At 39.6% G+C, this 72089-nt stretch overlaps 1 protein-coding gene across 1 annotated transcript; it reads right to left on the bottom strand.

The window, feature by feature from the left end:
• Window positions 1-13746: 13746 nt before the first annotated feature.
• LOC109261037 (nuclear RNA export factor 2-like) lies at window positions 13747-53102 on the bottom strand. The gene is made up of 21 exons (XM_053891402.1): window positions 53007-53102; window positions 23286-23469; window positions 22899-23052; window positions 22528-22611; window positions 22303-22407; window positions 22103-22183; window positions 21913-21982; window positions 21677-21765; window positions 21449-21556; window positions 21162-21271; window positions 19248-19284; window positions 18782-18850; window positions 18641-18696; window positions 18408-18515; window positions 18228-18286; window positions 17997-18112; window positions 17862-17904; window positions 17233-17305; window positions 16546-16728; window positions 14110-14170; window positions 13747-13970 (listed from the first exon to the last, which is right to left on the bottom strand). Exons 1-21 carry the CDS (start codon window positions 53074-53076, stop codon window positions 13926-13928), a joined length of 1905 nt encoding a protein of 634 aa, XP_053747377.1. The 5' UTR covers window positions 53077-53102; the 3' UTR covers window positions 13747-13925.
• Between the last annotated feature and the right edge of the window lie 18987 nt (window positions 53103-72089).

Below are 72089 nucleotides of genomic sequence, written 5' to 3'. Positions count from 1 at the left end.
ATATAATTTTTCATAGTATTCCCTGATAATTGTTTCTATCTCTGAGGGATTGGTTGTAATCATTCCATTTTCATTCATGATTTTATCTATTTGGGTCATCTCCCTTTTCTTTTTGAGAAGCCTGGCTAGAGGTTTGTCAATTTTGTTTATTTTTTCAAAAAACCAACTTTTGGTTTCGTTGATCTGCTCTACAGTTTTTTAGATTGTATATTGTTTATTTCTGCTCTGATCTTTATTATTTCTCTTCTTCTGCTGGGTTTAGGCTGCCTTTGCTGTTCTGCTTCTATTTCCTCTAGGTGTGCTGTTAGATTTTGTGTTTGGGATTTTTCTTGTTTCTTGAGATAGGCCTGGATTGCAATGTATTTTCCTCTCAGGACTGCCTTCGCTGCGTCCCAAAGCGTTTGGATTGTTGTATTTTCATTTTCGTTTGTTTCCATATATGTTTTAATTTCTTCTCTAATTGCCTGGTTGACCCACTCATTCGTTAGTAGGGTGTTCTTTAAACTCCATGCTTTTGGAGGTTTTCCAGACTTTTCCCTGTGGTTGATTTCAAGCTGCATAGCATTGTGGGTGAAAGTATGCATGGTATAATTTCAATTCTTGTAAACTTATGAAGGGCTGTTTTGTGACCCAGTATATGATCTATCTTGGAGAATGTTCCATGTGCACTCGAGAAGAAAGTATATTCTGTTGCTTTGGGATGCAGAGTTCTAAATATAAATGTCAAGTCCATCTGATCCAATGTATCATTCAGGGCCCTTGTTTCTTTATTGACTGTGTGTCTAGATGATCTATCCATTTCTGTAAGTGGGGTATTAAAGTCCCCTGCAATGACCACATTCTTATCAATAAGGTTGCTTATGTTTATGAGTAATTGTTTTATATATCTGGGGGCTCCGGTATTCGGCGCATAGACATTTATAATTGTTAGCTCTTCCTGATGGATAGACCCTGTAATTATTATATAATGCCCTTCTTCATCTCTTGTTACAGCCTTTAATTTAAAGTCTAGTTTGTCTGATATAAGTATGGCTACTCCAGCTTTCTTTTGGCTTCCAGTAGCATGATAAATAGTTCTCCATCCCCTCACTCTCAATCTAAAGGTGTCCTCAGGTCTAAAATGAGTCTCTTGTAGACAGCAAATAGATGGGTCTTGTTGTTTTATCCATTCTGATACCCTATGTCTTTTGGTTGGCGCATTTATCCATTTACATTTAGTGTTATTATAGAAAGATACGGGTTTAGAGTCATTGTGATGTCTGTATGTTTTATGCTTGTAGCGATGTCTCTGGTACTTTGTCTCACAGGATCCCCCTTAGGATCTCTTGTAGGGCTGGTTTAGTGGTGACAAATTCCTTCAGGTTTTGTTTGTTTAGGAAGATCTTTATCTCTCCTTCTATTCTAAATGACAGACTTGCTGGATAAAGGATTCTCGGCTGCATATTTTTTCTGTTTAGCACACTGAAGATCTCGTGCCAAGCCTTTCTGGCCTGCCAAGTTTCAAAAGAGAGATCAGTCACAAGTCTTATAGGTCTCCCTTTATATGTGAGGGCACGTTTCTCCCTTGCTACTTTCAGAACTTTCTCTTTATCCTTGTATTTTGCCAGTTTCACTATGATATGTCGTGCAGAAGATCGATTCAAGTTACATCTGAAGGGAGTTCTCTGTGCCTCTTGGATTTCAATGCCTTTTTCCTTCCCCAGTTCAGGGAAGTTCTCAGCTATAATTTCTTCAAGTACCCCTTCAGCACCTTTCCCTCTCTCTTCCTCCTCTGGGATACCAATTATGCGCATATTATTTCTTTTTAGTGTATCACCTAGTTCTCTAATTTTCCCCTCATACTCCTGGATTTTTTTGTGTCTCTTTCTCTCAGCTTCCTCTTTTTCCATAACTTTATCTTCTGGTTCACCTATTCTCTCCTCTGCCTCTTCAATCCGAGCCATCGTCGTTTCCATTTTGTTTTGCGTTTCGTTTAAAGCGCTTTTCAGCTCCTCGTGACTGTTCCTTAGTCCCTTGATCTCTGTAGCAAGAGATTCTCTGCTTCCTCTATACTGTTTTCAAGCCCAGCGATTAATTTTATGACTATTATTCTAAATTCGCTTTCTGTTATATTATTTAAATCCTTTTTGATCCGTTCATTAGCTGTTGTTATTTCCTGGAGATCCTTCTGAGGGGAATTCTTTCGTTTGTTCATTTTGGATAGTCCCTGGAGTGGTGAGGACCTGCAGGGCACTTCCCCTGTGCTGTGGTGTATAACTGGAGTTGGTGGGCGGAGTCGCAGTCAGACCTGACGTCTGCCCCTGGCCCACCGCTGGGGCCACAGTCAGACTGGTGTGTGCCTTCTCTTCCCTTCTCCTAGGGGCGGGATTCACTGTGGGGTGGCGTGGCCCGTCTGGGCTACTTGCACACCGCCAGGCTTGTGGTGCTGGGGATCTGGCGTATTAGCTGGGGTGGGTAGGCAAGGTGCACGGGGGCAGGAGGGGCAGGCTTAGCTCGCTTCTCCTTAGGTGATCCACTTCAGGAGGGGCCCTGTGGCAGCGGGAGGGAGTCAGATCCGCTGCCGGAGGTTTGGCTCCGCAGAAGCACAGAGTTGGGTGTTTGTGGGGAGCGAGCAAGTTCCCTGGCAGGAACTGGTTCCCTTTGGGATTTTGGCTGGGGGATGGGCGGGGGAGATGGCGCTGGCGAGCACCTTTGTTCCCCGCCAAGCTGAGCTCTGTCCTCCGGGGGCTCAGCAACTCTCCCTCCCTTTGTCCTCCAGCCTTCCCGCTTTCCGAGCAGAGCTGTTAACTTATGACCTCCCAGACGCTAAGTCGCGCTTGCTGTCGGAACACAGTCCCTCTGGCCCCTCCACTTTTGCCAGCCAGACTCGGGGGCTCTGCTTGGCCGGCGAGCCGCCCCTCCGCCCTGGCTCCCTCCCGCCAGTCCGTGGAGCGCGTACCGCCTCGCCGCCCTTCCTACCCTCTTCCGTGGGCCTCTCGTGTGCACTTGGCTCCGGAGACTCCATTCTGCTAATCCTCTGGCGGTTTTCTGGGTTATTTAGGCAGGTGTAGGTGGAATCTAAGTGATCAGCAGAATGCGCGGTGAGCCCAGCGTGCTCCTACGCCGCCATCTTCCCTCTCTTTTCATAAATTAAGTGTCCAACTCTTTATCTCAGCTCTGGTCATGATTTCATGGTTTGTGGGATTGAGCCCTGAGTCAGGCTTAGTGCTGATGGTGTGCAGCCTGCATGGAATTCCCTCTCTCCCTCTCTCCCTGTCCCTCCTCTGCTCTCTCTCTTTCTCAAAGTAAATAAACTTTAAAAAATGTTTAGGGGCACCTGGGTTGCTCAGCCGGTTAAGCAGCTGACTTTGGCTCAGGTCATTATTTCACATTTCGAGAGAGAGTTTGAGACCTCTTCAGGCTCTGTGCTGACAGCTCAGAGCCTGGATCCTGCTTCGGATTCTGTGTCTCCCTCCCTCTCTGCCCCTCCCCTGCTCATGCTCTGTCTCTCTCTCTCTCTCTCAAAAATAAACATTTAAAAAAAAGTTTAAAGAAAAAGAAGGAAAACAGTCATTTCAGAATAAAGGTTATTATTTAATTGAAGAGTATTTAATAACGAGTATTTAAAAATAAAATTTGGGGGATTTTATTTATTTTGCCAAATTAGTATATCAGGATATTAATTCTGTGGCCAGAACTCCCACACCAACCAGAAGATACTCATTATTATCTATGTGATGCATATTCTGTAGATTTTGTCCAGGATATATGCTAATAAAATGCACAGATATTTATTCAGATACAAAGTATATATTTTTACAAACTTGTGATCACTATCTACATATTGTGTTGGTATTTACTTGTTTCACTTAGGATGAGAGCATTTCATCAGTTTTTTTAAGGATTTTATGGGGCATTTATGTGGCTTTGAATGAACATTCTCTGTTGTAATCTTTGGTTCATTTTCTTGTTGGTTGGAAGAATGAAGATGTTAACCTCATACCTGCAATATACCTTCCAAATATTTTCTCCCACCTTTTCATATACATGCTACTTTTAAATTTTGCTATTAAAAACCATCTGTATAGCATATATAGACATATGTATATGCAGTGTATATATATACATATATAGTATACATCAGACATATACCGCCACCATATATATATTCAAATATATATATATTCAAATATAAAAGTAGTAACGCATTCTTAAAGCAAAACTCTAAATGATACACTTAGCTTCAATGACTCCTTACCCACATAGCAGAGCAGAAAAACACTGGCACTTTGTGTAATTCCAGGTTTTGAGTTCCTGAGCATTAATTTATAAGGTTATTTTCCCTGGGTAAAGTTACCTAATTTCTTATAACTCCTGAACCGTAATCTGAATAATGTCAACAATGAACACAAATTGAATAGCCATAAGGATTAAGTTAATGTATAAAGTACCTGTTGACTAAAGTCCTTGTGTAAATGTCAACAACCTTTTCTCAGGTCACCCTCCAAAACAGGCAACAGCTCTGTTGTCACAACAGCCTTGCTTAACACCTCAGAGACCAGCTCATCCATGTGGTTTCTACGCGTGGTCCTCCTGGCACAAGGTTCTATTTCTAAATTAAGTATCACATTGAGTACCCATATGGACATAGCTCCAGAAGAGTTTAAAACAATCAGTTCTTAAGCTGTGGAAGCCCAACATCGAAAAGGGAAGCTGATGGGTATATTGTGGGGAGTGAGAGAGAACCCCATTCTTGCTCCTGACTTGATGTGTAACTCTGGAGATGTATAGTGGTCTGTGAGCCTATCTTTTATCATCTGCATAATGGGAATAACAATACATTCTTCACAGAGCTCTGGTGGGGAGAAATGGAAAAAACCTATAGAAACACCCGGCACATTGTAGGACTTGGACAAACATTAGTACTGCCCAGCCTGCCTCTTTCTGCCCATAAAAGAGCTGACTTTGTAAAAAATTATGTATGTATGTATGTATTTATAATTTACATACAAGTTAGCATATAATACTCTGATTTCAGAGTAGATTCCAGTGATTCATCCCCTACATATAACACCCAGTGCTCATCCCAGCAAGTGTCCTCCTTAATGCTCCTTGCCCATTTAGCCCACCCCCCACCCACACCCCCTCCAACAACCCTCAGTTTGTTCTCTATATTTGAGATTCTCTTATGTTTTGTCCTCCTCCCTGTTTTTATATTATTTTTCTTCCCTTCCCTTATGTTCATCTGTTTTGTATCTTAAATTCCACATATGAGTGAAGTCATATATTTGTCTTTCTCTAATTTTGCTTAGCATAATCAACTCTAGTTCCATCCACGTTACTGCAAATGGCAAGATTTCATTCTTTTTGATTGCCAAGTAATACTCCATTGTATATATATACCACATCTTTATCCATTCATCTGTTGATGGACATCTGGGCTAAAAGGGCTGACTTTTAAGTAAGTACTTTTAAGTAAGTACTCTCATAGAGAGTATCCAGAAATGTAGCCAAGGAAGATAAATGTACAGACATTTACCTGGCGTATGAGCTTTGGTGTCATTCCTGTGCTGTCGGATGAATTAACCAACAAACTTTGAGAAAGGTAAGAAAATAAGTTTATTTTATTACAGGTGATTTCCTGTCCCTTTCTTTTACCTTGTAGTTTGTTACTGGTGGAACAGTTTCCAACTGAGCCTCAGAAAAAGAGAGCATATATGGGAACAAAGCAATAAAATGTCTATTGGACAGAAGAATAGCTTCAGGAGACCTGTGCCCATGTCAAACCACAGGACCTTGGGTGAATCATTTCTCCTGTGCTGGCCTCAGCCCTAACACAGAAGAAATATAACATATAAACGGTGGTTCAGGGCATGGATTTGACCATGGGCACCTTTAGTTGCAGGATGCATTATTTTTTTCCTGATATTTATTTATTTATTAGAGAGAGAGAGTGAGAGAGAGAGAGAGAGAGAGAAAGCACAAGCACAGGAGGGGCAGAGAGAGAGGGGGAGAATCCCAAGGAGGCTTCATGTTGTCAGCATAGAACCCAATGTGGGGCTTGATCTCACCAACCACGAGATAATGACTTGAGCCTATATCAAGAGTTGGTCAATTAACCAACTGACTACCCAGGTGCTCCAGGATGCGTGATCTTTAGTGATCAGTTTCCTTTGAGTCCCACCTTTTCTCTTGTATTAAACGGAATCTGGATGGTAGTTGTCCCTTAGAGTTGTAGTTGTAGTGAAGATTAAATGAAACACTACATTGAAATCAATCAGAGCAATGAGCAATGAAAGCAATCAACACCTTTAGTGTTGAGCACATTTCTGTGTCATTCATTCCAATTACCACTACTCCCAGTCATTCAAAAGGATAATTGTGCGGATGGGCTTCACATTGCCAGGTAATGTGATTGTTTTGTGGTGCTGTAATTTCATCACTGCTGGGAAACAGACTGGTTGACATACAGATTAAGGAAGACTAGAAACCTCATGAGCAGGACCAGGTATTTCCATTATTTAATATGAAACAGGTGTGGCATTTCCAAGCCTAAGGATTAAAGTGCATTGTTCAAGAACTGGAACAGGTACAGTTGTAAAGTTTCAATAAAAATAGAAATTTAAAAAATGGATGCATGTCATCATACATTTTCCAAACCCATAGAATGTACACCAACAGTGAACCCTAATGTAAACTATGTACTTTGGGTGATTATGACTTGTCATTGTAGGTTCATCAGTGGGAATAAAAGTACCACTCTGGATGTTGATAATGAGGGAAGTTATGCATGTTTGGGAGCAGGTGGTAACTTCCCCTCAATTTTGTTGTGAACTTAAAACCTCTCTAAAACAATAAATAAAGTCTTTAAAAAATCAGAATTAAATACTTTCCTCATACCAAGTGACTTTTATAATGTTTATTTATTGTTGACAGAGATACAGAGCATGAGAGGGGGAGGGGCAGAGAGAGAGGGAGAGAATCTGCAGCAGGCTTCAGGCTCTGGGCTGTCAGCACAGAGCCCAATGCGGGACTGGAACCCACAGACTGAGAGATCATGACCTGAGCTGAAGTCAGACGCTGAATGGGCTGAACCACCCAGGCGCCCCCAAGTGATTTAATGTTAATTACAAAAATAAAAAAGATGGTAATAACATAAAAACTGCATATATGATATCACAGTTCTATGAAATGCCAATGTAATGTATATACAATATATTTATATACATGCAAGAAATTTAACGTTAGGGGAATTGAACACAGCAAAGTGTGACTCCTTTTTTCAGTGATGGTGGGATTGTTGATTACTGATGTTTTCATCTCTGTAGTTAACTGTATTTTAATTGTTTGGTAAAATGAATATCATTTATGATAAAAAATTCAGACCTTATAAGTTTTGTTACTTATCAAAAATATAAAGTATACTAAATTTTACAAAGAGCTATAAAAACCCACTTGTGTACCCACAACCCAGGTTGAGCAATAAACTAGACAAATGCTTTGAGTCCATCTCCTTGATTGAACCATCCTTCTTTCCCCTCAGATGTAACTAATAACCAGAATGAGGTGTTTGTACACTCCATAAATTGCTTTATACTTTAGCTGTGAATGAAAGTATCTTTAAAAAATATACAATAGCCAAATTATGAAAAGAGCCTAAATGTCCATCAACTGACGAATGGATAAAGAAATTGTGGTTCATATACACAATGGAGTACTACATGGCAATGAGAAAGAATGAAATAGGGTCCTTTTTAGCAACATGGATGGAACTGGAGAGTGTGATGCTAAGTGAAATAAGCCATAGAGAGAAAGACAGATACCATATGTTTTCACTCTTATGTAGATCCTGAGAAACTTAACAGAAACCCATGGGGGAGGGGAAGGGATAAAAAAAGAGGTTAGAGTGGGAGAGAGCCAAAGCATAAGAGACTCTTAAAAACTGAGAACAAACTGAGGGTTGATGGGGGGTGGGAGGGAGGGAGGATGGGTGATGGGTATTGAGGAGGGCACCTTTTGGGATGAGCACTGGGTGTTGTATGGAAACCAATTTGACAATAAACTTCATATATTGAAACAAAACAAAACAAAACAAACAAACAAACAAATAAATAAATAAATAAAATGTTATATACACATACATACATATACATATATATTAATCTTCCATTTGATAATTTGATATAATATTACATTTTTCAGATGTATATATGGCTTGATTTCTATAGGTCTAAGACATTCATTTTTACCGCTATACAATATTACACTGTAAGAATGAATCACAATGCATTTTTTTGTACCACTTGTGATGGACATTTTCTTTTTTCCTATAGTTTTCTCTCACAAACAATGCTGAAATGAACATTATTATAAATGAAGCCATGTGCTCACTTGCCAGATATTCTCTAGTTTCTTGCTACTCAAAATGTGATCCATGCAGTAGCAGTTTCAGCATTACGTGGTGTATTAGTTGGGGTTTTTCAGACAAACAGAGTCAATAGCATATGTGTGTGCATGCATGTGTGTATGAGTATACATTTTTGACTTTATTCTTTCAGTTTGAGACATTATTGACATACAGAACTGTAAAGTTTAAGGTATGCAGCATAATGACTTGACATATATATTGTGAAATGATTACTACAATAAGTTTACTTAACATCCATCCTCTCACACAGGTATTCTAAAAAGAAAAAAAAATGTTTTTTCTTGTAATGAAGACTTTGAGGATTTGCTCTCTTAGCAACTTCCAAATATACCATACAGCAGTGTTAACTATAGTCATCATGTTGTACATTATATAGCCACTACTTTTTAATGTTATAACTTGAAGTTTGTACATTTTGATCACTTTCATCCAATTCCCCACCCCTTACCCCCACCCGCGGCTTCTGGAAACCACAAATCTGATCTTTTTTCTTTGAGTTTGTTCGTGTTTTTTTTTTTCACATATAATTGAGGCCATACAGTATTTGTCTTTCTCTGTCTGACTTATTTCACTTAGAATAATGGCTTCAAGGTACATCCATGTTGTCTCAAATGGCAGAGTTTCTTCTTTTTTATGGCTACATAGTATTCATATATATATTATATATAATATATAATATGTATATATAATATATATATATATATACACCACCAAGAGTAGACAAGTGTACACTAGCATTTATATTTCTATGTCTTTTTGATGATAGCTATTCTAACATGTATGAGGTGATATCATATTGTGGTTTTGATTTGGATTTCTCTAAGTTAAGTTCCTTTTCATGTATCTGTTGGCCACTTCTATCTTCCTTGGGAAAATGTCTATTTAGGCCTTTGCTCATTTTTTAATTGGATCGTTTGTTATTGAGTTGCAAATGTATTTTATGTATTTTGGATAGGAACCCCTTATCATATATATGATTTGTAAAATTTTCTCCCATTGCATAGGTTGACTTTTTGTTTTGTTATTTATGTGTGTGTGTGTGTGTGTGTGTGTGCAGAAGCTTCTTAGTTTGACGTAGTTCCACTTGCTTATTTTTTTATATTGTTGCTTGCCCTTAAGGTGTCATACCCAAGAAATCATGGCCAAGACTCATGTCAAGGAGCTTTTCTCCTTATGTTTACTTCTAGGAGTTTTATGGTTTTAGGTCTTACAAAACCTATAGTAAAAGAGAGAAGTCTAGTTTTATTCTTTTATATGTGAATATCTAATTTTCCCAGCACCATTTATTGAAGAGATAGCTTATTCTCCATTGTGTATTCTTGGTTTGCTTGTCAAATATTGGTTGACTGTATATACTTGGGTTTATTTCTGGGCTCTCAATACTGTTCTTTTGGTCTATGTGTCTGTTTTTATGCCAAATACCATGTAGTTTTTATTGCTATAGCTTTGTGCTATAGCTTAAAATCAGGAAATGTATATCTCCCAGTTTGTTCTTCTTTCTTAGGGTTGCTTTGGTTATTTAGTATCTTTTGTGGTTCCATATAAAGTTGAGGATTGTTTTTTCCATGTCCCCCACAAAAAAATGCCATTAGAATCTTGATAGGGATTGCATTGAATATATGGCTTTGGGTTAGTATGGACATTTTTACAATATTCTTTCCATCCATGAAACAGGATACCTTTACAATTATTTGTGTTTTCTTTGATTTTTTAAATCAGTGTTTTGTACTTTTCAGTGTAATGATCTTTCCCCTCCTTGGTTAAATTTATTCCTAAGTTTTATTGCTTTTGGTGCTACTGTAAATGGGATTGTTTTATATCTTTTTCAGAGAATTCACAGTTGGTGTATAGAAATGCTACTGAATTTTGTATGTTAATTTTGTATACTACCACTACTGAATTCATTGATTAGATCTAACAGCTTTGGGTGAAATCTTTAATATTATCTCTGTATAAAATAATATCTTCAAATAGAGATAATTTCACTTATTTCTTTCCATTTTATGGCTTTTATTTCTTTTTAACACCTTATTTTCCTGGCAAGGACTTCTGTGCTATGTTGAGTAGAAGTGGTCAAAGTGGTCACCTTTGTGTTATTCTTAATCTTTGAGAAAAAGGTTTTAACCTTTCACCTTTGGGAATTATGTTAGCTGTGGGCTTGTCATATATGGCCTTTGTTATGTTAAGTTCTTTCTATAATTTGTTGTGAGTTTTTATCATGAATAGATGTTGGATTTTGTTAAATGCGTTTTCTGCATCTATTATCACATAATTTTTTCCTTTGTTCTACTGATGTGATGTATCACATTAACTGATTTACATATGTTGAACCATCTTTGCATCTCAGCAATAAATCCCATTTGATTATGGTGAATTATCCCTTAATGTGTTGCTGGAATTGGTTTGCTAATATTTTATTGATATTTTTTTGCATCCAAATTCATCAAAGATATTGGCCTGCAGTTTTCTCTTCTGGTAGTGTCCTTTTCTAGTTTTGATATAAAGGTAATGCTGGCCTCATAAAATGAATTTGGGACTGTTCTTTCATCTTCAATTTTTTGGAAGGGTTTGAGAAGGATTGACATTATTTTTTCCATAACTGGTAAAATTCACCAGTGAAGCCATCTGATCCTGAACTTTTCTTCATTGGGAGATTTTTTTCATGCTCATTTAATCTTCTTACTAGTAATTGGTCTGTTCAAAATTTTTTTTATTTCTTCCTAATTCCATCTTAGTAGGTTGTATGTTTCCAAGAATTTTTCCATTTCTTCTGGGTTGTCCAGTTTGTTGGTGTATAGTTGTTCATTCTTTGTTTTTAGTTAAGGAGTTTGCTGATGCTATTGTGGAACCTGACAAGCCCCAAAACTGCAGGAGAGGCTGGAAGGCTGGAAACCTAGGGAAGAGCTGCAGTTCAAGTTTGAAGGTGGTTGCTTGGCAGAATTCCCTCTTCCTTCAAGAAGGTCAGTCTTTTCTCAGGCCTTTCAAATGATTCGATGTGACCTACCCACATAATGAAGAGTAACCTGCTTTTCTCAAAGCCTACTGATTTAAATATTAATCTAATACCTATCCTCACAGCAAAATCCAGAATAATGTTTGACCAAATATGTGGGTACCACAGTCTAGCTAAGTTGACACATAAAATTAGCCATCACAGCTGGGATCCTGTTAAAACTGCAAAATTTCAGACCCTGCCACAAACACTTGCCTTTCCTAACCGCCCCCCCCCCCAAATCATGCCATCTTACCATTACTACCTTTCTTTGATGCAAGTTAGGGTGCAACACACAGCACTTCTTCCTGCTTTATTTTATACTTCTGGGGTGTGGGACAGTGTCTAATTTTGCATGATCTAGGTCTAAGACTTCTGCTCTTGGGTACAGTCACTGAAGGGGTGATGTGATCACATCCAATGACTGACTTTATCCAGCACAGAGGTTACAGGGTGGTAGAAATAAGGAGCAGTGCCTGAAGATAAATTCTGTGATCATTAAAAAATGGTAACATTAAGGCCTTATAAGGAGGCAAATAGAATCCATATGTAGGACGATTAAGCAGAAGTTATACACTAGAGCTAGGGGTGGACTTCCCAGGCATGGATCCTAGAGATGAGGGTATCAGTTCAAAGCAAGATCTGGGACAAAGTGTTGGAAGCAGAGTAACAAACTGGCATCAGAGGGATTTTTAGTGAAGGCACAGAAGTTACTTGGAGATAGAAAAAGTCATCATCAAGGCTGCTCTTCCTGGAGTTCCTGCAGCTGCTTCTGGGGTTCCTTTCCCACAGAGGCTTCTAGGTCATGATAGGGTACAGTGAGGGGTCCACCAGCCATCTCCAGCAGCAGCCTTTGTGATAAGTGCATCTTGGAGTTGTCCATAAACTTGATGCCTTTGTACCAAGGGACCAAAGGAATTGGGAGGATTGGCAGAAGAATGAGTGACTGGATGACCATGGCATCTGAGTTAGCTAGGGGATGAGGCCAAGGATGTGGAAACCTAATGATGTATATGTAATGATGTGGAGAGAATAAGTAAAGGGGCCATGAAATGGGTACCATGGTCCCTGCCCACGAGGGGACTCAGACAGCTTGGAGAGCCTAATTTGAGCCAGATACTGAAATTTCTTGCTAACATGTGAGCCTGCCTCTGTTCCTCACGATGTGGCTGGAAGGTGTGCACTGCAGTCTCTGTCTTTGCACTTCTTGTCTTTGATCACTGAGACACTACATGGAATAACATGGAATTACTCCTTATGTAATGGCAATTATTCCCTTAGTTCACATTTCCAAGAAATTCATACACCACTATATGGGTTCCTCCTGTAAATGTACATAAAGAACTGTAAAGTGGCAAGTGGTAGGAAATAACTTGTGTGAGACCTGATAATAGAGGCATAATTTGTAAACTGGTGGTACCTCACCTGTGTCATCACTTATAGGATGGCAACTTGAAATTTGGTACTGTTATTATTTTAATTTCAAAAATTTCAAAAATGCCTGCTGGTGGTCTAAAGTCCAAATGTTACAGAAGCATGGAAAATAAATTGTACAAGTGTCCCTTTCAACTCTTGCCTGCAATTCTGAAATTCTAATTGCCAGTCGTTGAGAAAGGTCCTACAGAACTGGCCATAATGTGAGATTCTATGCTACTGTTGTCTGTCTGGAATGAAGCAAAATGTCTGAATCCCCTCCCGACCCCAAGTACATGGATATAGAGCACCCTTGTCAACTGTCTGAGAAATTAACTGGGGAGACAGGCTGACTCTCCCTCACTCTCAGGTGCTGAAGTGAGATCCCTCCTACAGTGCACTTTCAGAAAGGATGAGGGGGCAGTAGAGTGGATGGATGAGAAGACAAATGCAAGCATGGTGAGAGGTGTGAAAAGGCCCATTTCCCATTCACCTGTGTGCAAATCATAAAACTGTTGATGGTGTGCCTTTGAATGCATTCAAATGATCAGGAATAAGTAGTAAAATAGGTGAGTCCTCATCTTCCTTCCTTCCACAGCCCTCACTAGCCAGTAGGCAACCCTTGCAAAGCCCCTGTTGTTCCAGGTCACATGGCTGCTTCTGCAGGCCTCCAGGTAGAGCATCTGACTGAGCCACACTGTTTCCAAAGGCCAATCCCTAAAAGCAGTGTGTGTCCCTTCTCATCAGAATTTACTGACACACTACCTATGAAGTCAAGCCTGGTGTACCTGCAAGGGGCCACCAGTGTGAATAATGTGGAGGAGATGGCAGGGCCTTTCAGTCCTGGACCCATTGCCTCACAGTCAGGGCAGGGGAAGAGCAATCTAGGACACACATTATACAACATGCAGCATCACTCTTTATTATGAAGATAAACAGAAATCACGAGTGGGGGAAATACACAGAACAACTAATACTTCAGGTGGTTATGTCACCTGGCCTGCTAAAGATAACTTTGGTTTCATGGTTATCCCGGCCTCCATCCCCAGCCATGAACATGGCCTTAGGCTGGAGTAAAGAGAACAAAGATGATGTGGACATCCAAGGCTTCTTCTAGGCGATTTGTTTGAACGCGTCCTCTGGGATCTTTCCCTCATTCTGAAGGGAAGGAGTTGGGACGTCAGAAGAGCCAGATCCCAGTGTTTCATTCCCAGGCTACCCAGCCTCCACCTTCTTGGCCTTCCTGAAGGCCCAGAAGCACCCATCTGTAACCAACCCAATGGATCCCAGACCTCACCTTGAGCATAGTGAAGACCTGACCAGCTCTGGTGTAGTTCCACTCGTTGTCCTGAAGGCACCTGGAGTGGGAGGACAGATGACCTCCATTAGTACCACAGTACAGAGACGCTGACCATGCGATGCTAAACATATGCCACCTTTTTGCTGGTATTCATGTACCATCAGTATGAGCACTATGTGTAATGGTGAAGAAAGACCTAGTGAAAATGTCTATCACATTGACACAAAATGCCATGCCCACTAGACTTCAAAACAGAAAATTAGAGCTCCCCAAAGAACAAGGGAGCTTAATATATGTTGATAAAGAAAAACATTCAAGTAGATAAAAGGAAATTTATTAAAAGTACAAGTTTCCAATCATTTTTTATTGAGATATAATGTACATACCATTTTGTTATTATTTTTGTGCACATACCATTTTCAAGTGTACAATTGTTTTCTTAGTATATCCACAAGATTGCTCAACCATCACCACTATTTAATTCCCAAATAATTTTATCACCTCAAAAAGAAACTCCCTAGACATTAGACATGGCTCCCTATTCCTCCCCTTTCCCCAGGCCCTGGAAACCACTAATCTGCTTTTGGTCCCTGTGGATTTGCCTATGCTGGACATTTCATAGAGATGGAATCATACACTATGTGACCTTTTGAGGCTGGCTTCTTTCTCTTAGCATAATGTTTTCAAGGTTCTTCCATGTCATGGCATACATCAGAACTGTATTCTTTTCTATGACTGAATGATATTCTACCATATGAATGTACCAGTTTCGTTTATCCATTTATCAGCTAAAGGGCATTTGGGTTGTTTCCACTTTTTGTCTATTATAGATAATGCTGCTATTAATGTTCCTGTACAAGTTTTAGAGTGAACATATCTTTATTTCTCTTGGTGTATACTTAACAGTGGGATTCCTGGTTTATATGGTAACTTCATTTAACATTTTAAGGAACTGCCAAAACATTTTCCCTAACCACAGCTCCATTTTACACTCGTAATATATGAGAGTTCTAATTTACCCACATCCTCACCTATGCTGATCTTCCATTTCACTGACTAAAGCCATCTTCATGACTGTGAAGTGGTATCTCATTGTTTTTGATTTGCATTCCCTAATGACTAATGATGTTAGGCATGTTTTCATGTACTTGTTGCCCACTTTATTTATATATCTTTATTTGTATTTATTTGTATATCTTAAGATATCTTATTTGTATATCTTAAGATATATTTATTTGTATTTGTATATCTTAAGATAAATGTTCATCAAATAATTTCCCCATTTTTAAATTGGGTTGTCTTCCTATCATTGAATTGTTAGTCTTTCAGGTATGCTCGATAGTAGACCTTATCACATATGAGATTTGCAAATATTTTCTACCATTCTGTAGGTTGTATTTATACTTTCTCAGCAGTGTCCTTTGATGCATGAAAGCTTTTAATTTTGATAAAGTCTAGTTTATTTGTCCGTTTTTTATTTGGTTGCTTGTACTTTCGTGTCATATATGAGACCATCATCTATTTTAAGTTCATGAAGGTTATACACTTATATTTTATTCTAAGAGCTTTTATAGTTACAGATCTTACATTAGATCTTTAATCAATTTGAGTTGATATGCGTGGCATGGGTCAAATTTCTTTTTTTTTTTCTTTTCTTTTTTTTTTTCTTTTTTTTTTTTTTTTTTTTTTTTTTGCATGTGGATATCCAGGTGTCTCAGCATTATTTGTTGGGAAGATTTTTTTTTTCTTCATTAATTTTTTTTGGCACTTAGCTGGAAATCAATTGACTATAAATGTCAGGGTTTATTTCTGGAGTCTTAATTCTATTACATTGACTTATATGTCTACCCAAATTTTAGTACCATGCAATCTTGTTTATAATACCTTACCAATGAATTTCAAAATTGTGAGGATTGGGAATTCTGAGTCCTCCAACTTTATTCTTCACTTTAAATATTGTTTTGGCTATTCTGAATTCATTGCATTTTAATGTGAATTTTAGGGTCACTTTATCAATTTCTGGAAAACAGCAAACTGGGATTTTGATACGAATTATGTTGAATATGTACACCACTTTAAGTAGTATTTCTATCTTAAAAGGTTTTCAATTCATGAACATAGCATGTCTATTCATTTTTTAGGTCTTCAGTTTATTCCAACATATTTGAATGAACTTGTGTATCGATATTCTAATAGTTTCTTAGTGAATTACCTAGGATTTTCCATATGCAAGGTCTTGTCATAGGAACATTATAATGTTTTAAAAGTTTTTAATATATATCATCATAAAATTAGGATACTTTATTCATAGGCCTTCTTTTTGGGGGAAGGAAAATATCCAAATACTTATCTTTTCAAATTGCCTATGCATTCCTATTATTTATTCTCCCACTCTCCCAGCTCCCTCTTATTCCCCTGGATACCCAATCTCACTTCTGAGACCACTCGAGTTTCATCCCAGACTGAGTGGAGAAAGCCTGCACCATTTCCTGCTGCTCCTTGGAGAGGATGAACACAGAGCTGGAGGTGGATGAGGACACTGGGATGGAGGACATACTCTGAGTCTCATTTGGGCTGGCATCTCTCACAAACAGCTCGTCATTCACGATGCATAGACTGGAGGAAAAATGGACCCTCAGACAACTGACAAATGGACAATCCCACACCCCTAACAATGACCCTGCTGCCACTGTCTCTCAGCAACCAGATTCCTTCCATACCCCTAACTTTGCCTGTCCCATAGCTTCCCTGGGTGGTAACTCTAGCCCTCCCACAGATGCACCTGTGGAGAGTTTGTCTACTAGCTTCAGATTTGTAAGTTTAAACCCAATGCATTTATTATGCAAAACAGTCCAAGGGGCAGGATAGTCTAATACCATTTTCAGAAGAAGATGCTGTTTCACTGAAGGGTTATGTGATTTGGCCAAGGTCACTCACCTAGTGAATGTTGGGGTCAGGAAAATAACACAATGCTTTGACTCCAGAGCCCACGCTCTTAACCACTAGGCAAGAATAATACTTCCCACAATACTGACAAAACCTCAAGGACATACAGTGCTACATTCCCAAACCCCTGAATCTCAGCTGAATGGGGTTTTCTACACACAGCACAGCACTCACCTGGAATTGTTGGTAGGTGTAGCAATAAAGGTCCGGGTGAAGGCGCGAACAGAACCCTGAGACCTTCCTTCCACTTCAACAACAAACAACAAGCAACTGTTCAGTTCATTAGAACTGAACATGCTTCACATGCTTACATAGCATTCCCCAGTCAGAGTTTAACTTGATACTCATGTTGAAGGGTACAATTGTTCTATGAAAGTCAGGATGCCGGGAATGGGGAAGGCAATAGGAACAGTCTGCTCCCAGTGATACAGACCTTTTTATGTGCTAGGCCCTGTGTAAATCACTTTATGAATTCATTTGATGCATTTTCACAGGCACACAAAAGATGGGTGTTATTAGCCCCATTTTGAAAATGGAAACTTGGAAGTTTAATTAATGGGCCCCCCTTCTCCGAGTGAGGATCTGGGATGAGAGCCATCAAGCTACATAGCCTGTGTCCCTAATGCCTGAGCTCTGCAGGGCAGATGGGCATGGACCCATGTCAGATCAGGATGGTTTGGGAGCTGAGTGGAGGCAAGAGAACACTGCAATAGGAAGAGGAGGGGAAAGAAAGTTGAGAGGGAGTCCAACCAGAGGGAAGGGAGCAGTGGGGCATCTGCAGAGGGGGTCCAACATATACTCACCTTCCTTGAACACCCCATTGACAGAGAAGCAGAGCATCATCTCCTAAAAAGGAATAACCCAGGTGCTAAGTCACCTAAACTTCCTACCCATCTGTGGCTTTCTAGGGCTGCCCTTGGGAGGAAGCAGGTGCTCACCGTATGGAACCACATGTCCACCACGAAGGAGCTGATGTCATGCTGAGTTTTGGGCAGTGTGCTGAGGGAGCACACAATGTCATGTTTTGTATGCTTCAGCAGCTGAACACGCAGATCTATAGGGGGGAAGAGAAACAAGTGAAGGTCAGGGGCTGCCACGCCTTGTGCCCTATGATTACCCCCTCACCTCCCCCCCCTTTCTCTGTACAATCTTCCCCATCAAACACGCACAGGGGTCCTTGATCTTCTTCATATTCCTGCTTTCCTTGAAGTACTTGCATAAGCTGCTTCTAGGGAGACAAAGAGGAAGAGGAGGTGATAGTCTGGCCAGTGTGGGTGTTTCCAGGAGCTGTCCTTCATCCACTGGGGAGTCACACAACCCAGGATCAGAGTCTGAGCTTTTCTACTCACGGGGCTGGGTCTTTGGGGTTGAAGGGAATGGTCAGGGAGAAGCAGGCCTTGTAGTGGTAAGCACAGAGGAGACCTTGGCGGTCTTCAGAGTCATAGATCAAATAGTACCTGTGGGAAAGCAATGAGGATAGTATATCTCTGGGGTCTGGACCTCAAATGAGACTTGAGAACCCCCATGAACAGACCTTTCTCAGCATCCAGTCCCCATTTCTTGTGGTCTCTAAAGTACTTACTGCTGAAGAAATTGCAGGATTAGACTCTTTAGTTTCTCAGATCCTCTGGAGCTTTCCTGTAATTAAAAGACATTTGAGACTATGTAGCTGATAAAGTCTCCCTTGTAATACCCCAAATGTTGTTTGATCCTACTTCCTCACCTTGCTGGACTTTATTAAGTATGGGGCATCAGTGTCAATGATAATTTCAGGGGGTAACGTCTGGCCATCCTGGAGAAGGGAAGAGGAAGTCAGCAGTGGAGACCAGGGAGGTGGCCCTGGATACTTAGGGAAAAGGATGAGCCCAAGAGAGGATGAGGGTGAGAAGACAGGTGTGAAAGAGCACTAGAAATGCCCTTTCTTGCCAGAGGCAAGATTACAATGGGTGTCTTCATCATGGGGTCCTGGAAGTCTCTACTATTATATGCAACAATGTGTGTGTGTGTGTGTGTGTGTGTGTGTGTACATTTTTTCCAGGAAGAATATCCTTATCTTTTTCAGGAGTCCATGTTTCCTAGTGCATAAAGGTCTCATGGATATATGCAATCTAGACAAGACCAATGAGTTTGAGGGCAGATATGGAGATGATCAATGTTAGTAAAAGACAATGATGAGTGTAGGCACTTACCAGATGTAACAACTTGGGGAAACATTCCCTGATGGCACTGTCCAAGACCAAAAATAGAAAGAAGTGGTTGATAGCTTGGAATTGCAATTCTTCATTTGTGTTAAAACACTGATGCCATAAACAAAGACCAGTATGTTCTGCCCATCCAGAAGCCCCTTTTCCCATTTCAGCCTCTGATTTCAAAAGGTTTAGGTCCACTACTCTGCTGAGCACTAAACATCTTCCATATGGACTCTCTGAAGGTATAGCCTCCTTATCTCTCTCCACAGCTTCACATTCATATTCCCTACTGCTCTTCTTCCCTCCATCACTTTCTCTCTCTCTCTCTCTCTCGCTCTCTCCCTCTCTCTCCTCTCTCACCTACCTGCTGGGTATCTCCCACCTACACTGTCCTGACTCCCATCTCCAGTGCCACCAGGATCAACATTTGGAGCCCAGCCTCTGGGGCTCCCTTCCCCTCCCTGCCTCCCTTCCTTCCTCCAGGTCTCCAATGAAGACTCCAGACAGAAGAGGGAATGAGGTGGGAACCCATGGCTCTGCTACCTCACTAGGGGCCCAGCATTCTGCAGGACCATGACACCTCCCAGGGATGTCCCAGAATGCCGGGGCAGAGAGGTGAGTGAGGCGAGACCCAGGAGGCAGGGAAGGAGGGGGAGGGGGTGGGGGTTCAAGAAAGAAGAGGGAGTGAGGGGAGGAGGGGAAAGGTGAGAGAGACATAGGGGAGTAGAGACAAAGGAGGAAGAGAAAGCAAAGCAAAGTGAAAGGAAAAAAAAGCTCTATTATATTGGTGGGGGCCAGGGAGGAAGAGAGAAGAAGGGGGGAATGGCTCTGTAGCTGCAGCCCTCTCCTTCATCTGCCCTGGCTGGCCCTGGCACCTGAGGTAGGAATGTAAAACATGCAGGTGTTAGGCTGGGGGCCCATTGGATGCTGGTTGAAACTTTGTCACCTGTGTGAGCTCAGCTGGAGCTGGGTATGGGAAACGATGCAGATACAGGGGAAGGAGACCTTCCCCAGAAGGAGCAGAGGGTCAAGCCCCAGCTCACCATGGGCCTGAGGGTCCATGTCCCCCTCTAATTGTCACTGCCTTCCCTCCTGATGGCCCCTGTGCACCTGTGCCTGTCTCAATAGATTCCTTGCCTGTGGAATTATACCCATGTCAGGCTACCCAGGGCTCTTCTGAACGACCAGATGGGATGATGTGACATATGTGGGAGGTGGATAGGGGGCAGTGCCTCTGAGAGGTCTGTCCTTCTGTCTTCTCAAGCACTTCTGCCCTCTCCCTTCCATTCCTACCTTGGGAAGCCCTCTGTTCACTGGCAGTGGTCCAGTTCTTGCCCCTTGACTCAGGGAACCTTAGTTTCTCCCAAAGAAGGTTCAGCTCCTGGCATATGGCCAGAGAAATAGATGTAACGAGAGAAGCCATCCAGGGCCTTGAGGCACAAAGCCACCATGGAAACCTGGGACAGATGGGGCACATTTCGTTTAAGAGAAGGAAAGCCCTTCTCAGAACAGTTGAAGAAAGCCCCATACCACCACAGAGGCAGGGAGGCCTGTCTCAGCATGAGGCTCAGGGCTGGAGGACCCTACTTGGTCCAGGTCACCAGCATCTGTTTCAAGGCTGCTTACCCCTGGTCCTGGTGAGGAGGGGGAGACCTGCTTCTTGGAGCACATCATAGGTGGGTATCAGAGAAAGCTAAGTGCAAAGTCAGAAACAGATGCCAGAGCATGTAAAGAGGTGAGCATGTCAGAGGGATAAAAGATCTTTAAGTGAAGGTGAGGGACACAGAGAAGGCAAGGCTTGTGATACTCCCAGAGGACTAAGGATGCCACCACCAGCAGAGGGGCACTGTCAGGGATAGTTCAGGATCCCATGGGTGAAGTTATCCAAGAAGGGTGACAGAGGTTCACACTGACCTTATGTAGGTGGACTGGTCTGGGAAGGTGTCACACAAAGGGTTCCCTTCTAGCCAAAGCTCTTCAAGCTTCAGCCCTTTCATCTTGTTTAACTCCCACACCAAGGTCAGCTGAGAAATATGGGGAGGAAGCTGGGAAGTAGTTCCAGGGAAAGAGAGACACGTGGGCCCTTGCACCCCCAGCCCCCACCTTTCCACATAGGTACCTTCTCTTGCCTCCTGTCATCACTCTGGTGAGCAATACCACCCACCTTCAACCCCAACTTTGATCTGGCTCCCTCTTCCCACCTCATTTTTGGAGAGATTCAGGATCTTGACTGTGGGGACCATCTGTATAATGTCAGACAGGCCATCCAGCTGGTACAGTTTGTTGTTGCTCAAGTTCAAGGACAACAGCTTTTGGTGAAGAAGAGTTAGAGTGACAGTTACTATCTAGGGCCTCAGAGACAAATCTGTTCTCCACCTCATGAGTTCCACCCCCTACTATTGATAACAGCACTGGGACTAAGGCCTTACCGTGGGGAAATTTTCCTCAATGATCTGCAGGGTGGCAGCCATGCAGTTTCTTCGATTCAGGATTATATCAATATCATGGCCCACCAAGTCTTCAGGAAGCCAAGAGGAGGCAAACAGAAGGCTGACAGGGGTCCAGGGCCAGCATCAACCCCTCCCCACGTTACCATTCCTCAGTCTCCCTCCCAGGCAGATCCCTGTGCCCTCACCTGCCCTAGCATTACTGCTATCAACTGTACCTGGGTCAAAGCGGAGACTCTGAAGGTCAAGAGCTTCATGGGAGACATCATAGCGTTTGTGCATGGTCAGCTGCAGAGAAAGGCAGAGAAAGCCACTCTGAGGCTCTGGTAGGGATAGGGAAATCGGGGGCTGGAGGAAGAGGAGGTGGGTCTGGGTGTGGGCATGCAACAGGCCTTGAGTCTGCATTACCTTTAGCTGCTTCATTTCTTCTGGCTTCAACTTGTACCGCACAGAGTAGGGTACATTAGAGGGATTGACAAAGATCGATATCTGCAGGAAGGTGAGGTGCTCGGGTAAGCACCAATAACTCTGCTTCCAAAGAAGAGCACCAGACCCTGGCCTGTCCTCCCACCCCGGGACTAGGTACAGGTAATGCCCTCAACACATACCTTTTGGTTCTCCTCATCACATATCTTGTAGCTGACATCTTTCAATGCAGAGGCAATGCCAGCATCCTGGACAAAGAACCGAGCTTGGTTTTTCACATAGTGAAACTACAGGAGAGGGAGGCAACAATAATTTTGAAGGATAGAGTCTACCTGCTCAGTGGGTTCCCCCCGCCCCAGCCCCTCTTTCCCTGTGTCCACTCATCTGGCTTCACCATCCTCTCTTACATCCACTGGAGTGAAAGGGACACTGCAATGGTCCTGGATTGAATTCACTAGCCATGTCTTGTCATACTTTCCCCCATAGGGAATCTAAAGATGAAAAGAAGGGATGGGAGTGAGGAGAGACAACACGGAATTAAAGCTGGAAAACAGACCCAACAGTGTTCTTTTCCAACTCTCTACTGAGCTGTACAGGGCTTCTAAAGAAGGGACCACTAGCATTATTTCTTATTTTTGTGCAAAATACGGATTTTCTAAACCCTCTTTCTCTCCATTGGAAAACTCTCCTACAAATAATCGATGTAAAATTGTTTAAAGTGGTATTCCTCTGATAAAGTTCCAGGATATTCTAATGAAGATCTTGCCAGGACACTCACGGTGATCTTGAACCAGCTCCCTGGGGTTCCATCTTGTGTGTTCTCCCTCATTTCTCTCTTCAGAGGTTTTCTATCTCTCCACACAGTAATATGGATATGGCCTTCATTATGCCATTTCACTCTCCTCTTGTTCTGTTGGTTGCTATGGAAAGTGCTGCAGAAGGGAAGTGGAGAGGAGGATGGTAGCCATAAATGCTAAGAAAGTCTTCATTGACACACCCTTACCTCTCTGCCACCAGGACTACAAGTAGGATTGCTCAACCATTATTCCACTTTGAGCATTCTTCAATTCTCCAGTGAGAGAAGGAAAAGAAGAGCAAGTATAGTGAAAGAGTTGCATAATCCCAGGGGTTTGCTACATGCAAACCAGGCTGTATGGTCACTTACTGTCTTACTTGGGGGTACTCCTGGACATTCCTCATCATCACATTTCCATCATCCTCCTGGTGGTGTGAAAGCTGAGGCTCATATCCACCATGTTCATATTGGGGGTTACTCTTGCCAAAATTACCTCGCAAAGAACTCCAAACTCTCTGTCTTCCTTGAGGTGAGTTACCACCATCGTTGGATTCTAAAAGGGGGACAGAAATACAAGTTTGAAGATACACCAGTGGTCCACTTACCATGTACTATGTCTTAGGCTCACACCATAGTAGGGAAAGCAAAACGCCAACCTGCCCTAAGGGTCCAATGCCACAACCCCCAGAAAAGAAACTCCTCTGTTTGTCCAGACAGGAGAACCTTATTTTACAGATGGCACTATCAGGGGAGGAATCTTGGGGGAGGAGAAGGAGGTGACTGAGTAGGAGAAGGGGAAGAGGAAACTATATTGAACCTTTTAAAGAATGAAACAGGATTTATAAAAACAAATAAAAACAATGTGTGATCCATGGGTTAGATTGGAAACCAGCCATACACCAGGAAGACATCTGAATTGTGCCTTCTCTCAGGCTTAACAACCACACCAATACCACAGAGTCAATCTCTCTCATGCTTCCCAAATATAATCAGCCACCAAACTGATCCCGCTAACAATCAGCAAGCTGTTTCCTTTGCTGGTGTAGTACAAGCTTTAACGTCAAGAGAGACTGATGTAAACAGCCTCCTAAGTTGTCCCTCTCCCTCCAGCCTTGCTGTCAACAATACTCAGTTTGGAACATCCAGATTGAGCTTTCTTTGTGCCCAGCGTGAAATGCCTTTCAGCTGAGAAGACAACTCTTTCTAAACTCAGCTCCTCTATAACAAGGATCTGAATGACAACATGGAATAAGTCAACTACCATTTCCAAGTGTGTAGGGATTCTTCTTTTTTTCCTTCTATTATTTCCAACTTAGGTTCATTATAGTCGGATAATGCACCCTGTGTGGTTTCAATTCTTCTAAAATTTGTGGAGGTTTGTTTGGTGGTCTAGAAGATGATCTAGCTTGATGAATGTTACATCGATATTGGGGGGGGCGGAAATGCACTCTGCTGTCATTGTGTGGAGTGCTCTATTTATGTCATATAGATCCTGTTAACTTATTATGTTATTCAGATGTCCTATATCCTTGTTGGTTTTGTCTCTAGTAATTTTATCCCTTGCTGAGTGGGGGGTGTTGAAGGCCCCCAACTATAATTACATACGTGGTTATTTCTTCTTTCAGTTCTATCAGGCTTTGCTTCATGTACTTTGAGGCTCTGTTGTTTGGTGCGTACACTTTTAGGATCATGATGACTCCCCAGTGGATTGATCCTTTTATCATTATGTAAAGCCTCTTTCTGTCTCTTATCAATTTTATTTGCTCTGATGCCTACTTTATTGGACATTGTAGCCACGGGTATACTTAGACCATGTCTTGGTGGTATTTCACCCTGTATTCACCCCTAGTTGTTGTATTGATGTTCACCCCTTCCCTCACAAATACTCCCTACCAACATATATCATTCACCACATAAATGATACATTTGGGAGTTTTCTGGCATCTACAGAAATATCAGTCCCAATTCCCTCTCCCACAGTGGATTCACTAAGGGTATTTTATTTGTACCATGTTAAACTGAAACACTGTACCAGCAGATAATAATACTAGTGGTTTGGGTGGGCAGTAGGGGGAGGATTAAGGTAACCAGACTGGTAGAAACCAGCTTCCTTTTGGATTCTAATATTTAAGACTCTCTCGGTTTGTGTGTTGTACATTTTGTCCATGTTGTCTCAGGGCACACTTATGAGTAAAAATCTGTTCACTGTTGATTGCTCCCTCATGTAGTGATTACGACCAGGCCTCAGATTTACTCCTCTGGGAAGTCATTGCTTTTACTCTGTGGCCTTGCTGTCAAGACAATCCTGCTACTCACAACCTTTGGGACTTCTCCTGTGTGGCACTGGAAGTGGAATTAAACATGGATAGAGCATTTGACCCAGAAATGCCAATGGCTCAGTCCTCAAAACTTGAAAGCAGCCTGGAGTGCTCTCTCACACTCCATATCTAACTGATCAGGAAATTCTTTCGCCCCCCTCTCTCCAGTACATCCAGAATCTAGCCACTTCTTACCACCACCATTATTACCACCACCCTGGCTAAGACACCAACATCTATCTATCTCTGGATTATACTGCCTTCCAGGTCCAGGTCACCAGCAGCAGAGCATAAGTCAAATCATTTGACTCCTCTGCTCAAAACAATGTAACAATGGTTTGATGTCATCAACATGTTGAAAGACCACGAGTTCATAATGATACTAAACAATAACAACAACAAAGAGGAACCTTATTAATGACACTTGGAGAATGTCGGGAAACCAACCGGTTTTCCTGAAAATCCACGAATTAAAGGAAAAACTTAAATATTAAAAGGAGGAATAAGGGCTTGTGGTCAACGTATGGTGTATGGGGGCATCAGAGTCATTTTTGAGAAGTGACATTACTTCAGAAATAACATCAACAATGGGAAAGTGTAAAAGTGAGCTAGCTAACAGCTACAGCAATCCCCAGACCGACCAGCTAAGTTGGGTGCCTAAACAGGGACGGAGGCCTCGCTCATCAAGGTGATTCATATCAGAGCAATCTCAGGCATAGCCTTGTTTTGGGAATCTCACAGGAAGAGTGGGCACGTGATTAAAAAGCCATAGGGACCTCGTGCACACACACGTGTGTGCACACGCACATCCACTTACTGAAGGTTTTCATCTCAACACGATCTCTGTCTTGCCGTCGCTCTGCGGTAATCAAAGGCAATAACAGGAGTATCACAAATCAGTTGGTACCTCTCACCCAGGCTGCCTGAGTTACCCCTCAAGCTCCACCAAGCACCAACTGATCCTCCCTCCCATGGAGAAATGGTCGCAAGTATCATTTATGACATCATATGTATTCACATGGCTACTTCCTATGTCAGTTTGGAATTCTGCCTACATCATTGCTAGGCCTGAGCACATGGCAATGGCATCCCTGCTATAGTAGGTAAAGAACAGGATGAGAAGTAAATCAAAACTTGCCCTACGGCAGCCAACATTTGCTCAGTGTTGGGCAGACTCATTAGATTTCTTTGACCTCCTCACAGAAACCCCACGATGACTGTATCTACAATTCCTTCTCAGACCACAAATGTTAGGCTCACAGGGGTTAAGTCCATTTCCCAGGATTTCTCAGTCAAGTTAGTGTCAGAACAGAGATTGTATCCTCACATTTTGGTCTGCCTCCTAAGTATTTGGTTGGCATCCTAAGTATTCCTCTAGTTACTATGCTGGCTCTACTTTAATGGTGAACTTTTGGGCCTCAAGGATAGATTTCTTTGAGCAGACAAGGGATGATGTTTTGTGAATAGGATCTAGTAACTCTTGCTTGGGGGTTGGGAGGGGGAGTGTCCAGGTGCCTTGGAACAAGTGGAGATATCTGTCTTGAACTAAATGGACAAATCTTTTTTAGATCACAGTTTTTACAGGTTAGAAGTCACTTTGAGCTGTCAGTGTCTGGTGTATAATGGGGCTTAATTAGTATTTGTTAAATGAATGTAGACAACAATGTAGATTTGGGATCAACAAAGCCACTTTGGAGAATCCATACATCTCAACCATTTCTACCCACATCTATTTATTCCATAAAAAAATGGGCTGCAGAACTGTTTCATAACCTGTTTGTATAACTAACATCTTTTGAACTTTTCTTATGCAGAATTAGTATTTTTTCATTAGTATACAGTTAGAGCTAATTACCCCCCTCTTGATTAATGCTAAAACTACCGATTTTATTATCTTAGGAAGGGAGGGTTTTGTAACTGGTGACAGAAATGAGGAGACGTTTTCCTTAAATCCAGCACAGATAGCTTACTGAGTATGTGGTATGTGTAGTATGATTGTTCTGGACCTACATGCATGTCTGTGCGTGTTAAGCTTTGTGGTACCATTATCGTCCTTGTCTCAGAGAAAAAGTTAAGAATGTGTGTGTGTGTGTGTGTGTGTGTGTGTGTGTGCATGGGCATGTGTTAATATTATCTGTTTTAAATTTGCATAATTAGATTACACGTACATATATTTCAAATCATGTTGGAAAATGCATTGCCACAGAAAACTGGACCCTAATGTACATTTTCTTTTCATGTATTATGCATTATATATGGCCAATTTTTCCTTCTTGTTTTTTTTTTTAAATCTTGTCATTTTAACATTTGAATTGATTTTCAAATTTAAAGTGTTAGATTTCTGTATACAAGGTATTCCTAATGGTGGAGGCCAAATAACCCAGTGTAGCATGGCTTGGGATTTAGGGTGGTTCCAAGATTTGAGTCCATGTTCTACAGCTTCCTAGAAGAAGCACATAAATATCTTAAATTATAAGAGACAATTTCCTACAGATATTTACACCAATATACTTCTCCACTAATAGTGCAGGAGAGTCTGATTTCCTAGAGTATGCTCAACCATTCAAAAGTCATTCTTACACTTTGACCCAGACATTTCACTTTTAAACTTTATCATACAAAATATTCTCTGCTGAAATATATGCCTATAATTATATGGCTGTGTTTTACAGGCTCTTTGACACAGAAAAACAATGGGACCAGAGAGTGGTTGATATTGACAGAAGAGGGGGTAGAAATGATTGTCCCTGGAATCAAGGGCAGATGGGAAGTAAGGGACATGGATACCCTACATGCAGAGCAAAAAAGCCAAGGGATGGATGTATGGGCCAGAAAGGTGAGGGTGATCATTGGTAAGAAAATGAAACACAACTGGAAAAAGCCTCTGAGGACCTGAATTCATCCTGGCAATATGCACCTCTCTGGAAACCTTCCTTTCTCTCCATGTATAACTTGTCTGTTACTTAACCTTCAAGCCAAACAGTTCCCACACAGAGAAATAGTTCCCACACAGACAGAGAAAAGAGAGATGGTACAGGGGAACAGCATGCAGTGATGAGTCTCTTGGACAGAAGGCTGGAGCTCAGGGCATGTTGTTCCTAGACACGACACCCATCATTGCCCACTGGACTTTGAGCCTTGTCCCAGTGCTCATTTCAGCCCTAACATGGAGTCACACATTATTGGTTTTGGGCATAGGATTTGAGGTCAGATTAATCAAGATTTGAATTGTGGTGCTAAATTCTATGGTCCAGGGAAAGTAACTTTGACTTCATGGTGACTCACCTTATTTTTTTTTCCTCTTACATTCAAAATAGTCACAGTTTTGCCTCATAAGATAATTGTGACAATTGAGTTAATATATGAAAATACATATAAAACACCTGGAGAAATGCCTGTGGCCCAATAAACATGGTAAGTAAGTTAGCTACTACTACGTCATTACTTAGTACAAAATCTGGTATTTAGTAAAGGATGAATGTGTGTTATTTGCATTTATTGTTATTAGTCCTCTGGGAAATGAGAAAGAAAATGGAAAGGTGTATGGGAAAAGATTGTGGTGCCATCTATTAATGTATTTTACCAAGTAGCAACAGTAAAACGGGATAGCCCTGGTGAGAAATGATCTGACATACTGATTAAGAGAACCAAAGTAAAAAGCTTAGACTCTGAAACAGGCATACAAAAAGTTTTGAAGGGGGTCTTACATTCCCAGTTGCTACATTTGTTGCTAAAAAATTTATTATTCAAAAAATGGTTCAGCTTTAAATGTTAGGCTAAATAAGTAAGATAGAATACTTCTGGAACCTTATATGACACTATATGAAAGAAAAAATATCAGGATATAAAACTGTATTACAGAGTGATGTAAGAAACATGGCTGACCAGGAAGCTACAGGTCTTCCTTCTGCCACACAGACATTGAGTTAACAGCAATATACGAACCAGAATACCTCTGTAAGAACTTTGGAGATCAACTGAGAAGATACGGCACTCAGGCCATTATAAAACCAAGAAGGGATTTTTGCTAAAGGGGTAGGAAAATTCATGTTGTTTTGCAGTACTGTTCATGCCCATCTGCCTATGTGACATACCATGAAACGACTGGGAGAAACTCCCCCATATTCCCTTTCCTTCATTAGTATGGAAACAAAAGTAGACCATGTATCCAACATTCTGGCTTGTTAGGGGGCTGATCCAGGACTAATTTCTGCTTTGTTTAGATTAGAAAACTTACTTGACTTGCATCAGAATTTAGAAAGTGCTGAAAACAGAGGTGAGCAGTAAGTTAGAGGTTCAGTTTCACAGGCAGATGATAGGGAGAGTAAAAGAGATCAGAAAAGTTATAAAAGGTCTTAGAACTTTCAGCAAGGTTGACTTTAGTGAAGGTCATCCCCTGGATGAAGCCTGTATACAACAACTGGCAGAGATAGTTGTTTTTTCTAATGCTCAAGTCTCAGCAAAAACTACAAGGCCTACAAAGAAACAGGGAAACATGGCCCAATTAAAAGAACAAAACTCCAGAAACTGACTCTAAAACAAAAAGCAGATCCATGAGCTGTCTGACAAAGACTTATAAAATAACTGTAAGAAAGATCCTCAATGAACTAACAGTGAAAACAGATAGACAATTTGATGAAACAGGAAAAAAAATATCTGAACAAAATGAGATCATCAATAAAGTGATAAAAACTTAAAAAAACAGAAATTCTAAAGCTGAAAAATAGAAGAACAACTGAAAACTTTGTAAGAGGAGTTCAACAGTAGAATTGGTCAGGCAGATGAGATAATTAGTGAATATGAAGACAGGTCACTTGAAATCAGTGAGTCAGAATAGCAAGAAGAAAAAAGAATAAAGAAAAGTAAGAAGAACATATGGGACTTATGATACATTATAAAGAAGAGCAATATGTGTAGGAGGGGAATCCAAGAAAGAAAAGAAAGGGACAGAGATCTCACTTGCAAAAATAATGGCCCCAAACTTCCCAAATCTGAGGAGAGAAAGGGACATGAAGATTCAAGAAGCTGAAGAAACTCAAATTAGGATGAATTCAAAAAGAATTACACTAAGATATATTATCAAATTGTCTAAAGTCAAAGCATCAAGAGAAAAGCAGTTCATCATGTACAAGTGAACTTTTTATAATATTATCAGTTGATTTGTCAGCCAAAACTTTGTAAGCTAGAAGGGAATGAGATGATACATTATAAGTACTGAGGTAAATAAGAAAGGAACTGTCAACCAAGAATACTGTACCTGGAAAAATTGTCCCTCACAAGTGAAGGAGAAATTAAGACTTTCCAGACAAATGAAAGCTGAGGGAGTTCATTATCACTAGAATTGCTGTATAAGAAATGCTAAAGGGAGTCCAATTCAAAATGAAAAAATAGTAGAAAGAAAACAGTAAGCTGTATGAAAATAATATGTTCTGCAGTAAAGTTTAATACATGCACAAATATAGTAACCTGTACTATTGTAACTTTGGTGCATTTCATGACAATAGGAATTTACATGACAAAAATATTTTTAAAAACCTAAAAATCTATGTTAATTAATATACAATATATATAAAGATATGATGTGCAATCTCAATAGCATAAAGTAGGGAAGGTGGAGGTGTAAAGCAGTAGAGTTTTTGTATGTAATTGAAGTTAAACTGTTACCAACTCAAAACAAATGCTATAACTTTAAGATGTCTTATGTAATTACAATGATAACCACAAGCAAAATACCTACAGAATATACACAAAAGCAAATGAGAAGGTAATCAAAGAATATCACTACAAAACATCAATTAAATACAGAGGAAGGCAGTGAGAAATGAAAGTAGGGACAAAAAAGCTACAAGGCATACAGAAAACAATGAAGAAAATGGCAGTAGTAAGCCCTTCCCCATAAGTTATCATTTTAAATTTAAATGTATTTATTTCCCCAATCATAAGACACAGATAGGCTGAATGGATTGAAAAAAACAAGATCCAACTATATGGTATCTACAAGAGACTCACTTTGGATCTAAGGACACACATAAGTTGAAAGCAAAAGGATGGAAAAAGATATTCCATGCAAATGGTAACAAAAAGAGAGCAGCAATGGCTATACTAATACCAGAAAAAATATACATTAAGTCAAAAACTGTCAGAAGAGACAAAGAAAAACATTATGTAATAATAAAAGGATTAATTCACCAAGAAACTATAGCAGTTTATAAATACTAAACTACAGATTCCCTAAATACATGAAGCAAACTGATAGAATTGAAGAGGGAAATAGCAACACAATAGTAAGAAACTTTACTACCTACCTTTCAATGATGGATACAACAGTCAGAGAAAAGATCAATAAGGAAATAGAGGACTTGAGCAACAGTATAGATTAATTGGGCCAAATGTATACAAAATGCTCCCCCAACAGCACACATTCTTCACAAGTGCACATGGAACATTCTCCAGGATAGACTGCATGTAAGGCCATAAAATAAGTCTTAGCAAATTCAAGAAGACTGAAATAATACAAAGCATCTCTTTCAAACACAATGGAATGAAACTAGAGATCAATAGTATGAGGAGAACTGGAAAATACATGATTGTATTGAAATTAACACATTCATAAATAACCAATGGGTCAAAGAAGAAGTCACAAAGGAAATTAGAAAGTACTTTGAGACAAATTAAAATGAAAATACAACATTTCAAAGCTTATGGGATGCAGCATGAGCAGTGCTAAAAGGAAAGTTTATAGCTTTAAATGTGTACATTAAAAAGATGAATGATCCCAAATCAACAACATACTTTTATAGTTCAAGAAATTAGAAAAAGGATAAGCTAAACCCAAAACAAGCAGAAAAAAGTAAATAAATAAAAGCAAGTAATGATGAAATAGAGAAAACAAAAACAATAGAGGGAGGAGGAGTTAAGATGGTGGAGATGTAGGGGGACCCTAGACTTGCCTCCTTCCTCAAACAAAGCTGTATTGAGGTCAGATTACTTGAAGCACCCAGGAAATTGATCTATGGAGTGGCAGAAGGATCTCCACAGTGGGAGGGAGACAGCTTGGCAAGTGTGAGGTATGTGGATGTGAATTGGAGGAGAGGAAAACAGTGCTGCTGTGGAGTGGAGGGAACCCTTTCTGTAGAGGGACAAAAGGGAGAGAAGAAGGGAGGTGTTGAGATAGTGCTGCATCGAGTTAGCATAACAGGAAAACCTCCTGGGACCACGAAATGGGGAGCAAGAAGTACTGAAGTACTGAGGGTCCCAGTTCTTTTTTAAAAAACAGCATCTGGAGCTCAAACAATGAGGTTTGGGAAGCATGTGACTTTCTCCAGAGCAGAGCTGTGGTGCATGCCCCTGGAGAGCAGGGAGCTGGCTCTGGAGTGCATAGCATGGTGTAGAGATCTCCAGGTGGACTGGGAAAGAACAGTCCCCTTCCCAGAGTACTTTTTGGAATGGGGTTTATTGCCTTCTCAAGGACAAAAGAGCCTGCAGGTGCCAGTCAAAGGCCTTTCATCAGAAGGGTGGCAAGGCTCTACTCCAGGGGAGGGGAGCAGATCTATGCCATGCCGAGTCCTTTAAGACTTTGGATTTTGAATCCAGGCTGAGTGCCAAAGTAAAAGAACAGGAGAGTTGTGGCGCAGGGCAAGCTAACTGTCCTTGCCATTCTGTGAGGACTGCCTGAACAGCAGGGGTTGAGATCCCCAGTCAGGGGAGAGATTGGGGTGGCACCATTTTCCCCCCAATACCAGCACAGTGGGACTTCAGAGAGCAACACAGCAGCCTCTAATGTAGGCGGAACCCACTTACACCAAACCTTGCTCCTCCATGCCTGGCAACTGTTTATTTACTGGTGCATGACTGACTGAGCCAATGCATCCAGCCTCTCCTCTAGACCAGCACAGCCAGCACCTCCCAGGCACCAACAGACAACTCTTTTTTTTCTTTTTATCCTCCTTTTTTTTTTTCTTTTGGAATCAGGTGCATAGTTCCTTTTCTCTTCTTTTCTCTTCTTCTCTTCTCTTCTCTTTTCTTTTCTTTTCTTTTCTCCTTGTCATTTACTTTTCTTTGTCATTTACTTTTCTCTTGTTTTTGGACCAGGCTTTTTTTATTCTTTTCTTTTTCTTTCTTTTCTGTTTTTTTTTTTTTTTTTTTTTTTTTTTTTGCTTTTTGTTGCCTTTTTTTTTTTCCTTTGGAATCAGCCTTATAGTTTTTTGATTATCTGGGGTTTTTTTGTTCCCTTTATTTTTCTCTTTTTATGGAATCAGGCTTCCCGACTCCTTTTGTTCCAGGTTTAAATCAACAAATAAATCAAAGCACACCTAGTTATTTAACTAGCCAAATAATCCACCACTGGAAGCAAGAAGTAGCTCTGCAGAGAACTGACTCGTGGTAAAGAGCAACCAAAATGCAACAGCAAAGGGCACACAGCATAAAAAAGAAACACTTCCTGAAATGCCAGGCCCTGGAGAATATATGACCACTTTTTAATATAGTTGTGCATTCAGGTGCGGAAAACATAGCAAGTTTTTAAAATATGAAAAGATGGAAACTTAGCCAAAATGACAAGACAGAGGAATTATCCCCAAAAGAAAGGTCAAGAAGAATTCACAGCCAGGGACTTGCTCAAAACAGATATAAGAAATATATCTGAACAAGAATTTAGAACAGCAGTCATAAGACTACTAGCTAGGCTTGAAAAAAGCATAGAAGACACCAGAGAAACCCTTGCTGCAGAGATCAAAGACCTAAGAACTAGTCAGCATGAATTAAAAAATGATATAAGTGAGATGCAAAATAAACTGGATACAGTGACAGTGAGGATTGCAGAAGCAGAGGAGAGAATAGGTGAAATAGAATATAAAATTATGGAAAATAATGAAGGTGAAATAAGAGAGAAAAGAAATTACAAGAGCATGAGGGGAGACTTAGAGAACTAACTGATTCCATGAAATGAAACAATATTCATATCATAGCAGTATCAGAAGAGGAAGAGTGAGAAAAAGGGGCAGAAGGTTTATTTGAAGAAATTATAGCTCAGAACTTCCCTAGTCTGGGGAGGGACACAGGCCTCCAAGTCCAAGAGGTACAGAGATCTCCCTTTAAAATCAACAAGTAAAGGTCAACACCACAACATACAGTAGTGACACTTGCAAAATACAAAGATAAAGAGAATTCTGAAAGCAGCTATGGAGAGAATGTTCTAAATCTACAAGAGTAGACACATAAGGTTAGCCACAGACCTGTGCACTGAAACTTGGCAGGCCAGAAGGGAGTGGTAGGAAATATTCAACATGCTGAATGGGAAACATATGCAGCCAAGAATTCTTTATCCAGCAAAGCTGCCATTCAGAATAGAAGTAGAGATAAAGAGTTTCCCAGACAAACAAAAACTATAGGAGTTTGTGACGACTAAACCAGCCCTGCAAGAAATTCTAAGGGGGACTCTCTGAGTGAGGAAAAAAAGAAGACCAAAGCAACAAAGACTACAAAATATCAGAGAACATCACCAGAAATGCCAACTAGAGATAACACAATGGCACTAAATTCCTATATTTTAATAATAACTCTGAATGTAAATGGACTAAATGCTCCAATCAAAAGATATAGGGTAGGGGCACCTGGGTGGTTCAGTTGGTTGAGCGTCTGACTTTGGCTCAGGTCATAATCTCGCAGTTAGTGGGTTTGAGCTCTGTGTCGGGCTCTGTGCTGACAGCTTGGAGCCTGGAACCTGCTTCGGATTCTGTCTCCCTCTCTCTGCCTCTTCCTTGCTCAATGCTCTCTCTCTCTCTCAAGGAATAAATAAACATTAAAAAAAAAGATATAGGGTATCAGAATGGATAAGAAAACAAGACCCATCTATCTGCTGCCTACAGGAGACTCATTTTAGACCTAATGATACCTGTAGATTGCAAGAGAGGGATGGAGAACTGGAGGTCAAAAGAAAGCCAGAGTAGGAGATGCACCAACATGACGGAGAAGTCGTCCCTCAAACACAGCAGTGTTAAGGCCAGAGGACTTTGAATTCCGAGAGTCCAGCTGCAGAGTGACAGACGTCTCCAGGGACCCATGGGGACAACCTGGCAGGCTATAGGTGTTTGCAAATTGGGAGAGATAAAACGGGCTGCATAGGCATGGAGGGGAGGGATCCCCTTCTGTGAAGAGACAAAGGGAAGAGAAAGAGAGGGTGTGGAAGTGTAGGACTGTATTTGGACAAGAGAAAAACCACGGAGAGGGGATCAGAAAAAAAAAAAAAACGGAGAAAGATCCAATCTCTAACTGCAGGGGTTTCTTCAGACTGGGGCCAGCTGTCCTGTGCGAGCACCTGGGGAGGAGGGGAGTCAGTCCTCGCCCCGGTTACTAGTGCAGAGGCACAGTCCGCAGTGGGAGAAAGCAATCCCCTCCCTTGAGTGCTGTGGGAAGAAGGTATTCAGGTTCAAAGGACAAAGGACCCTACCTGTGCCCTCTAGCCAGAGGCCATTTATTGGCTGGGCGAGTGGCACTTCCCTGGAACCGGGTGCGTGCAGAGCGGAACCTGTTAAGACATCTGGGTTTGAATCCCAGGTGAACTCCAGGGAGGCACCAGAGACTGTGGGTGGGGGAAAAAAAGAGCCCGCTCTAGCCCCTGAGGAGAGACTGGTTTGTCGCCATTTTCCTCCCCATCACTAACAAGGTGGGGCTTCAGGGAAAGGACAACATGTCCATAGTGGAGGCAGGACCTGCCTACACCAAACCTCGCCCCTCCACACCTGGTAACTGTGTATCTACATGAATGAGATTGATGCTGACCATCCAGACAACCCCTCCTCCAGATCAGTGCTACCATGGGTTCCAAGGCACCCAGCGGTTTTGCATTTTCTGATTTAATTCTTGGGCAATTCTTATTTTATATACTATATTAATATTAATATTAATACTAATATTAATATATATAGGCATATATTAATATATATCTTCCTTTTCTCCTTCTTATTTCTTCCCTTCTCTAGTCGGGTTATTCCAGCTGTTGGTTTGTTTCAGCAGACATATTTAATCTATTCTCTTTATACCTGTTCTCTATCTCCTTCTTTATTTTCCTCTCTCTCTCTGGATTAAGCTGTATAGTTTCTCTGCCTGATCATTTTTCTTTTCTTTTCTTTTTCCTTCCCCTGTCATTTCTCTCTTTGTATGGGATATGGCCTTTTCCACCAGTGCCTCCACCTTTTTTCTTTTGTAAAAAAAAAATATTTTTTTCCAAGGTTACTTCAATGAACAAATCAAAGAGCACCTGGTGGAGGGTCCAAAACATCACTACGAGTAGGGAGATAAAGCAATCACAGTCACAACAATAGACAGCATGCAACACACTCCAAAACACAGCTCCTGAAGGGCCAGGCCCTGGACAGCATATGACCTCTCTTTAATACAGTAGTGCTCACAGGTGCAGGACACATAACAAGCTTTTAAAACACATAAGGGACAGAAAACTAGCCAAGATGATGAAATGGAAAAATTCTCCTCAAAAGAAGTTCCAGGAAGAAATGACAGCTAAGGAATTTCTCAAAACAGATATAAACAATATATTTGATCAAAATTTAAATTTTTTTAACGTTTATTTATTTTTGAGACAGAGAGAGAGACAGAGCATGAACGGGGGAGGGGCAGAGAGAGAGGGAGACACAGAATCGGAAGCAGGCTCCAGGCTCTGGGACATCAGTCCAGAGCCTGACGCGGGGCTCGAACTCACGGACCGCGAGATCGTGACCTGAGCTGAAGTCGGATGCTTAACCGACTGAGCCACCCAGGCGCCCCTCAAAATTTAGAATAATAGTCATAAGATTAATCACTGGGCTTGATAAAAAGCATAGAGTACAGCAGAGAATCTATTGCTGCAGAGATCAAGGAACTAAACAATAGTTATGATGAATTAAGAAATGTCGTAAATGAGATACAAAATAAACTAGATGTGGTGACAGTGACGATTGAAGAAGCAGAGGGGAAATTAAATGAAATAGAAGATAAAATTATGGAAAAAGATGGAGCTGAGAAAAAGAGAGATAAAAAAATTCCAGACCACGAGGGAAGAATTAGAGAATTTAGTGATTCAATGAAACATAATAATATCCATCTCCTAGGAGTTCCAGAAGAAGAGAAAGAAAGCGGCAAATTATAGCTAAGAACTTCCCCAATCTGGGTAAGGAAACAGACAGGGATATCCAGGAGGCACAGAGAACTCCCTTCAGATGTAACAGGAATCAATCTTCAGCACGACATATCATAGTGAAACTGGCAAAATACAAAGATAAAGAGAGAATTCTGAAAGCAGCTAGGGACAAATGGGACTTAACCTACAAGGGTAGACACATAAGGGTCATAGCAGACCCCTACTGAAACTTGGCAAGCCAGAAGGAAGTGGCAAGAAATATTCAATGTGCTGAATAGGAAAAATATGCAGCCAAGAATCCTTTATCCAGCAAGGCTGTTATTCAGAATAGAAGGAGAGATAAAAGTTTTCCCAGACAAATAAAAACTGAAGGAGTTCATCACCACTAAACCAGCCCTACAAGAGATCCTAAGGGTGTCTCTGTGAGTGGAATGTTGCAAAGACTACAAAGGACCAGAGACATCACCACAAGCATGAAACGTACAGATAACACAATACCACTAAATCCGTATCTTTCAATAATAACGCTGAGTGTAAATGGACTAAATGCTCCAATCAAAAGATATAGGGTATCAGAATGGATAAAAACCAAGATCCATCTATTTATTTGCTGCCTACAAGACACCCATTTTAGACCTGAGGACACCTTCAGATTGAAAGTTAGGGTATGCTACTGGAAGTTAAAAGAAAGCTGGAATAGCCATACTTTTATCAGACAAACTAGATTTTAAACTAAATGTTGTAACAAGAGATGAAGAAGGGCATTATATCATAATTACAGGGTCTATCCATCAAGAAGAGCTAACAATTATAAATGTTTATGCATCCAATTTGAAAGCACCCAAATATATAAAACAATTAATCACAAACATAAGGAATATTATTGATAAGAATACGGTAATTGCAGGTGACTTTAATATTCCACTTACAACAATGGACAGATCATCTAAGCAGAAAATAAATAAAGAAACAATGGCCCTGAATGATACACTGGGCCAGATGAGCTTGACAGATATATTCAGAACTTTTCATCCTAAAGCAGAAGAATACACATTCTTCTCGAGTGCACATGGAACATTCTCCAAGATAGATCACATACTGAGTCACAAAACAGCCCTCAATAAATATAAAAGAATTGAAATCATACCATGCACATTTTCAGATCACAACGGTATGAAACTTTAAATCAACCACAAGAAAAAATCTGGAATGCCCTCAAATACATGCAGGTTAAAGAACATCCTACTGAAGAATGAAGGGATTAACCAGAAAATTAAAGGAGAAATTAAAAAATGCGTGGAAGCAAATGAAAATGAAAACATGACAGTCCAAACCCTTTAGGATGTTGCAAAGGCAGTCCTAAGAGGAAAGTACATTGCAATTCAGACCTATCTCAAGAAGCAAGAAAGGTCCCAAATACAAAATCTAACCTTACCCCTAAAGGAGCTAGAAAAGGACCAGCAAATAAAGCCCAAATCCAGTAGAAGAAGGGAAATAATAAAGATTATGGCAGAAATAAACAATACCAGAACAAAATTAAAAACTCCAGTAGAACAGATTAATGAACCTAAAAGCTGGTCTTTTGAAAAAACAAACAAAACTGATAAACCCAAAAAACCAAATAATCCAGTGAAGAAATGGGCAGAAGAAATGAACATTCTTCCAAAGAAGACATCCAGATGGCTTAACAGACACATGAAAAGATGCTCAAAATCACTCATCATCAAGGAAATACAAATCAAAACCACAATGAGATACCACCGCACACCTGTCAGAATGGCTAAAATTAACAACTCAGGAAACAACAGATGTTGGTGGATGCAGAGAAAGGGGAACACTTTTGCACTGTTGGTGGGAATACAGACTGGTGCAGCCACTGTGGAAAACAGTATGGAGATTCCTCAAAAAATTAAAAATAGAACTACCTTACAATCCAGCAATTGCTCGACTAGGTATTTATCTAAAGGATACAAACATGCTGACTCATAGGAACACATGCGCCCCAATGTTTATAGCAGCATTATCAACAATAAATAGCCAAACTATGGAAAGAGTCCAAATGTCCATCAACTGATGACATGGATGTCATGGATGTCTGTGGAGATTATATGTATATATAATCACACACAATGGAATACTACTTGATGAAAAAGAACAAATATTGCCATTTGCAACAATGTGGATGGAAAACCAGAATTATTATGCTAAGTGAAATAAATCAGTCAGAGAAAGACAAATATATGTTTTCATTCATATGTGGAATTTAAAAAACAGAATAGATGAACACAGAGGAAGGGAAAGAAAAATAAGATAAAAACAGAGGGGGAGGCAAACCATAAGAGACTCTTAAATACAGAGAACAAACTGAAGGTTGCTGGATGGGAGGCAGGTGGGGGGGATAGGCTAATGAGTGATGGACATTACGGAGGACACTTGTTGGGATGAGCACTGGGTGTGATACATAAGAGATGAATCACTGTGTTCTACTCCTGAAGCAAAGACTACACTGTAGGTTAACTAACTTTAATTTAAATTTTAAAAAGCCCCACAATGAGATATTTGTATACACCTATTAAAATGGTGATGATATAAAATACCATGTGCTCAGAAGTTCCAGAGCAACCAGAACTCTCCTACACTGTTCGTGAAATGCAAAATGGTACAGTCACCCTGGAAAACAGTTTAGCAGTTTCCTAGGAAGTTACACATACGCTTACCATATGACACAGCAATCCCACTCCTGAGTGTTTATCTCAGAGAGAAAAAAACTTAGGTACAAATTAAAAGGAGCTACTCATAATCACTAAAACATAAATGTCCTCCAATGAGTAAATAGATAAACTATGGTTATTTTATATAATACACGATAAGTGGGGGAAAAAACTATTGATACATGTAACAATTTGTATAAATCTCAAAGGCATTTTGCTAAGTGAAAGAAGCCAGTCTCAAAAGGTTAAATGCTATATAATTCCATTTAAATAACATTCTCAAAGAAAATTATAATGATAAAGAATCAGTGGTTGCCAGGCATTGGGGTTTGGGAGGGCATGACTATAGACTTACAGCATGAGGGAGGTTTTTGGAGTGACAGAATTGTTTTGTATCCAGTGGAGATGGTTATAAAATCTACACATGGGTTAAAATTTGTAGAACTGTACACCAAAAAAAAAAATAAAGTCAATGTATTATTCTTTTAAATAATAAAAGAAAAGAAAACAAAAAAATTGATAACTTCTTGCCATACTTCTCAAAAAGAAAAGAAAAAACCCAAATAGATAAAGTTACAAATGAAAGAGGGGAGATCACAACCAACACTACAGAAGTATAATTATAAGAGAATACTATGAAGAATTATATGCCAACAAACTGGACAATGTGGAAGAAATGGACAGAGTCCTAGAAACTCACACACTACCAAAACTCAAACAGGAAGAAATAGAAAATTTGAACACGTCCATAACCACCAAAGAAATTGAATCAGTAATCAAAAATCTCCCAACAAACAAGAGTCCTGGGCCAGATGGCTTCCCAGGGGAATTCCACGAGACATTTAAAGGAGACTAAATACCTATTCTTCTCAAACTGTTCCAAAAAATAGAAATGGAAGGAAAGCTTCCAAACTCATTCTATGAAGCCAGAATTACCTTGATTCTTAAACCAAACGAAGACCCCACTAAAAAGGAGAATTATAGGCCAATATTCCTGATCAACATGGCAACAAAAATTCTCAACAAGACACTAGCAAATTGAATTCAACAGTACATTAAAAGAATTATTCACCATGATCCTTTCTTGAGAAAAATAGAAAAAAATCAATGAAACTAAGTAGTTTTTTGAAAAGATAAAATTGACAAACCTTTAGGTAAGACTCACTAAAAAAATAAAGATTCCAATAACTAAAATAAAAAAAGGAAAGATGGACATTACAACTGATACTACAGAAATGAAAAGAACTATAACAATATACTATGAACAATTGCATGCCAGTGAATTGGAAAGCTTAGAAGAAATGTATCCCTAGAAAAACACCAAAATACCAAGACTGAATTATAACGATCATCTATATCTATGTGTATATCTGTATCTATATCTATATACACAATGGAATATTAACTGGCGATCAAAAAGAATGAAATCTTGCTATTTGCAGCAATATGGATGGAAATAGAGTGTATTATGCTAAGTGAAATAATCAGCCAGGCAAAGACAAATATCATATGGTTTCACTCATTTGTGGAATTTAAGAAACAAGAGATGAACATAGGGGAAGGGAAGGAAAAATAACATAAAAGCAGAGGGGGAAGCAAACCATAATAGACTCTTAAATACAGAGAACAAACAAGCAGTTTGCTTGGGAGGTGGGTGGAAGGATGGGCTAAATGGTGATGGGCCCTAAGGACGCCACTTGAGATGAGCACTGGATGTTGGAGGAAATGATGGATCACTGGGTTCTACTCCTGGGACCAATACTACACTGTATGTTAACTTGAATTTAAATTAAAAAAAAAGAAAATCTGAACAGATCAATAATGAGCAAAGAGAGTGATTCAATTATCAAAAAATTCCCAATAAGGTAAAGCCCAGGACCAGAGGCCTTCACTAGAGAATTCTCTCAAATATTTAAATGAATGCCAAATGAAACTTTTCAAAAATATTGATGAAAGAACACTTCTAAGTGTACTCTGTAAGACCAGCATTACCCTTATAATAAAGCCAGACTGACACTTAAGAAAACTATAGACCAATAACCCCTGGTGAATACTGGTGCAAAATCTTCAAAAAAATATGAACAAACCAAATTCAACAGCACATTGAAAGGTTTATACATTGGGGTCCCTGGGTGGTTCAGTCGGTTTAGCATATGACTTTGGCTCAGGTCATGATCTCGTGGTTCATGGGTTTGAGCCCTGAATCAGACTCTGTGCTGACAGCTCAGAGCCTGGAGCCTATTTCAGATTCTGTGTCTCCTTCTCTCTCTGCCCCTTCCCCATTCATGCTCTGTCTCTCAAAAGCTGAATAAATGTTAAAAAAAAAAGTAAAAAAAAAAGGGGGGGCACCTGGGTGGCTCAGTCGGTTGGGCGTCCGACTTCGGCTCAGTTCATGATCTCACAGCTCGTGGGTGGGTGCGAGCCCCGCATCAGGCTCTGTGCTGACATCTCGGAGCCTGGAGACTGCTTCGGATTCTGTGTCTCCCTCCCTCTCTGCTCCTCCCCTGTTCACACTCTGTGTCTCTCTTTCTTTCTCAAAAATAAATAAACATTTAAAAAATGTTTAAAAAAGTAAAAAAAACCACATTTGACAAACTAGGAATAGAAGGAAACATCATTAATCAGCAGAGGGATGTAAATAAAAAACACAGTGAAATATCACCCATACCCATTAGGATGGCTACAAAACACACACACACACAAAGTGTTAGCAAAGTATGTGAAGAAATAGGAACCCTTATGCACTATTGGTGGGAGTGCAAAAACAGTACAGCCTCTATGGAAAATAGTATGGATATTCCTCAAAAAATTAAAAATAGAACTACAATATGACTCAGCAATCCCAATTCTGGGTGTATATATTCACAGAATTGAAAGCAGAGTCTCAAAGAGATATTTGCACACCCATGTTCATAGCATTATTCAGAAAAAGCCAAGAAGTAGATGGTAAACTGTTCATTGATGGATCAATAGGTAAACAAATTCTGCTGTAAACAAATTCTGCTGTATACATACAGTAGAATATTATTCAGACTTAAAAAGGAAGGAAATCCTGTCACATGCTACAAGATGGATGAAACTTGACAACATTATGCTAAATTAAATAAGCTGGTCACAATAAGACAAATACTGTAGGATTCCACGCTTATGAGATATCTAGTCAAATTCATAGAAATGGATAGTAGAATGGTAGTTACCAGGGGCTGGGGGAAGAGGGCAAAGAGTTTCAGTTTTGCAAGATGAAAAAGCTCTGGAGATCGGTTTCACAACAATGTGAGTACACTTAACAGTACTGGACTATACACTTAGAAATGGTTATGATGGTAAATTTTATGTTATGTGTTTTTTCACCACAATTAAAAATTGTACATCATATTACTCAGAAGTAAATATTAGTGGAAATTTATATTCTGATTTATAAATAAAAACATAAAGAAGTCAAGGTAAAAGAACATAAGAATGTTCTGTGTTCTGTGTTTATAAATGGGTGGTTGGAATGTGGAATATTTATACTTTCATGTCCACGCTATACTTGTACATAAGGCTGGGTTTGGGTTTTGTCAGGTGCTTGGGGAGAAGCACTACTCCTGTTGACTCATTACACAGCACAATAGAAACAATTTATTATTTATAATCAGATCCTCCTTCCTTCTCTGTGATTAATAAGCTGCAACACTTTGGGTGATTCACCCAATTTATCCTGATCCCAAACTACTTATATGTAAAAATCAGCGATTAGAGTTAGCCACCACCTTGATCAAGATATAAAGCATATTCCACACTTTAAGAGGTTCCCAATTAGTCTCTTCATCTCTTAGCTCCATGTAAACCCTGATCTGCATTCTGTCACTATATATTAGTTTTGCCTGCTCTAGAATCTCATATAAATGAAATCATACATCCTGTATGCCTTTGTCTCTGGCTTCTTCAAGTCAGCATAATGTTTTTGAGATTCACCCATGTTTTTGTCTTTTTAATTGCTGAGTAATATCCCATTGTATGTACCTGTTTACCTTTGATATTGTTTTAATGAGATATCAAGAAGAAGTCAAAGTGTTTATATTAAATTAGCAATTTTTCTTGATCAGTTTTCTATTATTTTATAATGATATAATTTCTTCCTTTACCACTCCTTTATCTCTCTAAAAATATTATCTTCAGGTCCTGTTCAGCCTTTTCTATTTTTTTTATTCCCTTAATGAAAATAATTTAATTTACTGAATTTGTTCTGTCTCTTCCACCTTTACCTTGGATTGTGACTGTCACCTGCAAAGAAAGCTTCACTGCCATTCTTCATTGTGCTTGTGGGTGCTTGGCTTTCACCTACACCTTGTTCTGGCCTTGCCACTGGTTTAGCTTCCTTCCTGACCCACCACTGGTGATCCCTGATTTCCCACTGTATTTTCCCATTTCCTTTCTTTTTTAAAAAAAGAGATTCTTCTCTCTTTCTTACATGGGAATTTTTACTTCATATCTCCAGCATAACTATGTATTTATTACTGTTTCCATGATATATGTATTTATTAATGTAATATTATTGTTCTAAAACCACAAGTATATATTTTCAAATTAAATATTTTTAAATACTTGCTCTCTCATCATTTAAATCATTCAGATAGTTCTGAACCTCGTTCACATGCTAAAGCCACTAGGGGAGATTGAAAAAACTTACTAGCACCAGGCTACACCTATAACACTTAAAGCAGAATTGGAATCAGACTAGGCAACTACATTTTTAAAACTCTCCACATGACTGCAGTGTGCAACCAAGATTGAAAACCACTGTGTTAAAGTATCAGTTTTTTGGTTTAGGCTTGCCAGAAAATCCTAAGAATGACTTCCATCTCATGTGCTGATCTTTCACTCAGTGATGTTTTGGAGACCTAGTGGTTCCATTAACATAGAGCAGGGAATTGGCAAACTGGTCCATGGACCAAACCTATCTTGTTGCCTGTTTCTGTGGGCCCTGTAAGCTAATAATGGCTTTTACATATTTCAATGGTTGAAAAATCAGTTCCCACAACTAAGCCACACCATAAACAAATGGATTCCTGAGAAAAGACCCTACAGTCTTCCTGGGCTTAGCCAAAGGCACTTCCAACCATTTACCAGTTACTGTGCACTAGCTTTAAGAACACTTGCTCTAAGCCAGAGTTCAAGAAACTTTTCCTGGAAAGGATCAGTTCATAAATATTTGAGGCTCTGCCGACTTTTCACTCTGATGGAGCTAGTCAAATCTGTTGCTGTTGGCCAAAAGCTGTGTTCTAATATAACTTTATGTATGCCATGGACATGTAGAATTTCAAATAATTTTCACATGTAATAAAATATTATTTTAAATTCAAGAAATAGAAAATAATAATATAAAGAGTATTCTTTTTTAAATTTCTTTAACGTTTTATCTTATTTTTTTGAGAGACAGAGAGAGACAGAGGACAAGCAGGGGAGGGGCAGACAGAGAGGGAGACACAGAATACAAAGCAGGCTCTAGGCTCTGAGTTGTCAGCACAGAGCCCGCCACAGGGCTCAAATCCATGAATGGGAGATCATGACCTGAGTCAAAGTCAGACACACAACTGACTGAGCCACCCAGGCATCCCTAAAGAGTATTCTTTTTTAATAGAAAGCAGATTCTTGACAAAAATGCACGAAAAGGCAAAATTACTATTCAATCCTAATTAGCTATAGAAATGCAAAAAATTAGAAATAATAGCAAACCAAATCAGCAATGGTTAAAACAGATAATACAACATTATAAAGTTGTGTTTATCCCAAGCTTGCAATGTCAGATTTTTTTTTTTTAATTTTTTTTTCTTTTTTTTTTTTTAATATATGAAATTTACTGTCAAATTGGTTTCCATACAACACCCAGTGCTCATCCCAAAAGGTGCCCTGCTCAATACCCATCACCCACCCTGCCCTCCCTCCCACCCTGCCCTCCCTCCCACCCCCCATCAACCCTCAGTTTGTTCTCAGTTTTTAACAGTCTCTAATGCTTCGGCTCTCTCCCACTCTAACCTCTTTTTTTTTTTTTTCCTTCCCCTCCCCCATGGGTTTCTGTTATGTTTCTCAGGATCCACATAAGAGTGAAACCATATGGTATCTGTCTTTCTCTGTATGGCTTATTTCACTTAGCATCACACTCTCCAGTTCCATCCATGTTGCTACAAAAGGCCATATTTCATTTTTTCTCATTGCCACGTAGTATTCCATTGTGTATATAAACCACAATTTCTTTTTTTTTTTATTTTTTTATTTTTTAATATATGAAATTTACTGTCAAATTGGTTTCCATACAACACCCAGTGCTCATCCCAAAAGGTGCCCTCCTCAATACCCATCACCCACCCTGCCCTCCCTCCCACCCCCCATCAACCCTCAGTTTGTTCTCAGTTTTTAACAGTCTCTTATGCTTTGGCTCTCTCCCACTCTAACCTCTTTTTTTTTTTTTTTCCTTCCCCTCCCCCATGGGTTTCTGTTATGTTTCTCAGGATCCACATAAGAGTGAAACCATATGGTATCTGTCTTTCTCTGTATGGCTTATTTCACTTAGCATCACACTCTCCAGTTCCATCCATGTTGCTACAAAAGGCCATATTTCATTTTTTCTCATTGCCACGTAGTATTCCATTGTGTATATAAACCACAATTTCTTTATCCATTCATCAGTTGATGGACATTTAGGCTCTTTCCATAATTTGGCTATTGTTGAGAGTGCCGCTATAAACATTGGGGTACAGGTGCCCCTATGCATCAGTACTCCTGTATCCCTTGGATAAATTCCTAGCAGTGCTATTGCTGGGTCATAGGGTAGGTCTATTTTTAATTTTCTGAGGAACCTCCACACTGCTTTCCAGAGCGGCTGCACCAATTTGCATTCCCACCAACAGTGCAAGAGGGTTCCTGTTTCTCCACATCCTCTCCAGCATCTATAGTCTCCTGATTTCTTCATTTTGGCCACTCTGACTGGCGTGAGGTGGTATCTGAGTGTGGTTTTGATTTGTATTTCCCTGATAAGGAGCGACGTTGAACATCTTTTCATGTGCCTGTTGGCCATCCGGATGTCTTCTTTAGAGAAGTGTCTATTCATGTTTTCTGCCCATTTCTTCACTGGGTTCTTTGTTTTTCGGGTGTGGAGTTTGATGAGCTCTTTATAGATTTTGGATACTAGCCCTTTGTCCGATGTGTCATTTGCAAATATCTTTTCCCATTCCGTTGGTTGCCTTTTAGTTTTGTTGGTTGTTTCCTTTGCTGTGCAGAAGCTTTTTATCTTCATAAGGTCCCAGTAATTCACTTTTGCTTTTAATTCCCTTGCCTTTGGGGATGTGCCGAGTAAGAGATTGCTACGGCTGAGGTCAGAGAGGTCTTTTCCTGCTTTCTCCTCTAAGGTTTTGATGGTTTCCTGTCTCACATTCAGGTCCTTTATCCATTTTGAGTTTATTTTTGTGAATGGTGTGAGAAAGTGGTCTAGTTTCAACCTTCTGCATGTTGCTGTCCAGTTCTCCCAGCACCATTTGTTAAAGAGACTGTCTTTTTTCCATTGGATGTTCTTTCCTGCTTTGTCAAAGATGAGTTGGCCATACGTTTGTGGGTCTAGTTCTGGGGTTTCTATTCTATTCCATTGGTCTATGTGTCTGTTTTTATGCCAATACCATGCTGTCTTGATGATGACAGCTTTGTAGTAGAGGCTAAAGTCTGGGATTGTGATGCCTCCTGCTTTGGTCTTCTTCTTCAAAATTACTTTGGCTATTCGGGGCCTTTTGTGGTTCCATATGAATTTGAGGATTGCTTGTTCTAGTTTCGAGAAGAATGCTGGTGCAATTTTGATTGGGATTGCATTGAATGTGTAGATAGCTTTGGGTAGTATTGACATTTTGACAATATTTATTCTTCCAATCCATGAGCAGGGAATGTCTTTCCATTTCTTTATATCTTCTTCAATTACCTGCATAAGCTTTCTATAGTTTTCAGCATACAGATCTTTTACATCTTTGGTTAGATTTATTCCTAGGTATTTTATGCTTCTTGGTGCAATTGTGAATGGGATCAGTTTCTTCATTTGTCTTTCTGTTGCTTCATTGTTAGTGTATAAGAATGCAACTGATTTCTGCACATTGATTTTGTATCCTGCAACTTTGCTGAATTCATGTATCAGTTCTAGCAGACTTTTGGTGGAGTCTATCGGATTTTCCATGTATAATATCATGTCATCTGCAAAAAGCGAAAGCTTGACTTCATCTTTGCCAATTTTGATGCCTTTGATTTCCTTTTGTTGTCTGATTGCTGATGCTAGAACTTCCAGCACTATATTAAACAGCAGCGGTGACAGTGGGCATCCCTGTCGTGTTCCTGATCTCAGGGAAAAAGCTCTCAGTTTTTCCCCGTTGAGGATGATGTTAGCTGTGGGCTTTTCATAAATGGCCTTTATGATCTTTAAGTATGTTCCTTCTATCCCGACTTTCTCAAGGGTTTTTATTAAGAAAGGGTGCTGGATTTTGTCAAAGGCCTTTTCTGCATCGATTGACAGGATCATATGGTTCTTCTCTTTTTTTTTGTTAATGTGATGTATCACGTTGATCGATTTGCGAATGTTGAACCAGCCCTGCATCCCAGGAATGAATCCCACTTGATCATGGTGAATAATTCTTTTTATATGCTGTTGAATTCGATTTGCTAGTATCTTATTAAGAATTTTTGCATCCATATTCATCAGGGATATCGGCCTGTAGTTCTCTTTTTTTACTGGGTCTCTGTCTGGTTTAGGAATCAAAGGAATACTGGCTTCCTAGAATGAGTCTGGAAGTTTTCCTTCCCTTTCTATTTCTTGGAATAGCTTGAGAAGGATAGGTATTATCTCTGCTTTAAATGTCTGGTAGAACTCCCCTGGGAAGCCATCTGGTCCTGGACTCTTATTTGTTGGGAGATTTTTGATAACCGATTCAATTTCTTCGCTGGTTATGGGTCTGTTCAAGCTTTCTATTTCCTCCTGATTGAGTTTTGGAAGAGTGTGGGTGTTTAGAAATTTGTCCATTTCTTCCAGGTTGTCCAATTTGCTGGCATATAATTTTTCATAGTATTCCCTGATAATTGTTTGTATCTCTGAGGGATTGGTTGTAATCATTCCATTTTCATTCATGATTTTATCTATTTGGGTCATCTCCCTTTTCTTTTTGAGAAGCCTGGCTAGAGGTTTGTCAATTTTGTTTATTTTTTCAAAAAACCAACTCTTGGTTTCGTTGATCTGCTCTACAGTTTTTTTAGATTCTATATTGTTTATTTCTGCTCTGATCTTTATGATTTCTCTTCTTCTGCTGGGTTTAGGCTGCCTTTGCTGTTCTGCTTCTATTTCCTTTAGGTGTGCTGTTAGATTTTGTATTTGGGATTTTTCTTGTTTCTTGAGATAGGCCTGGATTGCAATGTATTTTCCTCTCAGGACTGCCTTCGCTGCGTCCCAAAGCGTTTGGATTGTTGTATTTTCATTTTCGTTTGTTTCCATATATGTTTTAATTTCTTCTCTAATTGCCTGGTTGACCCACTCATTCGTTAGTAGGGTGTTCTTTAACCTCCATGCTTTTGGAGGTTTTCCAGACTTTTTCCTGTGGTTGATTTCAAGCTTCATAGCATTGTGGTCTGAAAGTATGCATGGTATAATTTCAATTCTTGTAAACTTATGAAGGGCTGTTTTGTGACCCAGTATATGATCTATCTTGGAGAATGTTCCATGTGCACTCGAGAAGAAAGTATATTCTGTTGCTTTGGGATGCAGAGTTCTAAATATATCTGTCAAGTCCATCTGATCCAATGTATCATTCAGGGCCCTTGTTTCTTTATTGACTGTGTGTCTAGATGATCTATCCATTTCTGTAAGTGGGGTGTTAAAGTCCCCTGCAATGACCACATTCTTATCAATAAGGTTGCTTATGTTTATGAGTAATTGTTTTATATATCTGGGGGCTCGGGTATTTGGTGCATAGACATTTATAATAGTTAGCTCTTCCTGGTGGATAGACCCTGTGATTATTATATAATGCCCTTCTTCATCTCTTGTTACAGCCTTTAATTTAAAGTCTAGTTTGTCTGATATAAGTATGGCTACTCCAGCTTTCTTTTGGCTTCCAGGAGCATGATAAATAGTTCTCCATCCCCTCACTCTCAATCTAAAGGTGTCCTCAGATCTAAAATGAGTCTCTTGTAGACAGCAAATAGATGGGTCTTGTTTTTTTATCCATTCTGATACCCTATGTCTTTTAGTTGGCGCATTTAATCCATTTACATTCAGTGTTATTATAGAAAGATATGGGTTTAGAGTCATTGTGATGTCTGTATGTTTTATGCTTGTAGTGATGTCTCTGGTACTTTGTCTCACAGGATCCCCCTTAGGATCTCTTGTAGGACTGGTTTCGTGGTGACAAATTCCTTCAGTTTTTGTTTGTTTGGGAAGACCTTTATCTCTCCTTCTATTCTAAATGACAGACTTGCTGGATAAAGGATTCTTGGCTGCATATTTTTTCTGTTTAGCACACTGTAGATATCGTGCCAAGCCTTTCTGGCCTGCCAAGTTTCAAAGGAGAGATCAGTCACGAGTCTTATAGGTCTCCCTTTATATGTGAGGGCACGTTTATCCCTTGCTGCTTGCAGAATTTTCTCTTTATCCTTGTATTTTGCCAGTTTCACTATGATATGTCGTGCAGAAGATCGATTCAAGTTACGTCTGAAGGGAGTTCTCTGTGCCTCTTGGATTTCAATGCCTTTTTCCTTCCCCAGTTCAGGGAAGTTCTCAGCTATAATTTGTTCAAGTACCCCTTCAGCACCCTTCCCTCTCTCTTCCTCCTCTGGGATACCAATTATGCGTATATTATTTTTTTTTAGTGTATCACTTAGTTCTCTAATTTTCCCCTCATACTCCTGGATTTTTTTATCTCTTTCTTTCAGCTTCCTCTTTCTCCATAACTTTATCTTCTAGTTCACCTATTCTCTCCTCTGCCTCTTCAAGCCGAGCCATCGTGGATTCCATTTTGTTTTGCAATTCGTTTAAAGCGTTTTTCAACTCCTCGTGACTGTTCCTTAGTCCCTCGATCTTTGTGGCAAGAGATTCTCTGCTGTCCTGTATACTGTTTTCAAGCCCAGCGATTAATTTTATGACTATTATTCTAAATTCACTTTCTGTTATATTATTTAAATCCTTTTTGATCAGTTCATTAGCTGTTGTTATTTCCTGGAGATTCTTCTGAGGGGAATTCTTCCGTTTGGTCATTTTGGAGAGTCCCTGGCGTGGTGAGGACCTGCAGTGCACTTCCCCTGTGCTGTGGTGTATAACTGGAGTTAGTGGGCGGGGCCGCAGTCCGACCCGATGTCTGCCCCCAGCCCACTGCTGGGGCCACAGTCAGACTGGTGTGTGCCTTCTCTTCCCCTCTCCTAGGGGCGGGATTCACTGTGGGGTGGCGTGTCCCGTCTGGGCTACTTGCACACTGCCAGGCTTGTGTTGCTGGGGATCTGGCGTATTAGCTGGGGTGGGTAGGCAAGGTGCACGGGGGCTGGAGGGGCAGGCTTAGCTCGCTTCTCCTTAGGTGATCCCCTTCAGGAGGAGCCCTGTGGCAGCGGGAGGGAGTCAGATCCGCTGCCGGAGGTTTGGCTCCGCAGAAGCACAGAGTTGGGTGTTTGCGCGGAGCGAGCAAGTTCTCTGGCAGGAACTGGTTCCCTTTGGGATTTTGGCTGGGGGATGGGCGGGGGAGATGGCGCTGGCGAGCACCTTTGTTCCCCGCCAAGCTGAGCTCTGCCATCCGGGGCTCAGCAACTCTCCCTCCCTTTGTCCTCCAGCCTTCCCGCTTTCCGAGCAGAGCTGTTAACTTATGACCTCCCAGACGCTAAGTCGCGCTTGCTGTCGGAACACAGTCTGTCCGGCCCCTCCGCTTTTGCCAGCCAGACTCGGGGGCTCTGCTTGGCCGGCGAGCCGCCCCTCCGCCCCGGCTCCCTCCCGCCAGTCCGTGGAGCGCGCACCGCCTCGCTGCCCTTCCTACCCTCTTCTGTGGGCCTCTAGTCTGCGCTTGACTCCGGAGACTCCCTTCTGCTAATCCTCTGGCGGTTTTCTGGGTTCTTTAGGCAGGTGTAGGTGGAATCTAAGTGATCGGCAGGACGCGCTGTGAGCCCCGCGTCCTCCTACGCCGCCATTTTCCGGAACCCCCCTAAAACTCCTTGCAATGTCAGATTAACATTAGGAGATCCATAATATAATCCAACACGTTAATAAGATAAAGGAGCAGGAAAAGGATAATCATCACAAAGATTTCAGGAAAAAAGGCATACCATAAAATCCAATAACCAATCAAGATTAAACAACAACAATTCTCAGCTAACCAGGAATAGAGAGATATTTCTTTAAACAGATAAAAGGTTTTTTTTTAAACTAGAACAAACACCATACATGATAGTGAAACATTAAAAGCATTCCATATTAAATCAAGAGGCAAAGACCACTCATATAATCAGTTCTGTTCAACATCTTACTGAGTCTCCTAGGCAGTGAGTGAGTGCAGTAACCAAAATAAATACATACACACATGTATACATAAATTATTAAGTGTGTAATAGTGAAGAAACAAAACCATCTTCATAAAAGACTGAAGAGAATCTACAGAAAATTATAAGAATAGAGATTAACCAAGTTATTGGATGTAATACTAATATACACAAAAGAATTATAACAAACAGAAAATAATATTTCATTGTGAATATATCATTTACAATAGCAAAAAGATTTGGTTCTGTAAAATATACTATGAATTGGCTCACTTTCAACTCTTCCACTTGTAAACTCCATGATGTTCTGTTATAGCAGCCTGAATGGGCTAACACTACCTCTCTCTTTGATATTCAAATTGCATATTAGCATAGTTATACTAAAAATATGACAATATAAAAATCTTTTTACCTTCATTTCTGTATGTCTCACATTTCTTTAATGGAAGAACACATTTTTGTTGTTGCTGTCTTTCAGACATAGTGTTTTGTAGATCAAACTTGGAAGTGCTGAAATGAGAGAGAAAATAAAGTGGATATACTATAATAAAAATATTACACGTGAAGATATTCTTTAACCATCTATCAAACAATACTTAAAAACACCATAAATGTAAACACAATCCTTTATTTGCTGAATTCAACTCATTAACTAACACCTACATTGTCTTTATGAAATGTCTCACCTGTAATTTTACTTAATATGTTTTTCTAAAATAAATTGTTATTTCCACATGAAGAAAACGAGGGAGGGAGAGGGTTTCCAAGGAGTCTAACAAGCAATGGATAGAAAATCAGGAGGAAAATCAGAAGTTAATAGTGTCTGGTTAGATTAGTTTAAGCCATTTAGGAAGTCCTAGCACAAAAACATATGTGCCCAATATGTATTTTGAAAAACGGCTGAACTACAAAATAAATATAAGAAATATATTTTAAAACTTCATATAGTGGCTACTTTTACACTTAAAAATATTTTTGATTATACTTGATCTTTCACACTTTTATTAAAAAAATGTCCAATTCTTAAAAGAAGTCTCCTTCCCTCTTTTGTAGAGAATCAAGTAACAGACAGAAATTAAAATCAGATTTGGAATTGTCTATACAAATTAGCATCTAGGAGGTCTCCGGGGTCCTTGATAACAATATAGTCAGATGATGGCAGATGAATCCATTACACTGCACACACAGTTAATATGCAGAGCGATAATCAAGAGTATGGCTTTGGTGTGGGGGTGGGGAAGAGGAACGTGAAGGAGGTCCCACCGCGTTTCTAGAGACTAGCCATTGAGAGCAGTCCATGAACCCCTGCCGCATCCTTTCGTTTCAATTCTCCGAGTAAACATCTAGTACTTGCTGCTGCCCCACCTACCCGAGTACTTTTCGCCACGGCAAGGTATACAAGTTGGGGGAAACACTGGGACCTGAACCAGAGTCTCCCGAAAAGTTTCCCATTTGTCAGGGTGCAAACCACAATTTTAAAAGACTTCTGCGTGTGTAGGTCTGACTTCTCAGAAAGCTAAGTTGAATAACACTTCAGGAGATTCTCCACACACTTAAAAGCACAGACACTGGCACACGACCGTAGGGGGATCACATGACTGCAGGATCCCTGTAACCCACAGCTGTTGGGGTCTACCTGACTTCCAGGGCCTTGACTGGCAGGGTCCGTTTGGCGGAAAAATCTAAGCAACCTCAGGTTCAGGAGCCCTCGATTTTCGCGCGACTGAGAACGCTGAGCCTCACGTGACCATTGGATATAAGCGACCAACAGTGATTGGATTGCTGCAGTGTTCACGTGACTGCAAGGGCTGTGCCTGTCATGTGATGGTAGGAGCAACATGGCTGCTGACTCATAGCTCTGAAGAGTTTGGTAGTCCATGAACTTGTGTGATAGAGACAACTAAACCTGACATGTGACCATAGCATTCCATATGACCATCGGAAGCAGGATACCCACACATGACTTCCAGAGCTTAGGCTTCCACATCTCATTAGCTACTCAGGGTCACATGACAGTAAGAATACACGTGATGGGCAGGATTTAGGAGTTCATGATGCTGTAGTGACTTGAAGAGCTGAATCTACCACATGATCATAGTGGCAACTGGTCCAGAGAGACCAGGTAAACTCAGGGTTTAGAAGCCCATGGTATTGACATTACCAGTAGGTTTGGGCTTGCCACATAATTGTAGTGTCCACATGATGACAACATTCACGTGACCACAGCCTCAGGAACCCACGATAATCACTGCTTTTTGACAGTTGGGCACAATGACAGTAAGTGTCTCCCAATCTGCATGTTTCAGGAGAACATACTCTTCATGAGACCTGGAGATCTGATTGCCCACATTCTTCCGCTCCCTAGTGATGGTGGTGATGACAAGTGACCTTCCTCAGCACACAAGCTTGGGCTTTTACCTGCCTCATCCCTTTTTAATATGCTAATTCTATGTTATTTTTCTAATATATGAAATTTAACACATAAGTTAATACATAACAATGAAATAGGTCCTCCACAAAGCCATAACAATTGTCATACTGTACAGATTACTTCAAAAGCGTAAGGAGTGGTTACAAGTAAGCATTGGTGACAATTTTATTCAAGTGTAAAGGAAATGAGAGCAAACCTAATAGGTGAGTTTTAGCTGTGAATTTGAGAAAAAGGCATAATAATTACTATATGTCAAGGACTTAAATGTTAACTCATTTAATAGTGGTAATTGTATGGAGTAGGTACTATATTATTCCAGTTTTCATTGATGAGGAAGTTGAAGCACAGATGTGTTAAATCACTTGCTTAAGAAATCAGAATTTAGGGGCACCTAGCTGGCTCAGTCCATTAAGCATCTGATTTCGGCTCAGGTCATGTTCTCCCAATTCATGAGTTCAAGCCCCATGTCAGGATTTGTGATGATAGCTCAGAGCCTGGAGCCTGCTTCAGATTCTGTGTCTCCCCCTCTCTCTCTGCCCCTTCCCTGTTGGTGTGCACTCTCTCTCTTTCAAAAATAAATAAACATTAAAAAAAATCAGAATTTATATGTATCAAGACAGGGATTGCTCCCAGGAACTCTCCATCCAGAGTTTGTGTTCTGATCACCCACCAGATTCTCAAAAGAAAGTTAATATTAATTCAATCTTCCTTATTCAGACTATCTGGAAAGCCATCCACAGTTTCTCAAAAGTTGAGATAATGGAGGAAATTCCATTGAAATAATTTCAAGTACTACCAGTTACTAGAACTAATCAAAGAAAGTTGAAGCTAATTAAGGCCTTTAGATTTATTTTAATGCAGAAATAAAAATGTATTAATATATGAAATATTTGTTTATATAATAGGTGGTATAAAATGATACATGCTAGTTGAAAACATCTTTTAAATAAAACCCAAAAGAGAAATATTGCAGAGTTTAAAAATCATGCCTGGCTCTTGCCTGAATTACAAAAATTAAAAATGAGTGGAATCTGAATTAGGTATTACTGCATTTATACTTTTAGCTTTCCTAGAAAGAACAGAGAGAGGGGAAGAAGAATATACAATGTAGTTGTTTTTTTTTTTTTTTGCAGTTTTATGAATACCATTTTTGCTTTTGTATGTATATCCACAGACAATTTGATGTGATCTTTCCAGTTTGCTGGAAAGCAAACTTAATGCTATGAAAGCAATGGAATTATTTTGCTGGGTCCTTGTAATGTAGCATAGTTACATAAATAAACTGAAGAAAATTTAACAGACCAAATTTTGCACCATGGGTAAATTTGAATATTTTAGAAAGGACAACAGACTGTGTGTTTGTAGTTCTAAGATTACTGAAGGAAGTTGTGATTTTTTTGAGTGACTATACTTGTGCAAATTGGTGCACTGTAGATAATTTTGAAAAATTATTTATGGGACACATGTAAATGCAGGTTATGAAAGTGGAGCCATGTATTTACAATAGAACCTATTATAACACTTCAAATTGGATTTAGGAAGCATCTATATACAGTCACAGGATGGAATCTGACATCAAGACCTGATGCTTGTCCCAACATTAGTTTCTATAATTATCTATAGATAGATGAATCACAGTCTAAGACACAGAAGAATTAAATCTAGCCTATTTATGCTCAAATGAGAATTACACATGTTGATGGTGATTGAGATCAGCTTCTTTCACCTTTCAGTGAAAGTTGTTCAGATCAGTTGTCTTTCAAAGACAAACGCTATAGTTCTAATTATAGCTTTTCCTCAGAAGAATCAGATTTTCTCCTGTCAGACCTAATAGTCATATAATTTATTTTTTTCTCTGAAATTACTACAAGGAATTTTTAGGATTAAAAGAATTAGTTACATCAGTGGGTGCCTGTCAGCACTCTCTAAAATATACACTGGGGAGGGGGCTAAGCCTGTGGATAAATATCTATATGAACACAGCTTACATGTGCTAGGCAGTTTATGCACTGCATTTATCAGGTGCTGAATTTATTTAGGTGAATCATATTGATAAACTATTTTTTTTGAACATTATTTGGCAAGATTTACTGGGAACAACTCTTACTTCTTTTATATTTCTGTTTTGTGATGAACATTTTGGAGGTTAGTGCTAGTGGCTTTTGGAGGAGTGGCTTTACCTAACACAGAAAGATGGGAAAGGGGAATAACAGTTGTGATCAGTTAAATTAAACATAAATACTCAAATGCTTTTGGTTCAAAACAAATAGGTACAACTGAACTAGAAGTGTGAATTTACTTTCAGAAAGTAAAATTGACTACCTGATAACATTATACAGGGGAATTAATCAGATGTGGAGATATCTTTATAGAAATTGTAATCAAAACATGTTTTCTTTGTTCCTTTAAGAAATTTATTATTTAACTTGAACTAACTTTACTGTCAGTGTCAAGCAATGGGAAAGAAGAGAACCAGTTGTAGATAATGCTCAGTGTCAAAGTGCTCAATATGCTCCCCTCCCCCAACATAATGCATAATTCAACAGCTACAGATAATGAGCTTATTCCTGAGGACTTCCACAGCATGGAAATAGAAAAAATTACATCTACATTGAAAACACAAATAGAAAAAATTACACCCACAATTAAAATTTCTTTTTTTTTCAATATATGAAGTTTATTGTCAAATTGGTTTCCATACAACACCCAGTGCTCATCGCAAAAGGTGCCCTCCTCAATACCCATCACCCGCCATCACCTCCCTCCCACCCCCCATCAACCCTCAGTTTGTATTCAGTTTTTAAGAGTCTCTTATGCTTTGGCTCTCTTCCACTCTAATCTCTCTTTTTTTTTTTCTTCCCCTCCCCCATGGGTTTCTGTTAAGTTTCTCAGGATCCACATAAGAGTGAAAACATATGGTATCTGTCTTTCTCTGTATGGCTTATTTCACTTAGCATCACACTCTCCAGTTCCATCCACGTTGCTACAAAGGGCCATATTTCGTTCTTTCTCATTGCCCTGTAGTACTCCATTGTGTATATAAACCACAATTTCTTTATCCATTCATCAGTTGATGGACATTTAGGCTCTTTCCATAATTTGGCTATTGTTGAGAGTGCTGCTATAAACATTGGGGTACAAGTGCCCCTATGCATCAGTACTCCTGTATCCCTTGGGTAAATTCCTAGCAGTGCTATTGCTGGGTCATAGGGTAGGTCTATTTTTAATTGTTTGAGGAACCTCCACACTGTTTCCCAGAGTGGCTGCACCAATTTGCATTCGCACCAGCAGTGCAAGAGGTTTCCCATTTCTCCACATCCTCGCCAGCATCTACAGTCTCCTGATTTGTTCATTTTGGACACTCTGACTGGCGTGAGGTGATATCTCAGTGTGCTTTTGATTTGTATTTCCCTGATGAGGAGCGACGTTGAGCATCTTTTCATGTGCCTGTTGGCCATCCGGATGTCTTCTTTAGAGAAGTGTCTATTCATGTTTTCTGCCCATTTCTTCACTGGGTTATTGGTTTTTTGGGTGTGGAGTTTGGTGAGCTCTTTACAGATTTTGGATACTAGCCCTTTGTCTGATATGTCATTTGAAAATATCTTTTCCCATTCCGTTGGCTGCCTTTTTGTTTTGTTGGTTGTTTCCTTTGCTGTGAAGAAGCTTTTTATCTTCATAAGGTCCCAGTAGTTAATTTTCGCTTTTAATTCCCTTGCCTTTGGGGATGTGTCAAGTAAGAAATTGCTACAGCTGAGGTCAGAGAGGTCTTTTCCTGCTTTCTCCTCTAAGGTTTTGATGGTTTCCTGTCTCACATTCACGTCATTTATCCATTTTGAGTTTATTTTTGTGAATGGTGTGAGAAAGTGGTCTAGTTTCAACGTTCTGCATGTTGCTGTCCAGTTCTCCCAGCACCATTTGTTAAAAAGACTTGTCTATTTCTATTGGATGTTCTTTCCTGCTTTGTCAAAGATTAGTTGGTCATATGTTGGTGGGTCTAGTTCTGGGGTTTCTATTCTATTCCATTGGTCTATGTGTCTGTTTTTGTGCCAATACCATGCTGTCTTCATGATTACAGCCTTGTAGTAGAGGCTAAAGTCTGGAATTGTGATGCCTCCTGCTTTGGTCTTCTTCACTATTACTTTGGCTATTCGGGGCCTTTTGTGGTTCCATATGAATTTTAGGATTGCTTGTTCTAGCTTCGAGAAAAATGGTGGTGCAATTTTGATTGGGATTACATTGAATGTGTGGATAGCTTTGGGTAGCATTGACATTTTGACAATATTTATTCTTCCAATCCATGAGCAGGGAATGTCTTTCCATTTCTGTATATCTTCGTCAATTTCCTTCATAAGCTTTCTATAGTTTTCAGCATACAGATCTTTTACATCTTTGGTTAGATTTATTCCTAGGTATTTTATGCTTCTTGGTGCAATTGTGAATGGGATCAGTTTCTTTATTTGTCTTTCTGTTGCTTCATTGTTAGTGTATAAGAATGCAACTGATTTCTGCACATTGATTTTGTATCCTGCAACTTTGCTGAATTCATGTATCAGTTCTAGCAGACTTTTGGTGGAGTCTATCGGATTTTCCATGTATAATATCATGTCATCTGCAAAAAGCGAAAGCTTGACTTCATCTTTGCCAATTTTGATGCCTTTGATTTCCTTTTGTTGTCTGATTGCTGATGCTAGAACTTCCAGCACTATATTAAACAGCAGCGGTGAGAGTGGGCATCCCTGTCGTGTTCCTGATCTCAGGGAAAAAGCTCTCAGTTTTTTCCCATTGAGGATGATGTTAGCTGTGGGCTTTTCGTGAATGTCTTTTATGATCTTTAAGTACGTTCCTTCTATCCCGACTTTCTCGAGGGTTTTCATTAAGAAAGGTTGCTGAATTTGTCAAATGCCTTTTCTGCATCTATTGACAGGATCATATGGTTCTTATCTTTTCTTTTATTAATGTGATGTATCACGTTGATTGATTTGCGAATGTTGAACCAGTCCTGCATCCCAGGAATGAATTCAACTTGATCATGGTGAATAATTATTTTTATATGCTGTTGAATTCGATTTGCTAGTATCTTATTGAGAATTTTTGCATCCATATTCATCAGAGATATTGGCCTGTAGTTCTCTTTTTTTACTGGGTCTCTGTCTGGTTTAGGAATCAAAGTAACACTGGCTTCATAGAATGAGCCTGGAAGCTTCCTTCCCTTTCTATTTTTTGGAATAGCTTGAGAAGGATAGGTATTATCTCTGCTTTAAACGTCTGGTAGAACTCCCCTGGGAAGCCATCTGGTCCTGGACTCTTATTTGTTGGGAGATTTTTGATAACTGATTGAATTTCTTCACTGGTTATGGGTCTGTTCAAGCTTTCTATTTCCTCCTGATTGAGTGTTGGAAGCGTGTGGGTGTTTAGGAATTTGTCCATTTCTTCCAGGTTGTCCAGTTTGTTGGCATATAATTTTTAAGAGTATTCCCTGATAATTGCTTGTACCTCTGAGGGATTGGTTGTAATAATTCCATTTTCATTCATGATTTTATCTATTTAGGTCATCTCCCTTTTCTTTTTGAGAAGCCTGGCTAGAGGTTTATCACTTTTGTTTGTTTTTTCAAAAAAACAACTTGTGGTTTCATTGATCTGCTCTACAGTTTTTTAGACTGTATATTGTTTATTTCTGCTCTGATCTTTATGATTTCTCTTCTTCTGCTGGGTTTAGGCTGCCTTTGCTGTTCTGCTTCTATTTCCTCTAGGTGTGCTGTTAGATTTTGTGTTTGGGATTTTTCTTGTTTCTTGAGATAGGCCTGGATTGCAATGTATTTTCCTCTCAGGACTGCCTTCGCTGCATCCCAAAGCGTTTGGATTGTTGTATTTTCATTTTCGTTTGTTTCCATATATTTTTTAATTTCTTCTGTAATTGCCTGGTTGACCCACTCATTCTTTAGTAGGGTGTTCTTAACCACCATGCTTTTGGAAGTTTTCCAGACTTTTTCCTGTGGTTGATTTCAAGCTTCATAGCATTGTGGTCTGAAAGTATGCATGGTATGATTTCAATTCTTGTATACTTATGAAGGGTTGTTTTGTGACCCAGTATATGATCTATCTTGGAGAATGTTCCATGTGCACTCGAGAAGAAAGTACAGTCTGTTGCTTTGGGATGCAGAGTTCTAAATATATCTGTCAAGTCCATCTGATCCAATGTATCATTCAGGGCCCTTGTTTCTTTATTGACTGTGTGTCTAGATGATCTATCCATTTCTATAAGTGGAGTGTTAAAGTCCCCTGCAATTACCACATTCTTATCAATAAGGTTGCTTATGTTTGTGAGTAATTGTTTTATGTATTTGGGGCTCCTGTATTCGGCGCATAGACATTTATAATTGTTAGCTCTTCTTGATGGATAGACCCTGTGATTATTATATAACGCCCTTCTTCATCTCTTGTTACAGCTTTTAATTTAAAGTCTAGTTTGTCTGATATAAGTATGGCTACTCCAGCTTTCTTTTGGCTTCCAGTGGCATGATAAATAGTTCTCCATCCCCTCACTTTCAATATGAAGGTGTCCTCAGGTCTAAAATGAGTCTCTTGTAGACAGCAAATAGATGGGTCTTGTTTTTTTATCCATTCTGATACCCTATGTCTTTTGGTTGGCGCATTTAATCCATTTACATTCAGTGTTATTATAGAAAGATACGGGTTTAGAGTCATTGTGATGTCTGTATGATATGCTTGTAGCGATGTCTCTGGTACTTTGTCTCACAGGATCCCCCTTAGGATCTCTTGTAGGGCTGGTTTAGTGGTGACAAATTCCTTCAGTTTTTGTTTGTTTGGTAAGACCTTTATCTCTCCTTCTATTCTAAATGACAGACTTCCTGGATAAAGGATTCTCGGCTGCATATTTTTCTGTTCATCACATTGAATATCTCCTGCCATTTCTTTCTGGCCTGCCAAGTTTCAGTAGAGAGATCGGTCACGAGTCTTATAGATCTCCCTTTATATGTTAGAGCATGTTTCTCCCTTTCTGCTTTCAGAATTTTCTTTATCCTTGTATTTTGCCAGTTTCGCGAAGATATGTCATGCAGAAGATCGATTCAAGTTATGTCTGACGGGAGTTCTCTGTGCCTGTTGGATTTCAGTGCCTTTTTCCTTCCCCAGATCAGGTAAGTTCTCAGCTATGATTTCTTCAAGTACACCTTCAGCACCTTTCCCTCTCTCTTCCTCCTCTGGAATACCAATTATGCGTATATTATTTCTCTTTAGTGCATCACTTAGTTCTCTAATTTTCTCTGTAGCAATAGATTCTCTGCTGTCCTTTATACTGTTTTCAAGCCCAACGATTAATTTTATGACTATTATTCTAAATTCACTTTCTGTTATATTGTTTAAATCATTTTTTGATTAGTTCATTAGCTGTTGTTATTTCCTGGACATTTTTTTTGAGGGCAATTTTTCCGTTAGGTCATTTTGGATAGTCCCTGGAGTGGTGTGGAACTGCAGGGCATTTCCCCTGTGCTGTCTTGAATAACTTGTGTTGGTGGGCGGGGCCGCAGTCAGACCTGATGTCTGCCCCCAGCCCACCGCTGGGGCCACAGTCAGACTGGTGTGTGCCTTCTCTTCCCCTCTCCTAGGGGCGGCATTCACTATGGGGTGGCATCGCCTGTCTGGGCTACTTGCACACCTCCAGGCTTGTCGTGCTGGGGATCTGGTGTATTAGCTGGGGTGGATCCCAAGGTGCACAGGGGTGGGAGGTGCAGGCTCAGCTTACTTTTCCTTCGGAGATCCGCTTTGGGAAGGGCCCTGTGGCACCAGGAGGAAGTCAGACCCGCTGGAGGGATGGATCCGCAGAAACACAGAGTTGGGTGTTTGCGTGGTGCACGGTGCAAGCAAGTTCCTTGGCAGGAACTGGTTCCCTTTGGGAGTTTGGCTGGGGGATGGGTGAGGGAGATGGTGCTGGCGAGTGCCTTTGTTCCTGCCAAGGGGCTCAACAACTCTCCCTCCCATTGTCCTACAGCCCTCCCGTTCTCCGAGCAGAGCTGTTAGCTTATAACCTTCCAGATGTCAAGTCCTGCTTGCTGTCGGAACACACTCCGTCCAGCCCCTCCACTTTTGCAAGCCAGACTCGGGGGCTCTGCTTGGCCGGCGGGCCGCCCCTCCACCCCGTCTCCCTCCTGCCAGTCCGTGTAGCACACACTGCCTCACCGCCCTTCCTACCCTCTTCCCTGGCCACTCGTCTGCACTTGGCTCTGGAGACTCTGTTCTGCTAGTCTTCTGGCGGTTTTCTGGGTTATTTAGGCAGGTGTGGGTGGAATCTAAGTGATCAGCAGGACGCGCGGTGATCCCAGCGTCCTCCTATGCCGCCATCTTCCCAGCTGCCATTTCTTTTATTAAAAACATCAAAAAGTATGTTGACTGTTATAAAATGACTGATTGGCCAGGTTTTTCAGTTGGCTTAGTTAATCATGAGGTCAGTAACAAATGAAACAACCAACATGATTATTTTTATTTATTTATTTTGGAAATAACACTTAACATGAGAACTATCTTCTTAACAGATCATGTACCAACACAGTATGGTTATCTGGAGGCACAATGTTGTACATCAGCTCTCTAGAGTTTATTCATCTTGCATAATTGAAATTTATACATGTTGATTAGCAGCAACTCCCCATTTCTCCCTCCTCCTCCCTAGCCCCTGATAACCACCATTCTCTTCTTTGAATATATGAGATTGATTATTTTAGATGCCACATATAAGGGTCATCATGCAATATTTCTCTTTCTGTGACTCGCTTATCTCAGCAAAATGTCCTCAGGTTTCCTCCATGTTGTTGCATATGGCAGGATTTTCTTCTTCCCTAAAGTTTCGTAATATTCCATTGTATGTATATCTCACATTTCTTTATTCATTTATCTTTCTATGCACCTTTTGGTTGTTTCCACATCTTGGCTATTGTGAATAATACTGCAATGAACATGGACTGCTAATATCTCCTCAAGATCCTGATTTTAATTCTTTTCAATAAATATTTATTCAGAAGTGAGATCTCTGTATCACATGGTTGTCCTGTTTTTATATTTTAATTTTTTTCCCATTAAAAATTTATTTACCTTGATTTTAATTTAAACAGATTGCATTTTTCTTATATTGATCATATTATATACAATACATTGGATTGATTATATATATGTACATTATATATATGTATATATACACATATGTATAATGTATTATATATATACATATACATAATATACATATATATTTATTACATATTTATTATATATATATAATTTATTGTCACATTGGCTAACATACAGTGTGTAAAGGGTGCTCTTGGTTTTTGGGGTAGATTCCTTTGATGGTTGTCCTGTTTTTAATTTTTGAGCAACCTCTATACTATTTGCCATAGAGGCTGAATTATTTTGCATTCCCAGCAACAGTGCACAAGGGTTCCAGTCTTTTCACATACTCATTAACATTTGTCTTTTGTTTTTTGTTTTTTTGATCATAGCCAGTATAATATACTTGGTGTGATCTCATTGTGGTTTTAATTTGCATTTCTCTGATGATTAGTGACATTCAGCATCTTTTCAGATACCTGTTGGCCATTTCTGTTTTCTTTGGAGAAATGTTTACTCAAGTTTTTAACACAAAGGAAGATAGCAAAAGAGAAAAATAAGGATAAAAGAACTATAAGACAAACAAAACAGTTTTTCAAATGGCAATAGTAAATCCTTCCCTATAAATAATTACTTTAAATATAAATGAATTAAACTGAAAAGACATAAAGTCGTTGAATGAATAAATTACAAGATCCAACTATATCCTGTCTATAAGTGACTCACTTTATTAATTTTTTAATATAATTTATTGTCAAATTGCCTAACATACAGTGTGTAAAGTGTGCTCTTTTTTGGGGGGGTAGATTCCCGTGGTTCATTGCTTACATACAACACCCAGTGCTCATCCCAACAAGTGCCCTCTTCAATGCCCATCACCCATTTTCCCCTCTTCCCCACCACCCCATCAACCTTCAGATTGTTCTCTGTATTTAAGAGTAAGGGACTCACTTTAGATTTAAGGACCCACATAGGTGGAAGTAAAGGCACGGAAAAAAATATTCCATGCAAATGGTAATGAAAAGAGAGCAAAATGGCTATAATTATATCAGACAAAATAGATTTTAAGTCAGTCAATAGCCATCAGGAAAAAAGAATATTAAATAATGATAAAAGGATCAATTCACCAGGAAGATATAACAATTATATATGCATACTATACTAGAGCACTTAAATATATAAAACAGACCTTGGCAGAAAGGATAAATTGAGAGCAAAACACTCATAGTAGGAGACTTCAATACCCAACTTTTAATACTGGATAGATCAAACAAACAGACAATTTTTAAAAAGTAGTAGATTTGAATAACACCATGGACAAACAGACATACACAGAATTTTTTTTTAACTTTACTTTTTATTTTTTTAAATTTACATCCAAGTTAGCATATAGTGAAGCAATGATTTCAGGAGGAGATTCCTTAATGCCCCTTACCCATTTAGCCCATCCCCCTTCCCACAACCCCTCCAGTAACCTTCAGTTTGTTCTCCACATTTATGAGTCTCTTCTGTTTTGTCCCCCTCCCTGTTTTTATATTATTTTTGCCTCCCTTCCCTATGTTCATCTGTTTTGTCTCTTAAAGTCCTCATATGAGTGAAGTCATATGATTTTTGTCTTTCTATGACTGACTAATTTCACTTAGCATAATACCCTCCAGTTCCATCCACGTAGTTGCAAATGGCAGAATTTCATTCTTTTTGATTGCAGAGTAATACTCCATTGTATATATAAACCACATCTTCTTTATCCATTCATCCATTGATGGACATTTGGTCTCTTTCCATACTTCGGTTATTGTTGATAGTGCTGCTATAAACATGGGGGTGCATGTGTCCCTTTGAAATAGCACACCTGTATCCTGTGGATAAATGCCTAGTAGTGCAATTGCTGGGTCGTAGGGTAGTTCTATTTTTAGTTTTTTGAGAAACCTCCATACTGTTTTCCAGAGTGGCTGCACCAGCTTGCATTCCTACCAACAATGCAAAAGAGATCCTCTTTCTCCACATCCTCACCAACATCTGTTGCCTGAGTTGTTAATGTTAGCCATTCTGACAGGTGTAAGGTGGTATCTCATTGTGGTTTTGATTTGTATTTTCCTGATGATGAGTGATGTTGAGCATTTTTTCATGTGTCGGTTGGCCATCTGGAGACATACCCAGAATTTTTAACTCAACAGATTTTACATTCTTCTCAAGCATCCATGGAACGTTATCCAGAGTAGATCACATGTTAGGTTACAAAGCAAGTCTTAATGAATTTAAGAACACTGAAATCATACCAATTATCTTTTCAGACCACAATGTAATGAAACTAGAAATCAATTGCAGAAATGGTCAAAGTGTACATAATGAAAATTTTCTTAATTAAAAAATAAAAATAAAAAAATAGCACAAAGAAAATTAGAAAATTCATAAATAGGTAGAAATTAAACAACACAGTTTTGCACAACCAATTAGCCAAAGAAAACATTAAAAATGAAATATAAAAATATCTGGAAAACAATGAAAACAAAATCGCAACATATTAAAACTTATAGGATATAGCAAAAGCAGTACTAACAGGAAAATTTATAGTGAAAATGTCTACATTAAAAAAAAGAGCTTAACTAAACAACCTAACTCTACATCTCAAAGAACTATAACAAAGAACAAACTAAAGAGTAAACATGATTAAACTAGTTTGACTGTGTAGATGCAGCCTGAAACAAAATGTGAGCAAAAACAAACAAACAAACAAACAAACAAAATACACCACACAATTTATCTATATGATATAAAGTGTGTTTATTAAAAGTTTACATTTTTATCTCTTGGTGTTTGGTTTTCATATCTGTATATTTTCAGATTGGATTGTTATCTTATTTTAAATTTTCTTTTACATGCATATTTTGTGTTTAAGACAAATATTCTTATTAACCTACAGGCATACCTCGTTTTATTGCATTTTGCTTTATTGTGCTTCACATACACTGTGATTTTTACAAATTGAAGATTTGTGGCAACTTGTGTCACATTTTGGCAGTTTTCCAACATTACTTTCTCACTTCATGACTCTGTGTTCCATTTTGATAATTCTCACAATGTTTTAAACTTTTTCATTATTATTTTATTATGGTGATTTGTGATCAGTGATTATGACTCACTGAAATGCTCAGATGGTGGTTAACATTTTTAGCAATAAATTATTTTTAATATTTTTTGATTGAGAGGGAGACCGCAAGTGGGGGAGAGGCAGAGGGAGAGGGAGAGAGAATCTCAAGCAGGCTCCATGCCCAGAGTAAAGCCTGATGTGGGAATTGATCTTACAATCGTGAGATCATGACCTGAGCCAAAATCAAGAGTCAGACGCTTAACTGACTGAGCCACCCAGGTGCCCCAGAAGTAAAGTACTTTTAAATTAAGATGTGCAATTTTTTTTTTTACATAATGCTATTGCACACTTACTAGACTGTAGTTTAGTATAAACATACCTTTTATATCCATTGTGAAACCAAAAAATTCATTTGACTCACTTTAGTGAGATATTCACTTTATTGTGTTCTGGAAGCAATCCTGCAATGTTTGAGGTGTGCTAGTATTTACAAGTACATGTGCTAATGGAAGATATTGTTTAATTTTAGTACATTTATATGAGGATGACTTTCTTCTAAAAGCCCAGAGCTTTTAAAGATATTCCATATTAAAATTCAATGATGCTCTTTTTTTAAGTTTGTTTGTTTGTTTGTTTATTTATTTATTTATTTATTTTGAGAGAGAGAGAGTATGTGATTGGGGAAGGGGCAGAAAGAGAAGGAGAGATCCCACAAACTGTGAAATCATGACTTAAGCTGAAATCAAGAGTTGGATGGTTGACCAACTGGGCCACCCAGGTGCCCCTAATAATGCTCTTTAAAGAAATTTGTTGATGACTATGAATGGTAACAATGTTCTTTGTTCCTGTCTTTCATATCTTTATGAAATTTGTGTTATATGTTTACAGAATGGTAAAACTTGATAAAACAATAAAGATGAAGAATTCATTCCCTTATAGTAAAACTATCCTGACACAATAATATCTAAATACAGTAGGGAAGAAAAAACCCTGCGAAAAACTTGAGAAAGAAAATGAGATTTAAGCTTGTCCACACTGGATGTCTTTGAGATTCTTCCAAAATTTATGCTGCATGAGTGAGAGCTTTAGTGCTTTGTAACTACCCATTCACTAATTCTTTTTTTTTTTTTTTTTTTTTGAGAGAGAGATTGAGAGAGAGAGAGAGATTGCACAAGCGCGGGAGGGGCAGAGAGAGAGACACAGAATGTGAAGCAGGTTCCAGGCTCTGAGCTGTCAGCACAGAGCCCAATGTGGGGCTCGAACCCACAAACTGCAAGATCATGACCTAAGCTGAAGTCGGACCTCAACCGACTGAGCCACCCAGGCTCCTCCGCCCCTATTCACTAATCAATATAGGTACTTCCTGAATAGAAATACCTGTCTTAATTACCTGGATAGACAATATTTGGAAACAAGTAAAGATTTAACTATTGTAGGTATTACTATACTCATATTCATAAATGTGCTTTGAGTTGGTGCCTACAGGTTACACCTTTGTTTACCTGCACAATATTCATTCCTCACTGTTCTAATGTACTCAGATTTTCATTATTGCACCTCTTCTCTCCTACAGTCATGTGTTTGGGTGGAATTTGACCACTAGCTCTAAGGGTGGGTCCAGACTAAGTGAACTCAATAAACCTATGCCCCTAGTCACAATGACTGGTTCAAGATTGAGCCTGTGTCTTTATACCTCTGAGCCATTGTTATCGACTAACCTTGAAGTTGCCTCTACTTCTGGACTCTCAGTTATATAAGCAAATGAATTTTCCTTGTTGTGTAAACAAAAATGACCTTTACTATCTGTTTCTAGTAACTTTGTTACTTATTGCCTTATATATTTTTGACGCTATGTCATCAGGTAAATATAAATTCATAATTTTTATATTTTAATAAATTTTCTTTTTTAAAAAAAATTCCAGTGTGTATATATTTGTTAGAGACAGAGACAGAGCACGAGTAGGGGAGGCGCAGAGAGAGAGGGAGACACAGAATCCAAAGCAGGCTCCAGTCTCTGAGCTGCCAGCACAGAGCCCCATGCGCGGCTCAAACCCAGGAACCATGAGATAGTGACCTGAGCTGAAGTCGGATGCTTAACCGACTGAGTCACCCAGGCGCCCCCAATTTTCTCTTTTTTTCTTAAAGTTTATTTTTGAGAGAGAGAGAGACAGAGCATGAGTGGGGGAGGGGCAGACAGAGAGGGAGACACAGAATCTGAAGCAGGCTCCAGGCTCTGAGCTGTCAGCATAGAGCCCGATGCAGGCCCCAAACTCACAAATCATGAGATGATGACCTGAGCTGAAGTCGGACGCTTAGCTGACTGAGCCACCCAGGCACCCCAATAAATTTTCTCTTTATGATTATATAGTAGCCTTTTTTATTTCAAATAATGCTTGATATCTATTGTGCCTGACACTAATACAAATAAACCGTGTTTCTCTTGGTTTCACAGGTCATTGATAGTTTTGATCATCACTTTATTTTCATCCTTTCTGTGACAGGCTATTGTGCCTGCTTTATAACTTGCAAAACTCTGCAACCTGTTCATAATGCTTATTTTAGACTGTCAGGCTGACATAACAAAAATGCCACAGACTAGGTGGTTTAGCAACCGAAATTTGTTTCTTGAGCCCAAATGTCTATCAACTGAATGGATAAAGAAGATGTGGCATGTATATGTGTATACACACACACACGCACACACACACACACACACACACACACACACACACACACACACTAGACTATTACTTGGCCATCAAAAGAATAAAACCTTGCCATTTGCAACAATATGGATGGAGCTAGAGAGTAATGTGCTAAGTGCAATAAGTCAGTCAGAGAAAGACATACCATATGATTTCACTCATATGTAGAATTTAAAAAACAGAGCAGATTAACATAGAGAAAGGGAAGGAAAAATAAAATAAGATAAAAACAGAAAGGGAGGCAAACCAGAAGAGATTCTCAAATACAGAGAACAAACAGGGTTGCTGGAGGGGAGGTGGATGAGGGGATAGGCTAAATGGGTGATGGGCACTAAGGAGGCCACTTTTTGGGATGAGCCCTGGCTGTTATATGTTAAATGATGATTCACTGGGATCTACTCCTGACACCAATACTACATGGTATGTTAACTTCCTTTAATTTAAATTTAAAAAATTGTTTTGCTTAAAAAAAAGAAATATGATCACAAAGGATTTATCCCAGCAATAAAAGCATAGTGGGCATTTAGAAAAATCTATCCATGAACTGCTTATTCCTGGAAAGTTGAATTCAAATGCTTTTTTGCTCCCAATAGAAAACATCCTCAAGTGAAGAAAAGGTGGGAAAAAAGGACTTCAAACAAAAAAAAAATCTCAGCAAAATTTTGGAACCTGGAAAACAGATTGATCTGTAATAAATCCTAAGCAGACCATAGAAACTAAACACCAAGTCTTTAAGAAATAAATTTCAGAAACCTAAAAGGCTCAAAAACTGGTAGTAGTAAGTATCTTCCAAGGTAGACACCAGAGTATGGATCTAATTACTGGAGGATTTGTAAAAAACATCTGAAAAAGAACATTTAATCTCCTCCACATTTTGTGCAATCTGAAACAGTTCAGATTTCTAGCTGAGGCTCAACATCAACCCCAGTTTTCTTTAGACCTTCACTCTGTGTTACTGGTCCCTGTAATAACCATTGAACATCATCCTACAACAGTTTATCCATTCTGTGGGCATTGTTGTGAGGTAAAGTTGATAGGTGTTCATTTTAAAAATTAAGCTGCCAAAAAAAGACCAGAGCAATCTACATCTTCTCTTCTTAGGACTGGAAGACAGCCAATTGAACAGGCACAACACGGGTCAAGAACAGGGTAGGAGTAGGAAGCAGTAGGCACCTGTCAAAATCCATGCAGTGTTTTTAAAACCTCTCTGAAGAACACTGGAGCATCTTCTGCCACTGTACTTGTGGCAAGTTTGAAACTTTTTTCTGTTTCTTCAGAATTAATCCATTTCTCTGAAGGTAAAGTCCATATTTAACCATTCAACTTCAGTTGAAATAATTTGCAATAATGGGCAGCAACCTTATTGAAGCAGAATATTATTGAGACACTTAGGGGCCCTTTGTTTTTGCCCCAACTTTGACAGCAGGTGCTGAAATACATTTCCCATGCCTCAACTAATGATAAATTTAATTACAAAAAATATTCAAGGTGCCTTTTATTGATATTCTCAGGGGAACAAAATAATAAGTTACTTGGTACGTTGCCCAATAAAACTTCATCAAACTTTTTTCATCAGGCTGTCTTGCTTCCTTTCCCTGCAGTCTTAAGAGATAGAAGAGAATCAGCCCCTGTTCTTCTTGAACAATCTCCTCTCCAACTCTGTGTCCTAAGTGGAGCCATTTACATCTCTTAGCTTCTTATGACCAAATACTCACATATACATCACCCTGTTCTAGCACATATAGAATCATTTTTTATATCCCCTCTCTAAAGTATGAGAGACTTGCATATAATAAATGTGTTTTTTTCATTCATATAGATTTTCTCATTTCCTTCTCATAGTTTCCAATATAGCTCTTACTTACCACATAGATTTTTCAGCCCATGGCTCACAGTGTCTCTTTTCAACAGATGGTGTAGGCTGGTGCTGTGATGATCCTGACTAGTGCCAACAATTTCAGTAAGCTCATCTTTTGCCTATGAGGTATCAAGTGTGTTCACTGCTGCCAAGTCTTGGCCAGATCAGAGCTGATTGTCCAAGAAGTCTTTTCTTTCATACCAGTTTTTACCAAGGTTTGGGGTGGGGTTGTGTTTGTTGGGTCTTCCATGTACAAGATAAGGATAGAATAGGCAATTATATTTCTAAAGCTC

Source organism: Panthera pardus, unplaced genomic scaffold (assembly GCF_024362965.1).
Source record: "Panthera pardus isolate Hobbes unplaced genomic scaffold, ASM2436296v1 HiC_scaffold_27, whole genome shotgun sequence".
Lineage (NCBI taxonomy): Eukaryota > Metazoa > Chordata > Mammalia > Carnivora > Felidae > Panthera > Panthera pardus.
This window is presented reverse-complemented; position numbering and strand designations above follow the sequence as displayed.

Bases quoted from the DNA above. Each gene is read 5' to 3' on its own strand.
- LOC109261037 (XM_053891402.1), bottom strand. From the start codon at position 53,076: ATGTCTGAAAGACAGCAACAACAAAAATGTGTTCTTCCATTAAAGAAA. The intron at 18,851-19,247 runs GTAAGTGCCTAC...TCCCTTCTCCAG, and splicing joins TCCCCAAGTTGTTACATCTG to GATGGCCAGACGTTACCCCC. The intron at 18,287-18,407 runs GTGAGTAGAAAA...TTGTCTCCCTAG, and splicing joins AACCCCAAAGACCCAGCCCC to AAGCAGCTTATGCAAGTACT.